Here is a 72,089-nt window from a genome sequence, read left to right on the forward strand (position 1 = left end):
CACCATCATGGGAACACACTCACTTCACATCTAACCTGTGAAGCCCTTTATGAATTTTAAACGTTTCAGTGAAATCACCATTCTAAACACAAGCAAATATCGCTCCATTGCATAAACAAGCAAATAGAGACACAAATCCAAAACCCGTGTCATCTACTACACAGCAGCACAAATATAGCAGACACATGGAAATAACTAGACAATATATTGGTGAAGACAAACGTAGGTCCCCTGCAGTCAGAATCAGGGGAAGTCATAACGGGGAGCAAAGAAATGGCGGATCAATTGAACAAGTACTTTGGTTCGGTATTCACTAAGGAGGATACAAACAACCTTCCGGATATAAAAGGGGTCAGAGGGTCTAGTAAGGAAGAGGAACTGAGGGAAATCTTTATTAGTCGGGAAATTGTGTTGGGGAAATTGATGGGATTGAAGGCCGATAAATCCCCAGGGCCTGATGGACTGCATCCTAGAGTACTTAAGGAGGTGGCCTTGGAAATAGCGGATGCATTGACAGTCATTTTCCAACATTCCATTGACTCTGGATCAGTTCCTATGGAGTGGAGGGTAGCCAATGTAACCCCACTTTTTAAAAAAGGAGGGAGAGAGAAAACAGGGAATTATAGACCGGTCAGCCTGACCTCAGTAGTGGGTAAAGTGATGGAATCAATTATTAAGGATGTCATAGCAGTGCATCTGGAAAATGGTGACATGATAGGTCCAAGTCAGCATGGATTTGTGAAAGGGAAATCATGCTTGACAAATCTTCTGGAATTTTTTGAGGATGTTTCCAGTAAAGTGGACAAGGGAGAACCAGTTGATGTGGTATATTTGGACTTTCAGAAGGCTTTCGACAAGGTCCCACACAAGAGATTAATGTGCAAAGTTAAAGCACATGGGATTGGGGGTAGTGTGCTGACGTGGATTGAGAACTGGTTGTCAGACAGGAAGCAAAGAGTAGGAGTAAACGGGTACTTTTCAGAATGGCAGGCAGTGACTAGTGGAGTGCCGCAAGGTTCTGTGCTGGGGCCCCAGCTGTTTACATTGTACATTAATGATTTAGACGAGGGGATTAAATGCAGTATCTCCAAATTTGCGGATGATACTAAGTTGGGTGGCAGTGTGAGCTGTGAGGAGGATGCTATTAGGCTGCAGAGTGACTTGGATAGGTTAGGTGAGTGGGCAAATGCATGGCAGATGAAGTATAATGTGGATAAATGTGAGGTTATCCACTTTGGTGGTAAAAACAGAGAGACAGACTATTATCTGAATGGTGACAGATTAGGAAAAGGGAAGGTGCAACGAGACCTGGGTGTCATGGTACATCAGTCATTGAAGGTTGGCATGCAGGTACAGCAGGCGGTTAAGAAAGCAAATGGCATGTTGGCCTTCATAGCGAGGGGATTTGAATACAGGGGCAGGGAGGTGTTGCTACAGTTGTACAGGGCCTTGGTGAGGCCACACCTGGAGTATTGTGTACAGTTTTGGTCTCCTAACTTGAGGAAGGACATTCTTGCTATTGAGGGAGTGCAGCGAAGGTTCACCAGACTGATTCCCGGGATGGCGGGACTGACCTATCAAGAAAGATTGGATCAATTGGGATTGTATTCACTGGAGTTCAGAAGAATGAGAGGGGACCTCATAGAAACGTTTAAAATTCTGACGGGTTTAGACAGGTTAGATGCAGAAAGAATGTTCCCAATGTTGGGGAAGTCCAGAACCAGGGGTCACAGTCTGAGGATAAGGGGCAAGCCATTTAGGACCGAGATGAGGAGAAACTTCTTCACCCAGAGAGTGGTGAACCTGTGGAATTCTCTACCACAGAAAGTAGTTGAGGCCAATTCACTAAATATATTCAAAAGGGAGTTAGATGAAGTCCTTACTACTCGGGGGATCAAGGGTTATGGCGAGAAAGCAGGAAGGGGGTACTGAAGTTTCATGTTCAGCCATGAACTCATTGAATGGCGGTGCAGGCTAGAAGGGCTGAATGGCCTGCTCCTGCACCTATTTTCCATGTTTCGATGTTTCTATGTCCATTCATAGTCACTGGATCAACATCCTGGAACTCCTTCCTTAACAGCACTGTCGGAATGCCTTCAGGATACTGACTGCCGCAGTTTAAATAGGCGACTCCCCAACACCTTCGAAAGGGCAATTGTGGAAGGGGCATAATCGCTGTCTTTGCCCACGGCAACCACATCCCATGATAGAATAGTAATCAAATGCTGCCCCAAATCTCCTCACAAGAGAGCACTCTCGAACCAGGAACTATTCTTTGTTGCTCACCATCTATGGCAATCACGTCCATCCTTTGGTAAGGAGACCAATATGTGCACGATACTCCAGCTGTGTCCTCACAAAAGACCGATAGAATTCAGCAAGACTGCCTCACTGTAAACCAATTGCAATAAAACCTAACATAGTGAGGTAGGATTTTAGAATTCCACGATAGTAAGACACTGGCAGTAGACAATGTAGGTGAGCAGCAATCCCACAGCCCGAGCAACAGTAGGATAGAGCTATAATAATAAAGTACATTACGTACACTGTTCCAAGAAATCGCATAGGACAGGATGTCCAGATGCGACAATGTAAAACCACAATCGTCTGAGACTGAGAGATGTGCACTTTTCTGTAACGATAATAGACATTGTGTTTGAGATGTACAGCCCACACAATTCGAGCGAACTTGTATTAATGCATTGTCATCATGAGGTTTTTGATGTAACGTTAATTGTCATGAAACCTTGCGGTCGTGCTGATCAAGTGTGTCTCTGTTCAAAATAGATCAATGTCGCTGTATAATTGAAGTAAAAGAGAAAATGAGTGTGGAAAATCTTCAGTAAGGACTCAGTAAGATCGCTCTCACTGCAGGTATAGGATTAAACGATTCTTTGACTGGGAGACAAACATATGGCCATTAAGAGATCATCACCGAGTGAATATTTTAACTACCACGCTAAAAATCTGTGACGGAACGTGTCGGTCAACTAGGGAATCCGAACATAGAGAAGGCTGTGAAAGAAAAAAAGACTCGTGGTAAACGTAAGTATGTCTGTGATGTGTACATTGTGTGTGTGGTTGTGTTTAGTTGATTAAGAATATTATATTTTTTGATTAAAGAAATTTGTATAGAATTGTGTTGCGATATTTGCAGGCACATTGGAAGACAATAAGAGATTGATATTTTGAACGGGATATATATTGTGTAATATATATATATATATATATGTGCAAAGGATACTCTTAATGCAGTAGTCCGACTGTGGTCTATCAAGGGCCGCCTGTCACGGGCGCGGAAAGTACTGCCTAAGTAGTAGTCAGATAATTCTTATCCGTCTCTCAGTTCGGTCATTGGTGATGACTGGCAGCAGTAAAATAGAGTGGGGGCCTGAAGGGTCGCTCACCAATTTTACGCGTATGATCGCCAGGGACTTATAGACAAAATGATGAAGGACGGATGGGATCCCTCACAAGAGCCATCAATTCAGAAGGAAGGGTGGGAGCAATAAAAACGAAAAAGCGCAACGAAAGCTGGTATAATTATAGCACGACAGGTTCTAACATACAAAAAACTGACGAAACCAGGAATAGAAGAAATTAAGAAATTTTGAAAGGAAAATAAAAAAATTGAAGAAAATGTTACAAGAACGTAGGGTGGGAAGATTTGGATGTGGAAACATGGAGGTAATCACAGATGTACCCCTGCCACATAGAGAAGTCGGGGAGAAAGCGCTGGAGTGCACATCAAGTGATGAAGAGGAACAGGCATCTCTGGCACCTGTGAGAACCTCGGTAAATCACCAGCAAAATATAAAGGCAACATATGCATCGTTCACACCATTATTAAAACAGGGAATTATCAACGACCTGACTTATTAAAAGTCCCATCACGGAAATACTGTTCTCTGGAGTTAAAGGAGACCGCTGAAATGCATAACATGGATGATCGAGATGTAAACCAAATCATAACGGCAAAGTGTCCACGCGATACGTGGAATACCTTGACAAATGCCCAACGTGGTTAAGGATTGATTCGCGCATATACACTGATACTGACGTATGACAGAAGGCGTTAGATGTTTGTATCGTGACAGTCCACACAGCCTTGGGCAATCCTACACCAAACTGGAGGCTCATACTATTAGTTAAATAAAAGAAAAATGAGAACAATAATGAAGATGGAGAAAGGTTGTGGACGGCATATCAGTAATTCTCAGGACAACCTGCGCCAAACAAGGACGACCAGGCATATCGGAAAATGTTTAAAGATGGTTCCTCCTCGGAAATCCAGAAATTCCTAAAATTGTGGGTGATAACCGCCGATACGTATGATGGCTTGATCACCTGGTCATGTCAAGTGGATAGTGATAGCAATGCAACACAGATAAAAAAAGGAAGTGGCTGCAGCTACAACCTCCGGGAGCATGTTGTGGCTGCGGGTTAGTGGGACACATAAAAAGTGATTGCGGCCAAAAGCAACCCACGCGGCCGCCAGTCCAATGCATTAATTGCCAATGTATCGGCCACACCAGGTAACAGTGTCGGGTCAAGGGCGGCGGTTGCCAGGGACAGGGACCCATGCTGGGGTCGGGGTGGGGTGGGCGATTCATTTAAGTTCACCCAAACTCAGCGACCAACAACTGCTCCAGGCCTTGATGGACCTGGACCGCCTTTGAAGGTCAGCTACCCACTTGCGGAGTGAATTTGACCCACGATCAATGTACCAGCGTTGTTAGGTGGCCGGCTGTGCGAAATTCTAGTGGTCATGGGAGCGTCAGTCTCAATTACGGATGTACTTTGTCAATAACGGGGGTGTGGATATCATCCATATAAGAAAAACTAAGTGAAGTCATGTAATTAAAGTTAGCGGGAATCTTATTACATAATAAGTTAAGAACATAAGAAGAGTGAAAAGGAGTAGGCTTCCAGCCTGCTCCGCCATTAAATTAGATCATGGCTGATCTGATCAAGTACTCAGCTCCACTTCCTTGCCTGCTCCCCATAACCCCTTATCCCCTTATCTTTTAAGAAACAGTCTATTTCTGTGCTAAATTTAATCAATGTCCCAGATTCCACAGCTCTCTGAGGCAGTATATTCCACAGATTTGCAACTCTCTAAGAGAACAAATATCTCCTCATCTCTGTTTTAAATAGGCAGCCCCTAATTCTAAGATCGTGCCCCCTAGTTCTATTCTCCCCCGTCAGTGCAAACATCCTCTCCGCATCCATCTTTCGAGCCCGCTCATAATCTTACACATTCACCTCTCATTCCTGTGAATTCCAATGAGTAGAGGTCCAACCTACTCAATCATTCCTCATAATCAACCCCCTCATCCCGGAATCAACCTAATGTACCTTCTCTGAACTGCCTCCAATGCAAGTATATCCTTTCAAAAATATGGAAACCAAAACTGCCCACAGTATTCCAGGTGTGGCCTCACCAATACCTAATACAGCTGTAGTAAGACTTCCTGCTGTTATACACCTTTCCCTTTGCAATAAAGGCCTTCCTGATCATTGCTGTACCGGCATACTATCATTTGTGTATCATGCACAAGTATCCCCAGGTCCCGCTGTACTGCGGCAATTTGCGATCTTTCTCCATTTAAATAATAACTCGGCATGACCTCACACTTTCCAACATTATACTCCATCTGACAAGGTTTTGCCCACAAACTTAGACAGTCAATGTCCTTCTGCAGATTTTTTTGCATCCGCCTCACACAATGCTTTTCCTCCCAATTTTGTATCGTCAGCAAACTTGGCTATGTTACACTCAATCCTTTCTCCCAAGGCATCAATATAGATTGTAAATAGATGGGGCCCCAGCTGAGATTTATGTCATGCCTAATAACGAAGACACAATATTGGTGATAATTCTCTTGGCCCAATTAGCAGCATTAGTTGATCGGCGAGAAAATAAAATAGTCTGGGTAAAGACCAGCGGACAAAATACCAACACCTTTGTGGAAATTTACAATGCCGATAGTCAAAATAGGGTAGGGAGTAAGCAACGCTTCGAAGGAACTGGAAAGCCCTGTAATGATGGGGACCCATTTGCCAGAATATCAGTGGAGTGTGACCAACGTCCAAACAGGACTGCGCGCTTGTAAAGTGCGACACCGTCACAATTCCAGGACCTGTATGCACCCCTCACAGGCAGTATCCCATTAAGACCGAGACTATGTATGCCGTAAAAAAATTGTAAGTGACCTACTTGAAGTGGGATAATTGATGAGGCGGAAGGGACTATTAACTCCCCATGTGGCCTGTAAAGTAACATGATGGATCATACCAGCTGGCTATTGGTTATACAGCACTCAATAAAGTAAACCCTAGACAAAATCATTTCATGGCCATTCCAGCCACGAATTTGAAAGGACTCAAACCCGAAAACAAGGCATTCACCGTGTTGCACATAGCCAACGGATTTTGTTCCATAACCCTGGAATAATAAACCCAGGATAAATTCGCCTTTACGATATACCTGGAAACAGGTCCCACAAGAGTTCCACAACAGCCCGGCGATATTTCACCGGACTATGATTCGAATCATTGAGAAGATGGACCTAACCCCTGAGAGAAGCACGATGCTGCAGTAGGTAGATGACTTGCTGATAGTCTCAGAGGATGACAGGGGTCACACAGATGCACGTATAGAGGTCCTGGAATCAGGGCTTAGAGTGAACCATAAGAACTTTCAGATTGGACAAGCCACAGTACAATGTGTAAAGACAGCAAATAATCTGTTAGAATTATGTCACAAGCAAAGACAGTCCGTGGGGTTCGCAGAGTACTGTGACTCTTTAGTTACTGCAGGAACTTCACAACTAAGTTCGCGGCAATCACGGAACTGGTGCATAGACTGGTAATGCCGCCTGAGAGGCTGATACCTCTGCAGAAGTGTAAATAGTACCAGTCTACAGTATCGCTACTGAAGAAGACATAAATTTAGTAAAATTTCCTGTGGACATAAGTAATAGGGAAAAGGCAGAATGGAAAAAAAGGGAGGCGTTCCTGGCCCGGAATCCGTATGGAAAAAAGCTTTTGGCTCCCTTCTGCACAAAGAAGAAGATCATGTAATTACATCATAGTATTCGACACGCCGGGCATGAAGATATGATAACAAGTTCCTCCCGAGACAATTGGTGGCCAGTAATGTGACGCGACTTTGCTACGTATTGTCAGCAATGCATTACATGCGCCCAACATAATCCAGGAAGGCCATAAAAATAAAAATCGCCCAGCAGCCACGCCCACGGGGACCAAGGGAGTAGATATAAATTGATTTAACAGGGCCACTGCTAAAGTCTCGTGGAAGAAAATACTGTCTAGTGATAATACATGTGTTCACACGGTGGGTGGAAGCATTTACTACCCGAAACTGCACGGCAACAAACGAAGCAAGAAAACTTGCAGACGAGGTAATTTCTCACTGGGGAATAGCCACTCAAATTGATTTGATCAGGGAACCCATTTCACAGAGTAGGTAGTAAAGTTATTGTGCACCACATTAGGCATGAAACAGAAATTTCACATTCCTTGCCAGCCCCAGAGTTCGGGGATTGTGGAACTGGTGAAACGCACTATAAAGACAGACGTTGCCAAGGCCATCCAAGGGACATAACATACCTGCTTGAATTGTTACCTGCTATATTAATGAGGCTGAGAGCAACTCAGAAGCGTACAACGGGTCTAACCCTATAGGAACTCATAGCAGGTAGGGCAATGAGATTATCTGAAGGAGAAATTCCATTAATGGACCGCATTGGAAGATATGTAATGGAATTGAGCAAACAGTTAAAAGGCATGGGACAGGAAGTTAGGGAACAGCAGGCAGGTAGGGACCAGGATGAGGATTTAGAATCACCGGTAGACGTCCCACAGGTTGGGGAAAGTTAATGGTAAAAGAAATAATGGGCCGAACGGGATTTGCCCCGAATTGGTCCGGACCATATGAGAATCTAATCAGCGGTGACACATGCGCTTGTGTAGGCGATGGAAACATTGGTCCCAGTTGAAACAATACACTGACATGTACTGGATAGCTCAAGGGCGTCCACCCTTTTCCTATTTACAGGATGACCTGGATGATCGAGGTTCCGATAACACTTTGGAACCACAGAACAGAAACCTTCTGAGAAATGGACATCCATAGGATCAGGGAGACTCGAATTATCAACAGGGAGGTGAATATGCCAGTCAGATAGATTCCACCTCCTGGGAGGTGGAATCTATCTGACTGGAATATTCCGGCAAGAGGGCGGAGATACCCTCCTCAGATTGGGCCGAACATTTCGCGGGTGTAAAGGAACCCCATTCACAATATTGGGTGTTGAAATAGTGTACAAAAGTGCCTTGTGCATTGAATGTGGCAACAATAGAATAGGGACCAATTTACGGACCTATTAGAGATGTTGTTCCCAGGGCCGACACATGTATTAGATGCCCGTAGAAACCTATGGCGGCGCGGTAGCTATATGCTGTGCCTTACAAAGGAGGGTAGCCACAGCCACATAGAAGACTTCACATCAGACATCGTGCGAGATTGCGGGATATTTTACCGGGACATCATCCCGAATTTGGTCCACTAACAGTCTCTCGACTTCACTATGTGCGTTGGACCAACGCAAACGTTTGAGCCTACAAAATACGTTTGTTCACGAAACGATGAGACATATCTATCCCCAATAATTCGGCTGAAGTTGTCTAAATATTCGCCAACCACAGCACCAACACCATCAGCCCCCACAACAATTGCGCCCTCTCCGTCTTCACTGGAGTGACCAATCCATATTGATGGACCTCCGAGCGGAGTGGTCTTGCGAACGGAGGGAATCCAGTTGTATGATAATGTGCACCACGAGATACTCCCGGTATGAGTTAATCTGACAGGCCAAAACTTACCATCAAAATGTGATCACAAGGTAAGGGGACTTTATGCCAGAATGCTGGGCATAGTACTCAGGGAAGATAGGGACGCCTCAGCTACCTCCCAATACCGAGGACACAAGCGAGGACTTGTCAACGATATACTGACTGCCGTAAATACCTGCACAATCCTTGCAATTACCCTGGCTATCCAATCCAACAATGCAATCTCAAAGAGTCTTAAGGATACCATGCGGATCTTACTCCAGAAGTACACGGGTGATGCCAGGACGGCGGTAGATGTGGGACCACACACCTGCAAAATACTATTACAGGGGCTTACAGTGGCATGGTGCCACCATTAACCACCTATTTGACGGAGAATATAAAAAAGCCACAAACGGGATAAAACGAGATATTTGTCAGGCCTATGCGGGATGGCTGCTAGAAGAAGTTCACCATAACCTGGATCTAATGCAGGCCGGAAGTGGCGCTGACTGGATGAACAGCACCAACTAATTCAGTTGGCACAGCACACGGGATCACTGGATGGGTGTATATTAAAGGCATGACAAGGATCTACCCTGTTATGGGTGGGTGTGCTGACTCGCACACCTCATTAGTAGGTATGGTGCTTATGATCCTGCGAATGACCGGAAACGTGAAACCATACCTGCAGCACGAGGTAGAGTAAACAGAATTGATTAGTGAAAGGGACTACCTACATTACTATTATTATGTGCTCAAAAGAAATTGAACAATGAGAGGGGTCTCATTGACTGTGTACCACAGGGAAGGGAGCCTAATGATCTGTCCACACCAGGTGGGACAAGGTACTAAGGATGGATGCGGGTTCAATCAGACTATCGGATGTGTGCTGGAAATAAGTCCAGTGGAATCTGAACCGACCTACGCGGCTTAGTGGGTAAAGGCCGAGTATTCCTTAGCAACAACCGAACGGACTAGGGCAGATTGACATGTAACTTCACCAACCCAACATCAGCTTTACATCCAGCCTACCCGTGACAATCGGGCGTTCACTGATGACCTGTGGAAAACGGTCACCCAGAAATTAACCGAACAGATAAGCATGGACCTAGGCCACTACGAGGAACCCCTCACAGCGCCCATCCTTCATCTTCCAGAAGATCTAAAGAACGTCAGAAATCCTTTACAGAAGTACATTAAACGGTGTCACCTACTAAGGCAGGAATTACAAGAATTAGACTAAAAGATCGAAACTGAACCCAATTTGGTCCCGTATTACGAGCTAGCCTGGAATCCGGGTTTAAAACATATAAAATATGAGCAGGAGTAGGCCATACGCCCCCTCGAGCCTGCTCCACGATTTAATACGATCATGTCTGATCCGAGCATGGAGTCAGGTCCATTCCTCTACCCGCTCTCCATAACCCCTTAATCCCTCATCTTTTAAGAAACTGTCTATTTCTGTCACAAATGTATTCACTATCCCAGCTTCCACAGCTCTCTGAGGCAGCAACTTGAACAGATCCACAACCCTCTAAGAGAAGAAATTTCTCCTCATTTCAGTTTTAAATGGACGGCCCCTTATTCTAAGATTATGCCCTCTAGTTGCAGTCTCCCTCATCCGTGGAAACATCGTCTCTGCATCGACCTTTTCAAGCCCCATCATAATCTTATACGTTTCGATAAGATCACCTCTCGTTCTTCTGAATTCCAATGAGTAGAGGTCCAACCTACTCAACCTTTCCTCAAAAGTCAACCCCCTCATCTCCGGAATCAACCTTGTGAACCTTCTCTGAACTGCCTCCACAGCAATTATATCCTTTCTTAAATATGGAATCCAAAACCGCACGCAGTATTCCAGGTTTTACCTCACCAATACCTTCCATAATTGTAGGAAGACTTCTCTGCTTTTATACTCCATCCCCTTTGCAATAAAGGTTAAGATTGCATTGGCATTCCTGATCACTTGCTGAACCTGCAAAATTACCTTTTGTGTTTCATGCACAAGTACCCCCAGGTCCCGCTGTACTGCGGCACTTTGCAATCTTTCTCTATTTAAATAATAACTTACTCTTTGACTTTTTCTGCCAAAGTCCATGACCTAACACTTTCCAAAGTTATACTCCATCAGCCAAATGTTTGCCTGTCGATGTCCTTTTGCAGAATGTTGTGTCCTCTTCACACTTTGCTTTTCCTCCCATCTTTGTATCGTCAGCAAACTTGGCTATGTAACACTCGGTCTCTTCTTCCAAGTCGTTAAGATTGATTGTAAATAGTTGGGGTCCCAGCACTGATCCCTGCGGCTACCCACTGGTTACTGATTGCAACATCTAGAATGAACCATTTATCTCTACTCTCTGTTTTCTGTTCGACAGCCAATCCTCTATCCATGTGATATTTTATCTTGTGCAGTCACCTTTTATGCATTACCTTGTCAAATACCTTCTGGAAGTCCAAATACACCACATCCACTTTTTCCCCTTTGTCCGTCCTATTTGTAACATCCTGAAAGATTTCCAGCAAAATTTCAAACATGACTTCCCTTTCAGAAATGTAAACATCCGCGCTTGGATTCGCATTATCTCGCATATATTGGTGGCATTATAGGCGGGTTTATAATTATGCTGGTTGGTTATGACATGCACCACTTGTTGAAAGCAAAGAAATAATAAGAAAGCTAAAGCAATAGTTAAAGTACAGGCGGAGCTCCTTAGACAAGACGTGATTTAGTGCTTAACAGGCACTGGAACTCCCCAATCCTGTAGTGGCCACTACACAAAGGGGGCCGGACGTATAAGACAGAGAAGGCAGAAGGCAGTAGTTGTGTTCTTGGGCGGGTAGCCAAGGGCCAAAAGCAGGCTTTGAAGGGGGGATTTTTCGAATTCCACCCTAAAATAGACCCTGAATAGCAGTAGAATATAGGTCTGCATCAAAATATGCACAAATAGCTCACAGCTGACACATGAAATTAAGCAAGTACACATTTCTAAGAAGTATAATGGAACATGATGTCCAGCTATGAGCGTATAGACCACAGTCGTTTGAGACTGAGTTGCGCGCTTCTCTATACCTGTCCTAGACATTGTAGTTGAGAAGTCCAAAACGCACAATTCAATCGTACTTGTTAACACAATGCTTTTCTCTGTCCGAAATGGATCACTTTAGCTGTTTAAACGATTGGACCATTTTATGTTTGGAGAGAGTGAGGCCTGAAATGCCTGAGTCCGGACCGAGCAAGTTCGTCTCTCCACTGCAGGTCTAGGCAACAAACGATTCTTTGACTTTCAACAGACTTCGATTGGTGTAATCATTTGTTCCACGACAACACCGATATAATACTCAACCCTCTATATAACACTGAAGTAGCCTACACCCATCACTGTAACACTGATATAGCCAGCACCCATCACTGAAACTGCCAATAAATCCCAGACCACTCACTATAAAATTCAGATAAAAAACGCACCAATCACTGTAACTGATGGACCACGCACCCCTGACTGTAACACTGATATACCCCACAGCCCTCACTGCAACACTGATATAAACCACGGCCATCACTGTAAGACTGATATACTCAACACCGCTCACTGTAACCGCAATTAAAGCCCAGACCCCTCACTCTAACTGATAGACCACGCACCCTTCACTGTAACACTTATATAGCCCACACCCCTCACTGTAACATTGATATACCTGCACCCTCACTTTAACAACGATAAACCACACACCCCTCTGTAACACTGATAAACTCCATACCCCTCACTAAAACTCTGATATACCCCACATCACTCACATTTACATTGATATACACCGCACCCCTCACTTTAACACTACGATATAAACCGCACTCCTCAGTGTAACACTGATATACCCCACACCCCTCACTGAAAAACAATAATATTTCACACCCACTCTCTGCAACTCTGATATACCACGCACATTTCACTGCAAGAATTTTATACCCCACACCCCTCACTGTAACACAGATATACCCCACACCCCTCATGTTAACACAATGATATATCCTGCAATATTCACTGTATCAATGATAAACCCCACACCAATCACTTTAACAATTACAAACCAAATAGCCCTCACTGTAAAGCTGATATGCCTGACACCCTTCGCTAAACAACAGATATACCCCTCACTCTAACACTAATATATATAACACCCCTTATTGCAACATTCAGATATATACCGCACGACTATCTGTGACACTGATACACCCCACACTCCGTATTTTAACATTGATATAACAAACACCCTTCAATGTAAAACGGATATAACCCCCACACCTCACTGTAATAGACAGACATATCCACCCCCGCCTAGCAACTCTGATATACCATACATAACTCAGTGTAACGATTATATACGGCACACGCCTCACTGTCAAACTAATACACCGCACACCCCTCACTGTAGCACACTGATAAAGCACACGCCCCTCACAGTAACACTCTGAAATAAACCGCAACCTTCACTATAACTGATATACCACACACCATTCACTGTAACGCTGATATACCTCACACCACTCACTTTAACCCACATCCCTCACTGTATCAATCTGACATACACCACACATCACTGTAACAATGATATGCCTCACACCTCTCATTTTAACACACTGATATATACCGCACCCCTCACTGTAACACTGATAAGCCCCTCACCAATCACTGTCATAATTACATACACAACACTTCTGTTACTGACTGTATCTCAAGTGATGTTAATCCAGCTCCCTCGCACTCTCACTCAGTCAGCGCTCTCACCCAGCGCACTGTGGCACTGACTCGATATCTACTGATGTTATTCCAGCTCTCTCACACTGTCACTCAGTAATCCCGCTCAACGAGCATAATATATCACTGACTGTATCTCTACTGATGTTAACCAAGTTCCCACACATTGATACTCAGAAACCCCTCTTCTCCAGCGTACTGTTTCACTGACTTTATCTCTAATAATGTTAATCCTGCTCCCTCACACTCTCACGCAGTAACCCCTCCCATCCAGCGCCATTTCTCACTGAATGTATATCTACTGATGTTATTCCAGCTCCCATACACTGTCACTCAGTAACCACTGTCCTCCACTGTCCTATGTTGCTAACTTTAGCTATACTGATGTTAATCCTGCTCCCTCATTTTATCACAGTTACCCCTCTCCCCCAGCGCCATGTGCTACTGACTGCCTATCTGCTGATGTTAATCCATCTACCACGCACTGTCACAGTTACGCCGCACCACCATCGCCCTGAGTTATTGACTGTATCACTACTGAATTTAAACTGGCTCCCTCACACTGTCACTCAGTAAATCCTCTCCCAAGCGCCCTGTGTTACTGACTATATCACTACTGATATCAAAACGGCTCACTCACATTGTTATTCAGTAACCGCTCACACCCAACTCCCAGTGTTGCTGACTGTATATCTACTGATGTTAACCCAGCTCCCTTACACTGTCACTCAGTAACCCCTCTCCCGCAGTGCCATGTTTTACTGTGTTTATCTCTGCAGATGATAATCTTGCTCTCTCACTCTGTCACTCAGTCAACCGGCCAGCAGTGCCCTGTGTTACTGACTCTATCTCGACTGATGTTGGATCTGGCTCCTTCACACTGTCACTCAGTAACACCGCTATTCCAGAACCCTTTTTCACCGACTGTATCTCTACTGATGTTAATCCATTTCACTCTCACTCAGTAATCCCGTTCACCCAGCGCACAGTGTCAATACTGTATCTCTACTAATGCTAACCCCGCTCGCTCACACTCTCACTCAGTCAGCCCAATTACTGCAGTTGTACAGGGCATTAGTGAGGCCTTACCTGGAATATTGTGTTCAGTTTTGGTCTCCTAATCTGAGGAAGGACGTTCTTGCTATTGAGGGAGTGCAGCGAAGATTCACCAGACGGATTCCAGCGATGGCTGGACTGACATATGAGGAGAGACGGAATTAACTGGACCTTTAATCACTCGAATTTAGATAGATGAGAGTGAATCCCGTAGAATCGTATAAGATTCTGACAGGACTGGACAGGTTAGATGCGGGAAGAATGTTCTTGATGTTGGGGAAGTCCAGAATCAGGGGACATAGATTAGGATAAAGGTTAGGCCATTTAAGATAGAGATGAGGAGAAACTTCTTCACTCAGAGAATTGTTAACCTGTGGAATTTCTTGCCGCAGAGAGTTGTTGATGCCAGTTCATTGGATATTTTCAAGAGGGAGTTAGATATGGCCCTTACGGCGAAGGGGATCAGGGGTATGGAGATAAAGCAGGGAAGGGGTACTGAGGGGATGATCAGCCATGATGTTATTGAATGGCGGAGCAGGCTCGAAGGGCCGAATGGCCTACGTCTGCACCTATTTTCTATGTTTCACTCAACCAGCGCCCTTTGTCACTGACTGTATTTTTAATGATGTTAATCCAGCTTCCGTGCACTATTACTCAGTAACCCCTCTCCCCAGGACCCTGTTTCAATGTCTGCACCTCTAATGATGTTAATCCAGCTCCCTTACACTGTCACTCAGTAACCTCTCCACCAGCGCCCTGTGTTACTGAATGTTTCTCAACTGATATTAATCCAGCTCCCTCAAACTGTCACTCACTAACCTCTCTCCCAGCTCCCTTTATTACTAACTGCATCTCTAGTAATGTTAATTCAGCTACTTCACACTGACACTCAGTAACCGCTCTCCCCCAGCGCTCTGTGTTATTGACTGTAATTCTACTGATGTTAATCCAGCTCCCTCAAACTGTCACTCAGTAACCACTCTCCCACAGCATTCTCTGTTACTGACTGTATCTGAGCTGATATTAATCCAGCTCCTTCACACTGTCAATCAGTAATCTCTCTCCCCAACTCCCAGTTTCACTATCTGTATCTCACCATATGCTAATCCAACTCCCTCACACTCTCACTCAGTAACCCCTCTCCCCCAGAGCCCTGAGTCACTGACTTTATCTCTACTGATGTCAATCCAGCTCCCTCATTCTGTGACTCAGTAATCCCTCTCGCCAATCGTGCTGTGTTATGGCTCTATCTCTAATGATATTAAATCCAGCTCTTTTACAGTGTCACGCAGTAACACTTTTCCTGCATTGCCCGGTGTTACTGACTGTATCTGTACTGATCTTACTCTGCTCCCTCACACTGCCACTCAGTTATCACTCTCCCCCAGCGCACTGTGTTATTGAATGTGTCACTAATGATGTTAATCTGGCTCCTCCACACTGTCACTCAGTCACGCCTAACCCCAGCCACTTGTGTTACTGACTGTACCTCTACAGATGCTAATGCATCTCGCTTACACTGTCACTCAGTAATTGCTCTCCCTCCAGCACGCTGTGTTACTAACACTATCTATACTGTTGTTATTCCAGATCCCTCACATTGTCACTCAGTAACCCCTCTCCCCCAGTGCCCTGTTTTACTGACTGTATCTCTAATGATGTTAATCCGGCTGCCTCACACTGTCTCAGTAAAACCTCGCCCCCAGCGCACTGTGTTACCGACTGTATCTCTACTGATGTAAATCCAGCTCCCTCTCATTGTCAATCAGTAACCCCTCCCCGCTACACGCTGTGTTACAAAGAGTATCTCTCCTGATGTTAATCCATCTCCCTCACACTGTCACTCAGTAGCCCCTCTCACAAAGCGCTCTCTGTTACTGAATATATCTGGGCTGATGGTAATCCAGCTCACTCACACTGTAACTTAGTTATCCCTCTCCCCCAGCGCTCTGTTTTACTGACTGTATCTCTAATGATGTTAATCCGGCTGCCTCACACTGTCACTCAGTAACCCCTCTCTCTTAGCGCCCTGTATTACTGCCTGTTACTCTACTGCTGTTAATCTTCCTCCTTCACACTTTCACTCAGTAACCGCTCTTTACCCAGTGCCCAGTTGCACTGAGTTTATATCTACAGATGTTATTCCAACTCCGTCACACTTTCACTCAGTAACACTTTTCTTGCATTGCCCTGTGTTACTGACTGTATCTGTACTGATCTTAATCCAGCTCCCTCACACTGTCACTCAGTTATCACTCTCCCCCAGCGCACTGTGTTATTGAATGCGTCACTAATTTTGTTAATCCAGCTCCCTCACATTGTCACTCAGTAACTCTTCCCCCATCCACCTGTGTTACAGACAGTATCTCTGCTGATGTTAATCCAGCTCACTCACACTATCACTCAGTTATCCCTCTCCCCCAGCACTCTGTTTTACTGACTGTATCTCTAATGATGTTAATCCGGCTCCCTCACAGTCTCACTCAGTCACCCCTCTCCCCCACCGTCCTGTGTTACTGCCTGCATCTCTACTGCTGTTAATCCACCTCTTCATACTTTCTCTCAGTAACCCCATTTACCCAGCGCCCTGTTTCACTGAGTTTATATCTACTGATGTTAATCCAACTCCGTCACACTGTCAATCAGTAACCCCTCCTCAAGCATCCTGTGTCACTGACTGTATATCGACTGATGTTAGTCCAGCTCCCTCACCCTGTCACTCAGGAACCCCTCCCCAACAGCACCCTGTGTTCGAGACATTATTACTACTGATGTCAATCCATCTTGCTCACACTGTCACTCAGGAAACCCTGTCACAAAACGCCCTGTGTTACTTAATGTATCTGAGCGAATGTTAACCCAGCTCGCTCACACTGTCATTCAGTAACCCCTATCCTCCAGCGCACTGTGTCACTAACTGTATCTCTAATGTTATTGATCCAGCCCCTTAAGATGGTCAGTCAGTAACCGCTCTCTCCCAGCGCCCTGTGTTACTGAGTTTATCTCTATTAATGTTAACCCAGCTCCTTGACATTGTCACTCAGCAACATCTCTCCCCCAGCGCACTGTGTTAATGACTGTATCTCGAATGATGTTAACACAGCTCCTTCACACTGTCATTCAGTAAACAATCTCTACCTGCGGCCTGTGTTACTGACTTTATCTCTACTTCTGTTAATCCAGCTCCCTCAAACTCTCACTCAATAACTACACTCCCCCAGCGCCCTGTGTCACTGACTGGATACCCACTTTTTAAAAAAGGAGGGAGAGAGAAAACAGGGAATTATAGACCGGTCAGCCTGACCTCAGTAGTAGGTAAAATGATGGAATCAATCATTAAGGATGTCAGAGCAGCGCAGTTGGAAAGAGGTGACATGATAGGTCCAAGTCAGCATGGATTTGTGAAAGGAAAATCATGCTTGACAAATCTTCTGGAATTTTTTGAGGATGTTTCCAGTAGAGTGGACAAGGGAGAACCAGTTGATGTGGTATATTTGGACTTTCAGAAGGCTTTCAATAAGGTCCCACACAAGAGATTAATGTGCAAAGTTAAAGCACATGGGATTGGGGGTAGTGTGCTGACATGGATTGAGAACTGGTTGTCAGACAGGAAGCAAAGAGTAGGAGTAAATGGGTACTTCTCAGAATGGCGGGCAGTGACTAGTGGCGTACCGCAAGGTTCTGTGCTGGGGCCACAGCTGTTTACACTGTACATTATTGATTTAGACGAGGGGATTAAATGTAGTATCTCTAAATTTGCGGATGACACTAAGTTGGGTGGCAGTGTGAGCTGCGAGGAGGATGCTATGAGGCTGCAGAGTGACTTGGATAGGTTAGGTGAGTGGGCAAATGCATGGCAGATGAAGTATAATGTGGATAAATGTGAGGTTATCCACTTTGGTGGTAAAAACAGAGAGACAGACTATTATCTGAATGGTGACAGATTAGGAAAAGGGGAGGTGCAACGAGACCTGGGTGTCATGGTACATCATTCATTGAAGGTTGGCATGCAGGTACAGCAGGCGGTTAAGAAAGCAAATGGCATGTTGGCCTTCATAACGAGGGGATTTGAGTACAGGGGCAGGGAGGTGTTGCTACAGTTGTACAGGGCCTTGGTGAGGCCGCACCTGGAGTATTGTGTCCAGTTTTGGTCTCCTAATTTGAGGAAGGATATTCATGCTATTGAGGGAGTGCAGCGAAGGTTCACCAGACTGATTCCCGGGATGGCGGGATTGATCTATCAAGAAAGACTGGATCAACTGGGCTTGTATTCACTGGAGTTCAGAAGAATGAGAGGGGACCTCATAGAAACGTTTAAAATTCTGATGGGTTCAGGCAGGTTAGATGCAGGAAGAATGTTCCCAATGTTGGGGAAGTCCCGAACCAGGTGTCACAGTCTGAGGATAAGGGGTAAGACATTTAGGACTGAGATGAGGAGAAACTTCTTCACCCAGAGAGTGGTGAACCTGTGGAATTCTCTACCACAGAAAGTTGTTGAGGCCAATTCACTAAATATATTCAAAAAGGAGTTAGATGAAGTCCTTACTACTAGGGGGATCAAGGGGTATGGCGAGAAAGCAGGAAGGGGGTACTGAAGTTGCATGTTCAGCCATGAACTCATTGAATGGCGGTGTAGGCTAGAAGGGCCGAATGGCCTACTCCTGCACCTATTTTCTATATTTCTATGTTTCTATGTTCTTGATATTGAGGGAGTGCAGCGAAGGTTCAGCAGACTGATTCCTGGGATTGCTAGACTGACATATCAGGAGAGACTCGATCAACTGAGCCTTTATACACTGGAGTTTAGAAGGATGAGAGGGGATCTCATAGAAACATATATGATTCTAGCGGGAAGGGATACGTTAGATGCGGGTAGAATGTTCCCGATATTGGGGAAGTCCAGAACCAGGGGACACAGTCTTAGGATAATGGGTAGGCCATTTAGGACTGAGATGAGTAGAAATTTATTCACTCAGAGCATTGTTAACCTGTGAAATTCCTAGCCGCAGAGTGCTGTTGATGCCAGTTCAATGGATATATTCAAGAGGGAGTTAGATATGGCCCTTAAGGCAAAGGGGATCAAGGGGTTTGGAGAGAAAGCAGGAAAGAGATACAGAGGGAATGTTCAGCCATGATATTTTTGAATGGTGGTGCAGGCTCGAAGGGCCGAATGGCCTACTCCTGCACCTATTTTCTACGTTTTTATGTTTACTGGTGTTAATCCAGCTCCCTCAAACTGTCACTCAGGAACACCTCTGCACCAGCGCTCTGCGTCACTGACTGTATCTCTACTCGTGTTAATCCAGCTCCCTCACACTGTCACTCAGTAACACTTCTCCCTCAGCATTCTGTGTCACTTTGTGCATCACTACTGATGTTAATTCAGCTCCCACACACTGTCACCCAGTAACCTCTCTCCCCAACATGCTGTGCTGCAGGTTCTATCTCGACTCTTGTATTCCAATTACATCAGACTGTCACTCAGTTACCCTCTCCCCCAACGCCGTTTGTAACTGACATATGAGGAGAGGCTGGATCAACTGGGCCTTTATATACTTGAGTTTAGAAGGATGAGAGGGGATTTCATAGAAACATCTAAGATTCTGATGGGACACGACACGGTAGATGCGGGTAGAATGTTCCCAATGTTGGGGAAGTTCACAATTTGGGGACACAGATTCGGATAAGGGATCGGCCATTTAGGACTGAGATGAGAAGAAACTGCTTCACTCAGAGAGTGGTTAACCTATGGAATTCCCTGCCGCAGACAGTTGTTGATGCCAGTTCACTGGATATATTCAAGAGGGAGTTAGATATGGCTCTTACGCTAAAGGGGATCAAGGGGTATAGAGAGAAAACAGGAAAGGGTTACTGAAGGAATGATCTGCCATGATCTTATTGAAAGGCGGTGCAGGATCGAAGAGCCGAATGGCCTACTCATGCACCTATTTTCTATGTTTATATGTTTCCATGTTTCTATGTTTCAATGACTGTATCTCTATTGATGGTAACACAGCTCGTTCACACTGTCACTCAGTAACCCCACACCCCCAGCGCCCAGTCTTTTTGACTGTGTTTATACTGATGTTAATCCAGCTCCCTCACACTGCCACCCCGTATCTGCTCACCCATTGCGTCCTTTTCTTGTTGACTGTATCTCTAGTAATATTAATTCAGCTCCCACACACAGTCTCCCAGTCACGCTTCTCCACCAGCGACCTGTGTTACCGAACTTATCTCTAAAGATGTCAATCCATATCCCTCGCATTCACTCAGTAGCACATATCGCTGCACGCCCTTCGTGACGGACTGTATCTCTACTGGTGTTAACCGAGATCCCTCAGTGTCACTCAGTCAACCATCCCACAACGTGCTGTGTTACTGACTATCTATACTGATGTTAATCGATTTTATTCACATTGTCTCTCAGTAACTACTCTGCCCCAGAGTCTTGTGTTTCTGCCTGTATCTCTACTGTTGTTAATGCTGTTCCCTCACACTGTCATTCAGTATCCACACACATCCAGCGTCCTGTATTACTGACTGTATCTCTACTGATTTTAAGCCAACTCCCTTACACTGTCCCTCAGTAACCACTCCCCCGAACGCCCTATGTTAATCACTGTATGTCTATGCATGGTAATCCAGCTTCCTCAAACTGTCACTCAGTGACAACACTCTCCCCACCCCAATGCCCTTTATTACTGATTGTATCTCGACCGACATTATTCGAATTCCTTCAGACTGTCAATCACTAACCCCTCTCTCCCAGCGCTGTTTTTAACTGACTGTATGTCTACTGATGCCCATGACGCTCCCTCACACTGGCGCACATTTTTACCCTTCTCCCGCAGTACTCTGTGTTACTTACTCCATCTCTGTTGATGTTAACCCAACTCCCTCACACTGCTACTCAGTGATCCCTCGCCCGCCCCAGCAAACTGTTTCACTGACTGCATCTCTACTGATGTTAAGCCAGACCTCGTACACTGTATGTGAGTAACCTCGCTCCCCCAGCGCCCTTTTTGATGACTGTATCTGTACTGATGTTAATACAATTCCCTCATACTGCCACGTCCTAACCCCGCACGCACAATTCCCTTTGTTTTGAGTGTATCTCTAGTCTAGTAATATTAATTCAGCTCCCTCACACTGTCCTTCAGTAAACCCTCTCCAACAACATCCTGTATGACTGACCTTATCACATGATGTCAATCCAGATCCCTCACACTGTCACTCAGAAACAAATCTCCTCGCATCACTTTGAGTTAGTGATGTGTCTCTACTGATGTAAATCCAACTCTCTCACGATGTCGCTCAGTAACAACTCTCCCCCAGCGCCACACATTACTGACTATCTCTGTAGATGTTAATCGAGCTCCCTCAGACTGTCACTGTGTAAGTGCTCTCCTCCAATGCACTTTGCAATTTGACTGTATTTTTACTGATGTTAACCCAGCTCCCTCACAATGTCACTCGGTAACAACGCTCCCACAGCGCCATTTATAACTGACTGTATCTCTACTGATGTTAATCGAGCTACATCAGTGTACCTCAGTAACACCTCAGCGCAGTACCCTCTGCTACTGACTGTATCTCTATTGATGGGATTCGAACTATCTCACACAGTCACTCTGCAACCCCTCTCCCACAGCGCCATTTATAACTGACTGTATCTCTACCGATATTAATCCAGCTACCTCATACTGTTACCCTGTAGCTCCTCTCCCCCAACGCCCTCCGTTACTGACTGTTTCTCTACTGATGTTAATCCAACTCACTCACACTGTCATTCAGTAACCCCTCTTCTCCAGCACCCTGACTGACTGACTGTATCTTTACTGATGTTAATCCAGCTCCCTCACGCTGTCATTCAGTAATATAGAAATATAGAAAATAGGTGCAGGAGTAGGCCATTCGGTCCTTCGAGCCTGCACCACAATTCAATAAGTTCATGGCTGATTATTCAACTCAGTACCCCTTTCCTGCTTTCTCTCCATACCCCTTGATCCCTTTAGCCGCAAGGGCCTTATCTAACTCTGTCTTGAATATATCCAATGAAATGGCATCAACAACTCTCTGCGGGAGGGAATTGCACATGTTAACAACTCTCTGAGTAAAGAAGTTTTTCCTCATCTCAGTCCTAAATGGCTTACCCCTTATTCTTAGCACTGCTAATGGACTTCCCCAACATCGGGAACATTCTTTCTCATCTAACCTATCCCATCCCGTCAGAATTTTATGTTTCTATGAGATCGCCTTTCATCCTTCTAAACTCCAGTGAATACAGGCCCAGTTGATCCATTCTCTCCTCATATGTCAGTCCTGCCATCCCGGGAATCTTCGCTGCACTCCCTCCAAACAGTAGTAGTGATGTTGGGGAGGGCATCAAACATGAAATTAGGGGTGCGTGCAATAAAGGTGCAGCAGTTATAATGGGTGACTTTAATATGCACATAGATTGGGTTAACCAAACTGGAAGCAATACGGTAGAGGAGGATTTCCTGGAGTGCATAAGGGATGGTTTTTTAGACCAATATGTCGAGGAACCAACTCGGGGGGAGGCCATCTTAGACTGGGTGTTGTGTAATGAGAGAGGATTAATTAGCAATCTCGTTGTGCGAGGCCCCTTGGGGAAGAGTGACCATAATATGGTGGAATTCTGCATTAGGATGGAGAATGAAACAGTTAATTCAGAGACCATGGTCCAGAACTTAAAGAAGGGTAACTTTGAAGGTATGAGGCGTGAATTGGCTAGATAGATTGGCGAATGATACTGAAGGGGTTGACTGTGGATGGGCAATGGCAGACATTTAGAGACCGCATGGATGAACTACAACAATTGTACATTCCTGTCTGTCGTAAAAATAAAAAAGGGAAGGTGGCTCAACCGTGGCTATCAAGGGAAATCAGGGATAGCATTAAAGCCAAGGAAGTGGCATACAAATTGGCCAGAAATAGCAGAGAACCCGGGGACTGGGAGAAATTTAGAACTCAGCAGAGGAGGACAAAGGGTTTGATTAGGGCAGGGAAAATGGAGTACGAGAAGAAGCTTGCAGGGAACATTAAGACGGATTGCAAAAGTTTCTATAGATATGTAAAGACAAAAAGGTTAGTAAAGACAAACGTAGGTCCCCTGCAGTCAGAATCAGGGGAAGTCATAACGGGGAACAAAGAAATGGCGGACCAATTGAACAAGTACTTTGGTTCGGTATTCACTGAGGAGGACACAAACAACCTTCCGGATATAAAAGGGGTCGGAGGGTCTAGTAAGGAGGAGGAACTGAGGGAAATCCTTATTAGTCGGGAAATTGTGTTGGGGAAATTGATGGGATTGAAGGCCGATAAATCCCCAGGGCCTGATGGACTGCATCCCAGAGTACTTAAGGAGGTGGCCTTGGAAATAGTGGATGCATTGACAGTCATTTTCCAACATTCCATTGACTCTGGATCAGTTCCTATGGAGTGGAGGGTAGCCAATGTAACCCCACTTTTTAAAAAAGGAGGGAGAGAGAAAACAGGGAATTACAGACCGGTCAGCCTGACATCGGTAGTGGGTAAAATGATGGAATCAATTATTAAGGATGTCATCGCAGTGCATTTGGAAAGAGGTAATATGATAGGTCCAAGTCAGCATGGATTTGTGAAAGGGAAATCATGCTTGACAAATCTTCTGGAATTTTTTGAGGATGTTTCCAGTAGAGTGGACAAGGGAGAACCAGTCGATGTGGTATATTTGGACTTTCAGAAGGCTTTCGACAAGGTCCCACACAAGAGATTAATGTGCAAAGTTAAAGCACATGGGATTGGGGGTAGTGTGCTGACATGGATTGAGAACTGGTTGTCAGACAGGAAGCAAAGAGTAGGAGTAAATGGGGACTTTTCAGAATGGCAGGCAGTGACTAGTGGGGTACCGCAAGGTTCTGTGCTGGGGCCCCAGCTGTTTACACTGTACATTAATGATTTAGACGAGGGGATTAAATGTAGTATCTCCAAATTTGCAGATGACACTAAGTTGGGTGGCAGTGTGAGCTGCAAGGAGGATTCTATGAGGCTGCAGAGCGACTTGGATAGGTTAGGTGAGTGGGCAAATGCATGGCAGATGAAATATAATGTGGATAAATGTGAGGTTATCCACTTTGGTGGTAAAAACAGAGAGACAGACTATTATCTGAATGGTGACAGATTAGGAAAAGGAGAGGTGCAACGAGACCTGGGTGTCATGGTACATCAGTCATTGAAGGTTGGCATGCAGGTACTGCAGGCGGTTAAGAAAGCAAATGGCATGTTGGCCTTCATAGCGAGGGGATTTGAGTACAAGGGCAGGGAGGTGTTGCTACAATTGTACAGGGCCTTGGTGAGGCCACACCTGGAGTATTGTGTACAGTTTTGGTCTCCTAACCTGAGGAAGGACATTCTTGCTATTGAGGGAGTGCAGCGAAGGTTCACCAGACTGATTCCCGGGATGGCGGGACTGACCTATCAAGAAAGACTTGATCAACTGGGCTTGTATTCACTGGAGTTCAGAAGAATGAGAGGGGACCTCATAGAAACGTTTAAAATTCTGACGGGGTTAGACAGGTTAGATGCAGGAAGAATGTTCCCAATGTTGGGGAAGTCCAGAACCAGGGGACACAGTCTAAGGATAAGGGGGAAGCCATTTAGGACTGAGATGAGGAGGAATTTCTTCACCCAGAGAGTGGTAAACCTGTGGAATTCTCTACCACAGAAAGTTGTTGAGGCCAATTCACTAAATATATTCAAAAAGGAGTTAGATGAAGTCCTTACTACTAGGGGAATCAAGGGGTATGGTGAGAAAGCAGGAATGGGGTACTGAAGTTGCATGTTCAGCCATGAACTCATTGAATGGCGGTGCAGGCTAGAAGGGCCGAATGGCCTACTCCTGCACCTATTTTCTATGTTTCTATGTTTCAATAGTAAGACTGATCTTCCTCAGATTATGAGGCCAAAACTGAACACAATATTCCAGGTGAGATCTCACTAATGCCCTGTACAACTGCAGTAAGAAGTCCCTGTTCCTATACACAGATGCCCTAGCTATGCAGGCCAACATACCATTTGACTTCTTCACTGCCTGCTGTACCTGCATGCCAAATTTCAATGACTGATGTACCATGACACCGAGGTCTCGATGCACCTCCCATTTTCCTGATCTGCCGCCATTCAGATAATATTCTGCATTCGTGTTTTTGCCACCAAAGTGGATAACCTCACATTAATCCACATTATACTGCATCTGCCACGCGTTTGCCCACTAACCTAACCTGTTCAAATCATCCTGCATCATTTTAGCGTCCACCTCACAGCTCACACCGCTAGCTATCTTATTTGCCATCTGCAAACTTGGAGATGTTACACGCAATTCCTTCATCCAAATAATTAATGTATATTGTAAATAGCTGGGGTCCCAGCACTGAGCCCTGCAGTACCCCATTAGTACCTCACTGGCCTGCCATTCCGAAAAGGACCCGTTTATCCCGACTCTTTGCTTCCTGTCTGCCAACCAGTTCTCTGTCCACTTCAGTATATTACCCCCAATATCATGTGCTTAAATTTTGCACACTAATATCTTGTGTGGGGCCTGGTCAAAAGCATTTTGAAAGTCCAAATACACCACATCCACTGGTTCTCCCTTGTCCACTCTACCAGTTACATCCTACAAAAATTCTAGAACATTTGTCAAACAGTATTTCCCTTTCATAAATCGATGCTGACTTGGGCAGATCCCGTCACTACTTTCCAAATGTGCTGCTATTTCATTTTTAATAATTGATTCCAACATTTTCCCCACTACTGATGTCAGGCTAACCAGTCTATTATTAGCCTTTTCTCTCACCCGTCTTTCTTAAAAAGTGGTGTTACATTAGCTATCATCCAGTCCACAGGAACTGATCCAGAGTCGCTAGACTGTTGGAAAATGATCACCAATGCATCCACTATTCCTAGGGCAACTTCCTTAAGTACTCTGGGATTAGGCCCCGTGGATTTATCGGCCTTCAATCCCATCAATTTCCCCTACACCATTTCCCGCCAGTAAGGATTTCCTTCAGTTTCTCCTTCTCACTAGACCCCCGGTCCTCTAGTATTTTCGACAGGTTATCTGTGTCTTCCTTCGTGAAGACAGAACCAAAGTACTTGTTTAACTTGTGCACTATTTCTTTGTTCCCCATTATAAATTCAACTGCAGCTCACACCAAGGGACCTACGTTTGTTTTCTCTAATCTTTTTCTTTTCTCATATCTAAGATAGCTTTTGAAGTCAGTTTTTATGTTCCAAGCAAGCTTCCTCTCATACTCTAGTTTCCCCCTCTTAATGGAACGCTCCGTCCTCTTCTACTGTATTACAAAATTGTCCCAGTGCTCAGGTTTGCTGCTTTTTCTGGCAATTTATATGCCTCTTCCTTGGATTTAACACAATCCTTAATTCTCCTTGTTAGCCACTGTTGAGCCACCTTCCCTGTTTTATTTTTACTCCCGACAGGGATATAAGATCGTTGAAGTTGATCCATGTGATCTTTAAATGTTTGCCATTGCCTATCCAACGTCAAAACTTTCAGTGTCATTCGCCAGTTTATTCTAGCCAATTCACGTCTCATACCATCAAAGTTACCTTTTCTTAAGTTCAGGACCCTAGTCTATGAACTAACTGTGTCACTCTCCACCTTAATAAAGAATTCTACCAGATTATGGTCACTCTTCCCCAGGGATCCTGGCACAACAAGATTGCTAACTAGTCCTTTCTCATTGCACATCACCATGTCCAGGATGGCCAGCCCTCTAGTTGGTTGCTCCACATATGGGTCTAGAAAACCAGCCCTAATGCACTCCAGGAAATGCTCCTCCACCGCCTTGCTACCAGTTTGGTTAGCCCAATTAATATGTAGATTAAAGTCACCCATGATAACTGCTGTACCTTTATTGCACGCATCCATAATTTATTGTTTAATACTGTCCCCAACCTCACTACTACTGTTTGCTGGTTTGTACACAACTCCCACTAGCGTTTTCTGTCCTTTGGTATTCCGTAGCTCCAACCATGCCGATGCCACATCATGCAAGCTAAAATCCTTCCTTATTATTGCATTAATTTCCTCCTCCTTAACTAGCAACGCCACCCCATCTTCTTTTTCTATCTGTCTATCCTTCCTAAATGTTGAATACCCTTGGATGTTGAGTTCCCAGCATTGGTCATCCTGGAGTCATAGAAACATAGAAACATAGAAAATAGGTGCAGGATTAGGCCATTCGGTCCTTCGAGACTGCACCGCCATTCAATGAGTTCATGGCTGTACATGCTACTTCAGTACGCCTTTCCTTCTTTCTCGTCATACCCCTTGATCATCCTAGTAGTAAGGAGTACACCTAACTCCTTTTTGAATATATTTAGTGAATTGGCCTCAACAACTTTCTGTGGTAGAGAATTCCAGAGGTTCACCACTCTCTGGGTGAAGAAGTTTCTCCTCATCTCGGTCCTAACTGGCTTACACCTTATCCTTATACTGTGTCCCCTGGTCCGGGACTTCCCCAACATTGGGTATATTCTTCCTGCATCTAACCTGCCTAAACCCGTCAGAATTTCAAACGTTTCTATGAGATCCCCTCTCATTCTTCTGAACTCCAGTGACTACAAGCCAGCGGCTCCAGTCTTTCTTGATATGTCAGTTCCGCAATCCCGGGAATCCATCTGGATAACGTCGCTACAATCCCTCAATAGCAACAATGTCCTTCCTCAAGTTAGGAGAACAAAACTGTAGACAGTACTCCAGGTGTGGCCTCACCAAGGCCCTGTACAACTGTCGTAACACCTCCCTGCCTCTGTACTCAAATCTTCTCGCTTTGAAAGCCAACATGCCATTTGCTTTCTTAACCATCTGCTGTACCTGCATGCCAACCTTTAATGACTGATGTACCATGACACCCAGGTCTCGTTGCACCTCCCCTTTTCCTAATCTGTCACCATTCAGATAATAGTCTGTCTCTCTGTTTTTACCACCAAAGTGGATAACCTCATATTTATTCACATTATACCTCATCTGCCATGCATTTGCCCACTCACCTAACCTATCCAAGTCACTCTGCAGCCTCATAGCATCCTCCTCGCAGCTCACACTGCCACCCAGCTTAGTGTCATCCGCAAATTTGGAGATACTGTATTTAATGCCCTCGTCCGAATCATTAATGTACAAAGTAATAAGTGTCTCCGTGATGCCATTTACATCATATCCATTAACTGCTATCTGTGCAGTTAATTTGTTCACCTTATTCCGAATACTTCTCGCTTTGAGGCACAGAGTCTTCAGGCTTGTGTTTAGAACACACTTTGCCCCTTTAAAGTTTTGGCTGTAATTTGGCCCTTTTTGCTATTTGCCTTGGGTTTCAGTGCCCTCCACTTTTACTTTTCTTCCTCACTTAATCACTCCCCCCAACGCCCTGTTTTACTGACAGTGTCTCTACCTATGTTAAATCAGCTCCCTCACACTGTCACTCTGTAACACCTCTCCCACAGCGCCTGGTGTTACGGACTGTATCTCTACTGATGTTAATCGAGCTACCTCAGTGTCACTCTGTAAACCCTCACCTCAGCGTCCTGTGCTACTGAATGTATGTTTACTGATGTCAATCCGGCTCCCTCAAACTGTCACTTAATAACCCGCACCACGGAAGGCCCTGTTTTTCTGATTGTACCTCTACTGATATTATTGCAATTCTCTCAGTATGCCATTCACTAAACCCTCTCCCCCAGTGCCGTTTGCAAATGACTGTATGTCTACTGATATCAATTCAGCTCCCTCATACTGGCACACAGTAACTCCTCTCACGCAGCGCCTGTATTTTTGACTGTATCTATACTGATGTTAATCCAGCTCCCTCACACTGTCACTCAGTAGCCGCTCTTACCCAGCACCCAGTGATTTTGATTGTATCTCTATTGATGTTAATACATCACATTCACATTGTCACTCAGTAATCCCTAGCCCCCATCGTCCTGTGTTACTGACTGTATATCTACTGATGTTAATGCTCCTCGCTCACATTTTACTTACTAACCCCTCAGCTCCTGCGCACTGTGTTATTGACTGTATCTCTACTGATGTTAACCCAGCTCCCTCACACCGTCATTTGGTAACCCCGCTCCCGCAGTGCCGTTTGCATCTGACTGTATCTGTACTGATTGTACTTACCTGTCTGGCGTAAAATTAAAAAGTGGAACGTGGCTCAATCGTGGCTAAGAAGGGAAATTAGGGATAGTGTTAAATCCAAGGAAGAGGGATATAAATTCACCAGAAAAAGCATCAAACCGGAGGACTGGGAGAAATTTCGCATTTGGCAGAGGAGGACAAAGGTCTTAATTAGGAGGGGGAAAGAGAGAATGCAGGAAACGGAGAACTGATCGCAAAATCTTCGATATATACTTGAAGAGAAAATAATTAGTGAAGACAAACGTAGGTCTCTGGCAGTCAGAATCAGTGGAATTTGTAATGGGGAACAATGCAATGGCAAAGCAAATGAACAAATACTTTGGATCTGTCTTCACTAAGGAAGGCACAATTAACCTGCTGGAAATACTGGGGGACCGTGGTTCTAGCTAGAAGAAGGAACTGAAGAAAATCCTTCTCAATCAGGAAATTGTCTAAAGGAAACTGATGGGATTGAAGACCGATATTCTGCTTGGTCTGATAGTCTGCATCCCAGAGTACTTAAGGAAGTGGCCCTACAAATAGTGGATGCATTTGTGTTCATTTTCCTTCATTTCATGGACCAATTCCTATGGATTGGAGGGTAGCTAATGTAAGCCCACTTTAAAAAAATTGAGGAAGAGAGAAAGCAGTGAGTTATCCACCGGTTATCGGTCGTGAGTAACATGTTGGAATCAATTATTTAAAAAGTAATAGCAGCACATTTGGCAAGCAGTGACGGTATTGATCCAAGTCAGCATGGATTTATGAAAGGAGAATCAGGCATGAAAAATCTTCCACAATTTTTTGAGGATGTAACTAGTGGAATGTATAAGGGCGAAACACAGGATGTGGTGTTTTTGCACTTTCAAAAGGCTTTTGACAAGGTCGCACACCAGAGATGAGTGCGCAAAATTAAAGCACATGGTATTGGGGGTAATGTATTGACGTGGATAGAGAACTGGTTGGTAGACAGGAAGCAAAGAGCAGGAATAAACTAGTCTTCTTCAGAATGGCAGGCAGTGACTCGTGGTGTACCTCAAGGTCCAGTGGTGCGACCCCAGTTACTTTCAATGTACAGTAATGATTTAGACGAAGGTATTGAACGTAATTTCTCCAAGTTTGCAGATGACACTAAGCTGGGTGGCAGTGTGAGCTATGAGGAGGATGCTAAGAGGCTCCAGTTTGACTTGAACAGGTTGGGTAAGTGGGCAAATTATGGCAGATGTTGGATTATGTAGATAAATGTTGGGGTGTCCACTTTGGTGGCAAAAACAGAAAGGCGGAATATTATCTGAATGATGACAGATTAGGAAAAGGGGAGGTGCAACGAGACCTGGGTGTCATGGTACATCAGTCATTGAAGGTTGGCATGCACGTACAGCAGGCAGTGAAGAAGGCAAATGGCATTTTGGCCTTCATAACGAGAGGATTTGAGAATAGGAGCAGGGAGGTCTCAATTCAGTTATACGTGGCCTTGGTGAGGCCACACCTTGAATATTGTGTACAGTTTTGGTCTCCTAATCTGAGGAAAGACTTCCTTGCTATTGAGAAAAAGCAGCGACGGTTCACCAGACTGATTCCCTGGATTGCACGACTGAAACATGAAGAAAGAGCGGATCGACTCGGCTTATGTTCACTGCAATTTAGAAGAGTGAGAAGGGATCTGATAGAAATAACTAAAATTCTGAAGGGATTCGATAGTTTAGATGCAGGAATAATGTTCCCGATTTTGGGGAAGTCCAGAGCCAGGGCTCACAGCCTAAGGATAAGGGGAGAGCCATTTAGGACTGAGAGGAGGAGAAACGTCTTTACTCAGAGAATTTTGAACCTGTGGAATTTTCTACCACAGGAAGTTGCTTAGGCCAGTTCGTTAGATATATGCAAAAGGGAGTTCGATGTGGCCACTATGGCTGAAGGGATCAAGATGTATGCAGTGAGAGCAGGAATGGGGTACTGGAGTTGCATGATCACATATGATCATATTGAATGTTGGTGCAGGGTCGAAGGACGAATGGCCTAATCCTGCACCTATTTTCTATGTATCCCCTATCGCGCAGCGTCCTGTGTTACTGACTTTATCTATACAGATGTTAATCCAGATCCGTCAGACTGTCACGTAGTGAACCTCTCGCCCAGCGCCCTGTTTTACTGACTGTTTCACTTCAGATGTTAATCCAGCTCACTCAAACTGTCACTCAGTAACTCCTCACCGGCAATGCTGTGGCATACTGATGTTAATCGAACTACCTCCCACTGTCATTCAGCAACCCAACTCCATCAGCGCCCTCTCTTACTGACGATCTTCACTGATGTTAATCCAGCTCACTCGCACTGTCACTCAATAACCACTCCTCCCAATGCCCTTTGTTACTGACTGTACCTCTACGGATGTTAATCCAACTACCTCACACTGCCACTCAGTAACTCCTCTCCACCAGCGCTCTGTGGTAGTGACCCTATATTTATTGATGTTTTTTTTTTAAATTAATTTTTCGTAGCCAATCTTTCCAATTCTTTGTCAGATCACAAACGCCAGAGGTCACCTTGCACACATCAAGGATCACCCTGTGCTAATGCTCTTAGCCAAAAGGCCTAGAGCCCAAGCACCGTTCCTGGAAGTACTGCAATACCAGGTTCATGCCATGGAGGTGGATGGGTCAGGTCCCCCACACACCTCCATGGAGGTGGATGGGTCAATCCACTCCACCCACCTCCTATTTCCAAAAAGCATAGGAGAACCACCTTCCTGATCCAGGGAGAACCACGTTGGGGTCATGGTTACTCCCCTGTCAGGTCAGTTACGCATGATCTTAGCCAAAAGGCCAATGTTTTTTTTTGAAATTCGTAGCCAATCATTCCAATTCTTTGTCAAATCACAAACGCCAGAGGTCACCTTGGGCCCATTCAAGGATCACTCTGCGCCAATGCTCTTAGCCAAAAAGCCTAGAGCCACTGCACCGTTCCTGGAAGTACTGCAATACCAGGTTCGTGCCATGGAGGTGGATGGGTCAGGTCCCCCACACACCTCCGTGGAGGTGGATGGGTCAAACCACCCCACCCACCTCCTATTTCCAAAAAAGCAAGCATATACCTTCCTGATCCAGGGAGAACCACCTTGGGGTTATGGTGGTTACTCCCCTGTCAGGTCAGTTACGCATGATCTTAGCCAAAAGGCCGAGAAAGGCCGATGTTACTCCAATTCCCTCATACTGTCACTCACTAACCCTTCTCCCCCAGCGCCCTTTGTAAATGACTGTATGTCTAATGATGTCAGTCCAGCTCCCTCACACTGGCACACAGTAACCCCTCTCTAGCAGCGCCCTGTGTTACATGCTCTATCTCTATTGATGTTAATCCAGTTGCCTCACACGGTTACTCAGCAAACACTGTCCCCGCCCCCACCCCCAGCAAAATGTTTTGCTGACTTTATCTCGACTGATGTTAAGTAAACTCCCTAACACTATCACTCAGTAAACCCTCTCTCCCAGCGCCCAGTGTTTTCGATTGTATCACGAGTGATGTTAATCTTGCACCCTCACACTGTCAATCATTAACCCCTCTCAACCAACGTTCTTTGTTAATGACTAACTTACTGATGTTTATCCACCTTATTCACACTGTCACTCAGTAACCCCTCTCCCCAAGCGTCCTGTGTTACTGACTGTATCTGCTCTGATTTTAACCCAGCTCCCTCACACTGTCATTCAAGAGTACTTCTCACCTAGCGCCCTGTTTTACTGACTGTAGCTCGAATAATATTGATCCAACTCCCTCACACTTTCACTCAGTAAACCGTCTCTCCAGCGCCTGCAGGGTGTTTGTTTTACACTTTACCCTGATTATTTGACCTCAGGTGAACAATACAACACGAGACACAAAATTTAGTCTTGAACCAGCGTCAGCTTTATTAAGCTACAAAAACTGACGAAAGCTACAGACCTAGAATTCTGAGAGAAACTGACAAGACTTACAATCATCACCCCTGGCGTTAGCTATTGTAGGTTCTTAGTCGTTGAATCCATGACCAGTTGGTTCTTCTTCTCTCCGTTCACTGAAGTGCTATTCCTATTCCTCTCCTTTTGTCTCTCTGTCTTTCTGTGTTTGTATCTTACTGCAACTGGTACATTTATATCCATACTATGAATACGTTTCACGCTGGGCAACCGGCCGATTAATGCGTTTGTATCAAAGTGGTGAATTGTTTAACTGGCTGTGGTGATATAAACATAGAAACAAAGAAAATAGGTGTAGGAACAGGCTCTTTGGCACTTGGAGCCCGCACCGCCATTCATTATGATCATGGCTGTTCATTCAACCGAAGAATCCTACCCCAGCCTTCTTTGCTTGCTCCCTGATCATTTTAGCCTTATGGGCCACAGAATATGTCCAACTTACTGGACTCAACAACTTTCTGTGGCAGACAATGCCACAGGTTCAAATCTCTCTGGGTGAAATTGTTTTTACTCATATCGGTCCTATATGGCTTACCCCTTATCCTTAGATTGTATCCCCTGGTTCTGGACTTCCCGAACATCGGGAACCTTCGTCCTGCATCTACCCTGTCTAGTCCCGTCAAAATTTTACACGTTTCTATGTGATTCCCCCCTCATTCTTCTAAATTCCAGAGCGTACAACCCTCGTCGTTCCAGTCGTTCCTCATATGTCAGTCCTGCCATCTCAGATATCAGTCTGGTGAGCCTTTGCTGTACTCCCTCAGTAGCAAGCACGTCTTTCGTCAGATTAGGAGACCAAAAGTGCACACACTACTCAAGGTCTGATTCACCATGACCCTGTGCAACTGCAGCAAGACTTCCCTGCTCCTGTACTCAAATCCCCTAGTTATGAAGGCCAGCAAGCCATTTGCTTTCTTTACTGCCTGCTGCACCTGCATGCCTACATTCACTGACTTATGTCATGGATTAAAGTCCATTTGCCACTGTTCTGGCCAACTTACCAGTTGATTGATATGTTCCTGCAATCTCCAGCTTTCTTCTTATTATCAACCACACTGCCTATTATACTAAAACCCGAAAACTTCTTAATCATAACCCCTATATTCAAGTTTAGATAATTGATAAATACCATAAAAGGCAATGGACCTTGCACGGAAAACTGCGGAACCCCACTGGAAACATCTTTCTAGTCACGAAAATACCCATTCAATTATTACCCTTTGCTTCCTGCATCTGAGCCAAATTTGTATCCAATTTGCCACTTCGCCCTGGATCCCATGGGCTTTTAGGCTTTTATTTTCATGACCATTCTGCTATGTGGGACCTTAGCGGAAGCATTAATAAAATCATATGCACTACATCATAGGCACTACTTCATCGACACACCTGGTGACCTCCTCCAAAAATGCATTCATGTTAGTCAAAAGCAACCTTTCCTTAACAAACCGTGCTGACTGTCCTGATTAACCTGTGTCTTTCGAAACGTAGAACATGTATAATCGTTAAATGTTATCCTGTTTTCACGTGAAAACATCATTAATTAACTGATGATCTTTATTTGCACAACTAAAGAAATGTTAACTGAAGGACAGTCCTTAATTGAATCATTTTCTGTGCTCTGTAAATTACCTCTTAAAACATAAACCATTTTAGACACTGTGCTTTAGTGATCTGCTTCATCACGTTCATTGCTGGTAACATGCATATGGGACTAGGGAAACAGTGAGATAGATTGTAGAGCAAGGGACTGGTTATTGTGAAACAGCAAAGAAAATATACACTCTGGAAGAATAACATCAAAAAGAAATGTGACTCCAACAGCCAGAAAGACGATTAAATGCTGAGTCCCTTTCTGCAAAAAATTCCTTTCCCAAATATTTCTCTGACCGAAACTTCACAAAACAAAAATGATGCTTTTAAAGTCACTAAACCCGAATGTTCGCGCACCCGAATCTTCTGAATCAGATGCCTCTAGTTGTGCCGACTCAAGCCACGTCGCTTTGCAATATTCTGCTTCCATCCACACTGTTAAATGTGCCACTAACTGATAGAATCACAGTATAATGGAATGGTTACAGCATGGAGGAAGACCATTTGTCCGGTCGAGCCCATGCCAACCATCAACGAGCCCCACACCTCTGTTGTTTACCCGCGGACGTGGATTTTATTTCCTTCAGATACATATCCAACTCCCTTTTGAATGATAAGATTGACCACTTTTTAAGAAAGGAGGGAGAGAGAAAACAGGTAATTATAGACCGGTTAGCCTGACATCAGTTGAAAATGTTAGAATCAATTATTAAAGATGAAATAACAGCACATTTGAAAAGCAGTGACGGGATCGGATCAAGTCAGCATGGATTTATGAAAGGGAAATCCTGCTTGACAAATCTTCTCGAATTTTTTGAGGATGTAACTGGTAGAGTGGACAAGGGAGAACCAGTGGATGTGGTGTATTTGGACTTTCAAAATGCATTTGTCAGGGTCCCACACAAGAGATTGATGTGCCAAATTAAAGCACATTTTATTGGGGGTAATGTAATTCCGTGGATAGAGAACTGGTTTTCAGGCAGGAAGCAGAGATTCGGGATAAACGGGTCCTTTTCAGAATAGCAGGCAGTGACCAGTGCGGTACCGCAGGACTTAATTTTGGACCCCAACTATGTACAATATATATTAATGATCTGGATGAGGGAATTGAGTGTAATATCTCAAGTTTGCAGATGACACTAAGCTGGATGGTAGTGTGAGCTGTGTGGAGGATACTAAAAGGCTGCAGTATGAATTGGACACCTTCAGTGAATGGGGAAACGCATGGCAGATGCAGTATAACATGGAAAATGTGAGGTTATCCACTTTGATGGCAAAAACACGAAAGCAGAATGTAATACGAATGGCGGTAGATTAGGAAAAGGGGAGGTGCACCGAGACCTGGGTGTCATGGTACATCAGTCAGTGCAAGTTGGCATGCAGGTTAAGCAGGTGGTTAAGAAGGCAAATGATATGTTGGCCTTCATATTTAGTGGATTTGAGTACAGGAGCAGTGAGGCCTTACTGCAGTTGTACAGGGCCTTAGTGAGGCCTCACCTGGAATATTTGTTCAGTTTTGTCTACTAATCTGAGAAATGACGTTCTTGCTAGTGAGGGAGTGCAGTGAAGGTTCAGAAGACTGGTTCTCGGGATGACAGAACTGACATACGAGGAGAAACTGGATTGACTGGGCTTGTATTCGCTGGAGTTCAGAAGGATGAGAGAGGATCTCATAGAAACATATAAAATTCTGACGGGGCTGAACAGTTTAGGTGCAGGAAGAATGTTCCCGATGTTGGTGACGTCCTGAACCAGGGGACATCGCCTATGGATAAGGATTAGGACTGAGATTATGGAGAAACTTCGACACTAAGAGAGTTGTTAACCTTTGGAATTCCCGACCGCAGAAAGTTATCAAAGCCAATTCATTGGATATATTCAAGAGGGAGTTAGATATGGCCCTTACGCCTAAAGAGATCAAGGGGTATGGAGAGAAAGCAGGAAAGGGTATTGAAGTGAATGATGGCCTACTCCTGCACCTATTTTCTATGGTTCTATGTTTACTTTTTTCTATTCAGATGTTTGATAGCATTTATTTATGAGCTGACAGAAATCAATAAGCTGCTGTCTGTCGCTCTTTGAGTAAAGAGAGAGACAGCTGTAATATCACTACGGCCATGCCAGTCTGAAAAAAATTACTCTCGGAGGCGAGGCAGGCTAAAGCCTGGTAAGTATTTGCAAGTGAGACCGACTGTGAATACCAGGTGCTGTAGACTTTTGCTGCCACCACAGGCTGCTCACAACATTCACACTGGCTTCAACCAATCAACAAATAGTTAGCTTCTCTACCCTTCATTCAATTTCTCTCTCACCCTCTATTTATTTTTCGAAATCTTTGCTGCCCATTCTCCTGCTGCCATAGAAAGTCAAGGGGGTCCACACAAACCAAACAAAAAACACAACAATAAAGTAACCGAGCAAATCAACATATGCAAACCAATAAGTCCTTGTCATTGAACGCTTCCACTATCAAACTGAGATATTGTGCTGTAATTACCACATCGTAGCTTATTTCTGCAACAAAGTAGGGAGAGGTCTGATTAGTACTTGGATAGGTGTCTTAACACCAGGTGGACTAGGCTTTTCCAATTAATGGAACTTCCATTTGAAGTTCAATCGTACAATTTCAACAACTCTCTCTCTGTCGCTCTCGCTCTCCTGCTCCCTCAACTGTCCATCTCGCTCTCCTTCTTTCTCTTTTTCTCGATCTCGCTCTCTTGCTCTCTCTCTTTCTCTCTCTCTCTCTCTCTCTAGCTCTGCAATGGAGGCTCGGGATTATGCATTCTCTGTGTTAGCGAGAGATGGCGCGAAGATAGACAGAAAACAAGGCAGGTAAAAGGAAACGTAACAAATACAAATGCTTCCGAGCTTTTCAATTGCATTCAATTATGAGTTGACAGAAAGCAATAAGCTGCTGTCTGTCGCTCTATGTGTAAAGAGAGAGCCAGCTGTTCGATACCTGCGGCCATACCAGTCTGAAAAAGTCTGATTTCCGATGCGAAGCAGATTAAGACCTGGTCATTACCTGGGAGATGGCCGCTCGGCCTTTTGGCTAAGATCATGCGTAACTGACCTGACGGGGAGTAGCCACCATGACCTCCGGGTGGTTCTCCCTGGATCAGGAAGGTATATGCTTGCTTTTTTGGAAACAGGAGGTGGGTGGGGTGGCTTGACCCATCCACCTCCACGGAGGTGTGTGGGGGACCTGACCCATCCACCTCCATGGCACAAACCTGGTATTGCAGTACTTCCAGGAATGGTGCAGTGGCTCTAGGCCTTTTGGCTAAGAGCATTGGCGTGTGCAAGGTGACCTCTGGCGTTTGTGATTTGACAAAGAATTGGAACGATTGGCTACGAATTTCAAAAAAAAAAAAAAAATTACCTGGGAGATGGAATGGGAATATCAGGTACTGTTGACACTTGCTGCCATCACAGGCTGTTTGCAACATTCCCACTGCCATCAAACAATCAACAAGCCCTTTGCTTCTCCCTCCTGCATTCAATTTCTCCATCACCCTCTCCTCTTATTTTTCCAAATCTTTGCTACTCATTCTCCTGCTGACAAAGTCAAGGGGGCCAAACACAACTAAACACAAAATACAGCAACAAAATAACCGAGCAAAACAACACACCCATACCAGTAAGCCCTTGTCATCCAAATCATCCTAGATCAAAGTCAGACATTGCGCTATAACTACCACATAGGAACTCATTTGTGCACCAAAGTAGGGACAGGTCTAATTAGTACTTGGATAGGATTCTTAATATCAGGCGTACTAGGGTTTTCCTGTTAGTCGAGGTTGTTGCTGCCTTCATTCAGCACTACATTTGCTGTTGTTATCCGCTTTTTTTCTCTCTCTCTCTCTCTCTCTCTCTCTAATAGCCACAGGCCTGATTTGCACTTAGCAATGGAGGCGCGGGCTTGAAAATTGTGTGTGTGTTAGTGAGAGATGGCGCGAAGAGAGATAGAAAACAAGGTGGGAAGGAAGGTAAAAGGACATGTAAGAAGTACAAATGCTTCCGAGCTGTTAAATAGCATTCATATCGGAGCTGACACAAAGCAATAAGCAGCTGTCTGTCGCTCTTTTAGTAACGAGATAGCCAGAAGTTATATCGCTACGGCCGTACCAGTCTGAAACTGTCTGATCTCGGATCTGAAGCACAGTAAGGCCTGATTAGTACTTGGAAGGGAGACCGACTGCAAATACCAGATGCTATCGACGTTTGCTGTCACCACAGGCTGCTCGCAACATTCACACTGCCGTCAAACAAACAACAAGCTGCTCGCTTTTCCCTGCTGCATTCATTTTCTCTCCCACCCTCTCCCTTTAGTTTTCCAAATCTTTGCTGTTCATTCTCCTGCTGCCATCGAACGTCAAGAGGGTGCACACACAACTAAACAATAAACACAGCAACAAAATAACCGAGCTAAACAGTACACTCAAACCTGTAAGTCCTTGGCATCCTAGATCAAATCGGCCGCTTCTGTTACTGGCCGAAATGACCCAGTACCAGCCGCTGCTGTCCCTGGCCGAAGGGTCCCCGTACCGGCCGCTGCTGTCCCTGGCCAAAGGCCCTCCGCCTAATCAGATCCATCATCAACATTAACATTGCCCCAAAGCAGAGGGGACAGGAGAAGCAGTGCCACAAAAATTTATTGCCGGGGCACTTAGAGACCAAGCGAAGAGAGACATATACAGCCAGCGCTTCACAGCAAATCTGGCATGCCTTGATGACACTGAGATTCTGAATCCCCATTGCACTTGGTCTGCCCCCCAGCCCTCTGTAACCAGTGCCTGTGAAGAGACATTTCGTCACTCAACCAGAAAACACCAGGACTGGTTTGATGAAAATGATCAGGAGATGAAGAACTAATAAATTGCAAGCGCAAAACATTTCTGAGCATCAAGCAACAGCCCAACTCGAGAGCTGCAAAACAACATTATAGATGGCTCAAGGCTCAGGTCCAACAAAAAATCTGGGACCTAATGAACAGGTGATGGATGGAGAAAGCACAGGAGAGACATCAACTGGTCGACAGCCAAGTTATGCGAGGATTCTTCGCTGCAGTCATGGCAACCTACGGTCCAAACTCCCAAGGTCCCAACCCACTCCTGGCCAAGAACGAGGAAACACTCATCAAGGATACCGAGGCTGTTAGGGCCCGATGGAAGGGATACTTTGAAGATCTCCTCAATTGAGACTCTGCCTTTGACTCGAGTGTTCTCGATTCCATCCCGCAGCATGCAACCTACCATCAACTCAGTGAAACTCCACCCTTGCACGAGGTAGGCAAAACCATAAAACAGCTTAAGAATGAAAAGGCTAGGAGTGCAGATGGAATCCATGCTGAGCGCTAAAATATGGTGGAGAGGCGCTGTTGGCGCAGATACATGACCTCATCTCTCTCATCTGGAGGGAGGAGAGCATGCCGGGAGATCTGAGAGATGCAGTGACTGTGACCATTTTAAAAAAGGAAGACAAGTCCGACTGTGGCAACTACAGCGGAATCTCCCTGCTTTCATCCACTGGGAAAGGTGTCGCTCGAGTTCTCCTCAATTGTCCTCTCAATGTGGCCGAGGAGCTCCTCCCGGAATCACAATGCGGATTTCATCCCCTAGACTTGTTCTTTGCAATGCGCAAGTTGCAGGAAAAATGCAGAGAGCAGCGTCAGCCGTTATACATGGCCTTTTCCGATCTTACAAAGGCCTTTGTCACTGTCAAGCGTGAGCGTCTATGGAGCGTCCTCCTCCGTTTCAGATGCCCCCAAAAGTTTGTCAAGATCCTTCGCTTGCTTCACGATGACATGCAGGCCGTGATCCTTACCAATGGATCCATTAAAGACCCAATTGTCGTCTGCACCGGAGTCAAACAGGGCTGCGTTATCGCTCCAACACTCTTCTCAATATTCCTAGCCGCCATGCTCCACCTCACAATCAACAAGCTCCCCGCCAGAGTAGAACCAGTGGGAAGCTGGTTAACCTATGCCGCCTCCAGGCCAGGTCCAAGATCAGTCCAACCTCTGTCATTGAGCTGCAGTATGCGGACGATGCCTGCATCTGTGCACATTCAGAGGCTAACTCCATGATATAGTCAATATATTCACAAAGGCATATTGAAGCATGGGGCTTACGCTTAACATCCGTAAGGCAAAGGTCCTTCACCAGCCTGTCCCCGCCACACAGCGCTGCCCTCCAATCATCAAGTTTCATGCGGCGGCCCTGGACAACGTGTACCATTACCCATATCTCGGGAGCCGCTTATCAACAAAGGCAGACATTGATGTGGAGATTCAGCATCGCCTCCACGGCACCAGCGCAGCCATCGGTCGCCTGTGGAAAAGTGTGTTTGAAGACCAGGCACTCAAATCTACCGTCAAACTCATTGTCTAGAGGGCTGTAGTAATACCCACCCTCCTGTATGGGTTAGCGGCATGGACGATATACAGAAGGCACCTCAAGCCACTGGAGATATTTCACCAACGATGTCTCCGCAAGATCCTTCAAATCTCCTTGGAGAACAGGCGCACCAACATCAGTGTCGTCGACCAGGCTAACATCCGCAGTATTGAAGCACTGACCACATTCGATCAGCGTCGCTGGCCAGGCCACATAGTACGCATGCCAGATATAAGATTCCCTAAGCAAATGCTTAATGCGGAGCTCCTTCATGGTAAATGAGCCAAAGTAGGACAGCGGAATCGTTATAAGGCACCCTCAAAGCCTCACTGGTAAAGTGTGACATCATCACTGACACCTGGGAGAACCTGGCTGCAGACCGCCTGAGGTGAAGAAAGTCCCTCCGGGAGGGCTTTGAGCATTTTGAGGTTCGATGCGAGCAGCATGAAGAGGCAAGGCGCAGGCAGCGGAAGGAGCGCGTGGCAAACCAGCCCTACCGACGCCTTGCCCCGACGAATGTCTGTCCCACCTGTAACAGGGTCTGTGACTCTCGTATCCGACTCTTCAGCCATCAAAGAACTCACTTTAGGAGTGGAGGCAAGTCCTCCTCGATTTCGAGGGACTGCTATGATGATATCAAAAGCCTTATGAAAGTCCAAATACACCATATCCACTGGTTCACCCTTGTCCACTTTACTCGTTCCATCCTACAAATTTCAAAGAGATTTGTCAAGCATGATTTCCCTTTCATAAATCCATACTGACTTGGAAACTCATGTCACTGCTTTCCAAATGCGTTGCTATTACGTCTTTAATGACGATTCCAACGTTTTTCCCACTACTGATGTCAGGCTAACCGGTCGAAAACTCCCTGTTTTCTCTGACCCTCCTTTTTAAAAAAGTGGGGTTACATTAGCTACCTTCCAATCCATAGGAACATAAGAACATAACAACATAAGAATTCGGAACAGGAGTAGGCCATCTAGCCCCTCGAGCCCGCTCCGCCATTCAAAAAGATCATGGCTGATCTGGCCGTGGACTCAGCTCCACTTACCTGCCCGCTCCCCATAACCCTTAATTCCCTTATTGGTTAAAAATCTATCTATCTGTGATTTTAACATAAGAACATAAGAATTAGGAACAGGAGTAGGCCATCTAGCCCCTCAAGCCTGCTCTGCCATTCAAAAAGATCATGGCTGATCTGGCCGTGGACTCAGCTCCACTTACCTGCCCGCTCCCCATAACCCTTAATTCCCTTATTGGTTAAAAATCTATCTATCTGTGATTTTAACATAAGAACATAAGAATTAGGAACAGGAGTAGGCCATCTAGCCCCTCAAGCCTGCTCTGCCATTCAAAAAGATTGTGGCTGATCTGGCCGTGGACTCAGCTCCACTTACCCGCCCGCTCCCCATCACCCTTAATTCCCTTATTGGTAAAATGCATTTTAATACATTCAATGAGCTAGCTTCAACTGCTTCCTTGGGCAGAGAATTCCACAGATTCACAACCCTCTGGGAGAAGAAATTCCTTCTCAACTCAGTTTTAAATTGGCTCCCTGGTATTTTGAGGCTGTGCCCTCTCGTTCTCGTCTCCCCGACCAGTGGAAACAACCTTTCTGTCTCGATCTTGTCTATCCCTTTCATTATTTTAAATGTTTCTGTAAGATCAACCCTCATCCTTCTGAACTCCATCGATTAAAGACCCAGTCTACTCAATCTATAAACATAAGGTAACCCCCTCATCTCCGGAATCAGCCGAGTGAATCGTCTCTGTACCCCCTCCAAGGCTAGTATATCCTTCCTTAAGTAAGGTGACCAAAACTGCACGCAGAACTCCAGGTGCGGCCTCACCAATACCCTGTACAGTTGCAGCAGGACCTCTCTGCTTTTTACTCCATCCCTCTCGCAATGAAGGTCAACATTCCATTCGCCTTCCTCATTACCTGCTGCACCTGCAAACTAAATTTTTGGGATTCATGTACAAAGACCCCAAGGTCCCTCTACACCGCAGCATGTTGTAATTTCTCCCCATTCAAATAATATTCCATTTTACTGCTTTTTTTTCCAAGGTGGATGACCTCACATTTTACGACATTGTATTCCATCTGCCAAACCTTAGCCCATTCGCTTAACCTATCTAAATCTCTTTGTAGCCTCTCTGTGTCCTCTACACAACCCGCTTTCCCACTAATCTTTATGTCATCTGCAAATTTTGTTACACTACACTCTGTCCCCTCTTCCAGATCATCTATGTGTATTGTAAACAGTTGTGTTCCCAGCACCGATCCCTGTGGCACACAACTAAACACCGATTTCCAACCCGAAAAGGACCCATTTGTCCCGACTCTCTGCTTTCTGTTATCCGGCCAATTCTCGATCCATGCTAATATATTTCCTCTGACTCCGCGTACCTTTATCTCCTGCAGTAAACTTTTGTGTGGCACCTTATCGAATGCCTTTTGGAAATCTAAATACATCACATCCATCGATACACCTCTATCCACCATGCTTGTTATATCATCAAAGAATTCAAGTAAATTAGTTCAACATGATTTCCCCTTCATGAATCCATGTTGCGTCTGCTTGATTGCACTATTCCTATCTAGATGTCCCGCTATTTCTTCCTTAATGATAGCTTCAAGCATTTTCCCCACTACAGATGGTAAACTCAGCAGCTAATAGTTACCTGCCTTTTGTCTGCCCCTTTTTAAAACAGAGGCGTTACATTCGCTGCTTTCTTTCCGCTGGTACCTCCCCAGAGTCCAGAGAATTTTGGTAGATTATAACGAATGCATCTGCTATAACTTCCGCCATTGCTTTTAGTACCCTGGGATGCATTTCTTCAGGACCAGGGGGCTTGTCTTCCTTGAGTCCCATTAGTCTGTCCAGCACCACCTCCCTAGTGATAGTGATTGTCTCAAGGTACTCCTTTCCCACATTCCCGTGACCAGCAATATTTGGCATGGTTTTTGTGTCTTCAACTGTGAAGACAGAAGCAAAATAATTTTTTAAGATCTCAGCCATTTCCACATTTCCTATTATTAAATCCCCCTTCTCATCTTCCAAGGGATCAACATTTACTTTAGGTACTCTCTTACATTTTATATAACGGTAAAAGCTTTTACTATCTGTTTTTATGTTTTGTGCAAGTTTACTTTCGTAATCTATCTTTCCTTTCTTTATTGCTGATCCAGAGTCCATGGAATGTTGGAAAATGACCAACAATGCATCCACGATTTCTCGTGCCACTTCCCGAAATACTCTGGGATGCAGACTATCAGGCCCTGGGGATTTATTGCCCTTCAATCCCATCAATTTCCCGAACACAATTTCCTGACTAATAAGGATTACGTTCAGTTCCTCCTTCTCGCTGGACCCTCGGTCCCCTAGTATTTTTGCAAGGTTAATTGTGACTTCCTCAGTGAAGACAGTATCAACGTATTTTTTCAATAGGCTGCAATTTCTTTGTTCCCCATTATAAATTTGCCTGATTCTGACTGCAAGGGACCTACATTTGTCTTCACTAATTGTTTTCTCTTCACGTACCAATAGAAACTTTTGCAGTCAGTTTTTATGTTCACGGCAAGCTTACACTTGTACTCTATTTTCACCCTTCTAATTAAACCCTTTGTCTTCCTCTGCTAAATTCTAATTTCTCCCACTCCTCAGGTTTGTATTTTGCGTCTTCTTTACATTCAACACTATCCCTAATTTCCCTTGGTAGCCACAGTTGAGCCACCTTCCCCGTTTTATTTTTACGCCACACAGGGATGTACAATTGTTGAAGTTCATCCATGTGCTCTTTAAATGTCTATCATTGCCTATCCACAGTCAACCCTTTCATATAATTTGTCAGTTTCTCCTAGCCAATTCACGTCTCATGCCATTGAAGTTACCTTTCTTTAAGTTGAGGACCTTAGTCTCTGATTGAACTGCGTCACTCTCCATTTTAATCAAGAATTTAAACATATTATGGTCATTCTTACCCAAGGTGCCTCGCACAACAATTAATCCTCTCTCATTACACAAGACCAGTCTCGGAGTGCCTGCTCTCTAGTTAGTTCCTTGACATATTGGTATAGAAAAAACATTCCTTTTACATTCCAGGAAATCCTCCCTCACCGTTAGTTTACCAGTTTGATTGGCCCAATCTATATGTAGATTAAAGTGACCCATGATAACTGCTGTATCTTTATTGCATGCATCCCTAATTTCCATATTGATGCCAAATCAATCTCACTACCACTGTGCTGTAACTGTATATAATTCCTGTACCTACAGTGCACTGTGTGTGTTTGTCCATGTGGTGCAGTGTACTCTCCAATACACAGCAGGAGGTTTCCACAGTAAAATCCAGTCCCAGAGGGATCAAAGTCCAGTCCGATCGGGATTACAGTTCTGTCCCACAGGGATCACAGTCCAGTCCCACAGGTTTCACTTCCCTGCCCCACAGGAATCACAATGCAGTCCCACAGGGATTGCTGTCCTATCCCTCAGGGGACACAGTCCAGTCCACAGGTATCACAGTTTAGAACCATAGGGATCACCGTCCAGCCCCAGAGGGATCACAGTCCTGTCCCACAAGGGTCACTGTCCAATCCCACTGGGATCACAGTCCATTCCCACAGGGTTCACAGACCTGTCCCACAGAGGTCATAGTTCAATCGCACATGTATCGCAGTCCAGTCCCACAGGGATCACTGCCCTGTCCCACAGGGATCACAGCCAAGTCCCTTACGGTCACAGTACAGTCCCACAGGCATCACAGTCCAGTCTCACAGGGATCACAGTCCAGTCCGACAGGTGCTACAGTCCAGTCCTCCAGGAATTGCAGTTCAGTCCCACAGGGATCACATTACACTGCCACATGGATCACAGTCCTGTCCCGCAGCGATCACAGTCCAGTCCCACAGGGATCATAGTCCAGTCCCACAGAGGTCACAGTCCAGTCTGACAGGGATCCCAGTCCAGTCCGACAGGTATCAAAGTCGTGTCCCAATGGGGTCACAGTGCGATCCTACAAGTGCCGGCGTCCAGTCCCATAGGGGTCACAGTCCATTCCACAGGGATCACAGTCCAATCCCACAGCGTCCACAGTCCTGACCCACAGGGGTCACAGTCCAGTCTCACTGCGATCACAGTCCTGTCACCCAGGGTTGACTATCTAGTCCCACAGGGGCAGCGGTCCAATCCTACAGGGATCACAGTCCAATACCACAGGGGTCACAGTCCAGTACCACAGGGTTTGCAGTCCAGTTCTGCAGGGATTACAGTTCATTACCACAGGAATCATATTCCAGTCCAACAGCGATCACAGTCCAGTCACACAGGGATCACAGACAAGTAGCACAGTGATCACAGTCCAGGCCCACAGGGTTCACTGTCCTGTCCGACAGGTATTACAGTCCTATCCCGCAGAGATTGCAGTCCTATCCCACAGGGATCACAGTCCAATCCCACAGGGATCACAGTCCAGTCCCACAGGGGTCACAGTGCTGTCCGACAGGGATCACAGTCCAGCCCCACATGGGTTACAGTACTGTCCCACTGGGATCAAGGTCCAGTCCCAGAGGGATCACAGTCAAGTCCCACAGCTATCACAGTCAAGTCACACTGGGGTCACAGTCCAGATCCAGCAGGATCAAGGTCCTGTCCCACAGTGATCACTAACCTGTCCCTCAGAGATCACAGTCCAGTCATGCAGGGATCACAGTCCTGTCCCACAGAGGTCACAGTCCTGTCCCACAGGGCTCACAGTCCAATCTCACTGGGATCACAGTCCAGTCCCACAGGGATGACAAACCAGTTCCACAAGTATCACAGTCCAGTCCCACAGGGGTCGCAGTCCTGTCTCCCAGGATGACTGTCGAGTCCCACACGGGCCGCGGTCAAGTCCCAGAGGGATCAAAGTCCAGTCCGTTCGGGATTACAGTTCAGTCCCATGGGGATCACAGTCCAGTCCCACAGGTTTCAGTTCCCTGCCCCACAGGAATCACAGTGCAGTCCCACAGGGATTGCTGTCCTGACCCTCAGGGAACACAGTCCAGTCCCACAGGTATCACAGTCGAGAACCATAGGGATCACCGTCCAGCCCCAGAGGGATCACAGTCCTGTCCCACAAGGGTCACTGTCCAATCCCACTGGGATCACAGTCCATTCCCACAGGGTTCACAGACCTGTCCCATAGAGGTCATAGTTCAGTCGCACATGTATCACAGTCCAGTCCCACAGGGATCACTGCCCTGTCCCACAGGGATCACAGCCAAGTCCCATACGGTCACAGTACAGTCCCACAGGGATCACAGTCCAGTCCCACAGGAATTCCATTCCTGTTGCACAGGGATCACCGTCCAGTCCACAGGGGTCAACGTCCAGTTGCACAGTGATCAGAGTCCAGTCCCATAGGGTCACAGTCCAGTCCCACATCGATCACAGTCCTCTCCCACAGGGATCACAATCCAGTCCCACAGAGGTCACAGTCCAGTCCCACAGGGATCACAGTCCAGTCCCACAGGTGTTGCAGTCCAGTCCTACAGGGATTACAGTTAAGTCCCACAGGGATCACTTTCCACTGCCACATGGATCACAGTCCTGTCCCGCACCGATCACAGTCCAGTCCCACAGAGGTCAAAGTCCAGTCACACAGGGATCACAGTCCTGTCCGACAGATATCACAGTCGTGTCCCAAAGGGGTCACAGTGCTGTCCCACAAGAGCCGACGTCCAGTCCCATAGGGGTCACAGTCCATTCCACAGGGATCACAGTCCAATCCCACCTGGTTCACAGTCCAGTCCCACATGGACCGAAGTGCAGTCCCACAGGGGTCACAGTCCTGACCCACAGGGATCCCAGTCCAGTCTCACTGCGATCACGGTCCTGTCCCCCAGGCTTGACTGTCGAGTCCCCCAGAGGTTACAGTCCAGTCGCAAAGGGGACACAGTCCATTCACACAGGGGTCACATTTAAGGCCCACTCGGATTACTGTCCAGTCCCTCAGTGATCACTTTCCAGTCCCACAGGGATCACAGTCCAGTACCACAGGGATTGCAGTCTCGTTCCTCAGGGATTAAAGTCCAGTCCCACAGGGATCACAGGCCAGTCCCACAGGGATCACAGTCCTGTCCCACAAGTGCGGGCGTCCAGTCCCATAAGGTTCACAGTCCATTCCACAGGGATCACAGTCCAATCCCACAGGGATCACAGGCCAGTCCCACAGGGATCACAGTCCTGTCACACAAGTGCTGGCGTCCAGTCCCATAGGGTTCACAGTCCATTCCACAGCGATCACAGTCCAATCCCACAGGGTTCACAGTCCAGTCCCACATGGACTGAAGTGCAGTCCCACAGGGGTCACAGTCCTGACCCACAGGGATCACAATCCAGTCTCGCTGCGATCACAGTCCTGTCCCCCAGGGTTGACTGTCCAGTCCCACAGGGGCAGCGGTCCAATCCTAAAGGGATCAAATCCAGTCCCACAGGGATAACATTCAACTCTCACATGATCAGAGCCAAGTCACACAGGGATCACAGACTGGTACCACAGGGATCACAGTCCAGTCACACAGGGATCACTGTCCTGTCCCACAGAGATCACAGTCCAGTCCCACAGTGATCACAGTCCTGTCCCACAAGGTTCACAGTCAAATCCCACTGGGATCACCGTCCAGTCCCACAGAGATCACAGTCCTGTCCCTCTGGGATCACAGTCCAGCCCCACAGGGATCACAGTACAGTCCAACACGGATCACAGACCAGTCCCATCGGGACCAGGGCAAGTCCCACAGGGATTACAATTCAGTCCCACAGGGATCACAGTCAAATCACGCAGGGGTCACAGTCCAGAACCAGCGGGATCAAGGTCCTGTCCCACAGGGGTCACTAACATGTCCATCAGAGATCACTGTCCAGTCCTGCAGGGATCACAGTCCTGTCCCACAGAGGTCACAGTCCTGTCTCTCAGGGACCACAGTCCAGTCCCACAGGGATCACAGTCCTGTCCCACAGAGCTCACAGTCCAATCCCACTGTGATCACAGTCCAGTCCCACGCGGATCACAGACCAGTCCCACAAGTGTCACAGATCTGTCCCACATGGATCAAAGTGCAGCCCCACAGGGGTCACCGTCCAGTCCCACAGGGTTCACAGTCCAGTCCCACATGGGTCAGAGTCCAGTCCGACAGTGATCACAGTCCAGTCACACAGGGATCACAGTCCAGTCACACAGGGTTCAAGTCCAGACCCACAGGGGTTGCAGTCCACTTCCACATGGATCACAGTCCAGTCCCACTTTGATCACAGACGAGTTCCACAAGGACCAGATCCAATCCCACAGGGATCACAGTCCGGTCCCACAGGGGTCACAGTCCAGTCCCACAGTGATCACAGCCAAGTCCTACAAGTGTCACAGTCCAGTCCCACAGGGTTCAAGACCAGTCCCACAGGGGTTGCAGTCCAGCTCCACAGGGTTCAAGTCCAGTTCCACAGGGGTTGCAGTCCAGTTCCATAGGGATCACAGGGCTGTCCCACGGGGATCACAGTCGAGCCCAGGGGGATCACAGACCACTCCCACACGAGTCAGAGACCAGTCCCACAAGGGTCACAGTCCAGTCCGACAGGTGTCACAGTCCAGTCTGACAGGGATTAAAGTTCAGTCTCACAGCGATCACATTCCAGTCCCACAGGGTTCACTGTCCTCTCCGACAGGTATCACCATCCTGCTCCCAGTGATTGCAGTCCTGTCCCTTAGCGATCAAAGTCCAGTCCCACAGGTATCACAGTCTTGTCCTACCGGGGTCACAGTTCTGTCCCACAGCCCTCACAGTCCAGTCGCACAGGGGTCACAGTCAGTCCCATAGGGGTCACAGTCGAGTTCCACAGGGATCATAATGCATTCCCACAGGGGTCACTGCCCTGTCCAACAGGGGTCACTGCCCAGTCCCACAGGGTCCAGTCCAACAGGGATCACAATCCAGTCCCACAGTGGTCACAGGCAAGTCTCACTGGGATCACAGTCCTGTCAAAAGAGGCATCACAGTCCAGTCCCACAGGGATCACAGTCCTGTACCACAGGCATCACAGTATAGTCCCACAGGGATCAAAGTCCAGTCTCCAGGGATCACAGGCCTGTCCCACAGCCCTCACATTCAAGTCCCACAGTGGTCACAGTCCAGTCCCACAGGGATGACAGTCCCGTCTCACAGGGATCGTAGTTCAGTCCCACAGGGATCACAGTCCACTCCACAGGGATCGCAGTCCAGTCCCACATGGGTCACAGTCCAGTCTCAAAGGGATCATAGTCCTGTCCCACAGGGATCACAGTCCAGTCCCACAAGGATCAATGTCCAATCACACAGGCATCACATTCCTGTCACACAGGGATCACAGTCCAGCCTCACATCGTCACAGCACTGTCCCACAGGGATCAATGTCCTGTCCCACACGGGTCATAGTTCAGTCCCACAGTTTTCACAGACCTGTCCCACAGCGATCACACTCTAGTCCCACAGGGATCACAGTCCTGTCCCACACGGGTCACAGTTCAGTCCCACAGTTTTCACAGACCTGTCCCACAGCGATCACAGTCCAGTCCCACAGGGGTCACAGTCCTGTACCACAGGCCTCACAGTCAAGTCCCACAGGGTTCAAAGTCCAGTCCCACAGGGATCACAGTCCAGTCCCAGAGTGGTCACAGTCCAGTCCCACAGAGGGCACCGTCCTGTCCAACAGAGGTCACAGTCCTGCACCACAGGGAGCAGTCCAATCTCACATGGTCACAATCCAGTCCCACAGAGATCACAGACCACGCGCACATGGGTCACAGTCCAGTCCCATGGACATCACAGTCCAGTGCCACAAGGATCACAGTCCTGTCCAACAGGGATCACAGCCCGGTCCCACAAGGATCACAATCCTGTCCCTCAGGGACCAGAGTCCTGTCCCACAGGGATCACATTCCGGTCCCACAGGGATCACAGTCCAGTGTCACAGGGATCACAGTCCAGTCCCACAGGAATCACAGTCCTCTCCTACAGGGATCATAGTCCAGTCCCATAAATATCATAGTCCTGTTCCACAGGGATCACAGTCCAGTCTCACAGGAATCACAGTCCTGTACCACATGGATCCCTGTCCAGTCTCACACGTATCACAGTCCTGTCCCACTGGGATCACAGTCCAGTCTCACAGGGATCACAGTCCAGCCCCACAGGGATCATAGTTCTGTCCCTCAGGGATCACAGTCCAATCCCACTGGCATGACAGTCCAGTCCCACAGGGGTCACAGTCGCGTCCCACATCGGTCACAGTCCAATCCCACAGGGATCAGCGGTCAGTCCTACAGGGATCACAGTCCAGTTCCACAAGAATCACAGTCCAGTCCCACAGGGATCAGAGTCCAGTCCCACAGTCCAGTCACTCAGGGATCACACGTTTGTCCCAGAGGAGTCACAGTCCAGACCCACAGGGATCACAGCCCAGTCCCGCAGGGAACACAGTCCAATCCCACAGGGGAGACTGTCCAACTACACAGTCATCACATTCCTGTCCACAGAGATCGCAGTACAGTCCCAATGGGATCACAATCCAGTCCCACAGGGATCACAATACAGTCGCACAGTGATCAACGTCCAATCACACAGGCATCACATTCCTGTTACACAGGGATCACAGTCCAGTCTCACACCGTCACAGCATTGTCCCACAGGGATCACAGTCCTGTCCCACACGGGTCACAGTTCAGTCCCACAGTTTTCACAAACTGTCCCACAGGGATCACAGTCCTTTCACACAGGGGTCACAATCCAGTCCCACAATTTTGACAGTCCTGTCCAAGAGGGATCACAGTCCTGTCCCACAGCCCTCACAGTCCAGTCCCATAGGGGTCACAGTCCTGTACCACAGCCCTCACAGTCAAGTTCCACTGAGTTCAAAGTCCAGTCCCACAGGGATCACAGTCCAGTCCCAGAGTGGTCACAGTAATGTGACACAGGGAGCACAGTCCAATCTCACATGGTCACAGTCCAGACCCACAGAGATCACAGTCCAGTCGCACATGGGTCAAAGTCCAGTCCCACAGGGATCAGAGTCCAGACACAGAGGGGTTACAGTCCAGTCCCACAGGGATAACAGTCCGCTCCCATAAGGTTCACAGTCCTGAGCCACAGGGATCACAGTCCTGTTCCACAGGGATGACAATCCTCTCACGCAAATGTCACAGCCTGCCGTACAGTAATCATATTTCTGTGCGACAGGTATCACAGTCCAGTCCCACAGGGATCACAGTCAATTCCCACAGGGTTCAAAGTCCATTCCCACAGGGGTCACAGTCCAGTCCTACAGGGATCACAGTCCAGTCCCACAGGGATTACAATCCAGTCCCACAGTGGTCACAGTCCAGTCCCACAGGGGACACAGTCATGTCCATCAGGGGCCATAGTCCTGTCCAACAGGATCTCAGTCCAATCTCACGTGTTCACAGTCCAGTCCCGCAGAAATCACAGTCCAGTCGCACATGGCTCAGAATCCAGTCGCACAGGGATCACAGTCCGGTTCCACAAGGGTCACAGCCTGTCGCACAGGGATCAGAGTTCTGACCCACAGAGATCGCAGTCCAGCCCCAAAGGGATCACAGTCCTAGTCCACAGGGACCACCGTGCTGTCCCACAGGAATCACTGTTCTGCCTCACAAGGTCACAGTCCTGTCCCTCTGTGGTTACAGTCCAGTCCCACAGGGTTCATAGTCCTGTCCCACAGGGATCAAAATCCAGTCTCACAGGCATCACAGACCAATCCCACAGGGGCGAAGTCCAGTCCCACAGGCATCACAGTCCTGACCTACAGCCTTCACAGTCCTGTCCCACAACGATCACGTTCCAGTCCCACAGGAATCACAGTCCAGTCTCAAAGGGATCACAGTCCAATCCCACAGGGGTGGCAATCCATTCCAACTGGGAACACAGTCCAGTCCCGCAGTGATCAAAGCCCTGTCCCACAGCGATTACAGTCCAATCCCACAGGGTTCAAAATTCAGTCCCACAGGAGTCACAATCTGGTCCCACAGGGATAATAGTCCAATCCCACAGGGAACACATTCCAGTCGATCTGGGTTCAAAGTCCAGTCCCACAGGGGACAGAGTGCAGTCACACAGTCATCACATTCCTTTCGCAAAGAGATCACAGTCCAGTCTCAAAGGGATCAAAATCGTGCCCCACCGGGGTCAAAGACCAGTCATACACGGGTCACAATCCAGTCCCACATGTTTCACATTCCTGTCCCACAGGGATTACAGTCTAGTCCCACGGGGATCAGTGTCCAGTCCCAGAGGTATCACAGTCCAGTCCTACAGGGGTCAAAGTCCAGTCCCACAGTTGTCACAGTCCGGTCCCAAAAGTGTCACAGCTCAGCTCCACAGGGATCAAAGTCCAGTACTGCAGGGATCATACTCCAGTACCACATGGGTTACAGCCCAGACCCACAGAGGTCACAGACCTGCCCAAAGGGATCACAGTCCAGTCCCACAGGCGTCACAGTCCAGTCCCACATGGGTCACAGCCCAGTCCCACATGGTACACAGTCCTGTCCCACAGGAATCACAGTCCAGTCTCAAAAGGATCACAGTCCAATCCCACAGGGGCGGCAATTCATTCCAACTGGGAACACAGTCCAGTCCCGCAGTGATCAAAGTCCTGTCCCACAGCAATTACAGTCCAATCCCACAGGGTTCAAAATTCAGTCCCACAGGAGTCACAATCTGGTCCCACAGGGATAACAGTCCAATCCCACAGGGAACACATTCCAGTCGATCTGGGTTCAAAGTCCAGTCCCACAGGGGACAGAATGCAGTCACACAGTCATCACATTCCTTTCGCAAAGAGATCACAGTCCAGTCTCAAAGGGATCAAAATCCTGTCCCACCGGGGTCAAAGACCAGTCACACACGGGTCACAATCTAGTCCCACATGTTCCACATTCCTGTCCCACAGGGATTACAGTCTAGTCCCAAGGGGATCAGTGTCCAGTCCTAGAGGGATCACAGTCCAGTCCTACAGGGGTCAAAGTCCAGTTCCACAGTTGTCACAGTCCAAACTAACAGGGATCACAGTCCAGTCTCACAGCGTTCACAGTCCTGTCCAACAGGGATCACAGTCCTGTCCAACACGGGTCGCCATCCAGTCGCACAGATTTCACAGTCCAGTCCCACAGGGATCACAGTCCAGTCCCACAGGGGTCACAGTCCAGTCACACAGGCATCAGATTCCTGTCCGACAGGGATCACAATCCTGTCCCACTTGGATTACAATCCAATTCCACAGGTGCCACAGTGCAGTCCCATTTGGATTACAGTCCAGTCCCACAGGGATCACATTCCAGTTGCACAGGTCTCAGTTTCCTGTCGCAAAGGGGTCAGTGTCCAGTCCCACAGGGATCACATTACTGTCCCAAAGAGGTCACAGTCCAGTCCCACAGGGATCACAGTCTAGCCCCACAGGGTTCAATGTCCAGTCCCAAAGTGGCCACAGTACAGTCTCACAGGGATTACAGCCCTTTCCAAATAGGCATCACAGTCTAGTACAACAGGGTTCACAGTCCTGTCCATCAGTGATCACAGTCCTGTCCCACATCGCTCACAGTCCAGTCCCACAGAGGTCACAGTCCTGTACGAAAGGCGTCATAATCAAGTCGCACAGTGGTCACAGTCCAGTCGCACAGGCGACACAGTCCAGACCCACGGTGATCAGAGTCCAGTCCCACAGGGTCAGAGTCCAGTCCTACCAGGATCACAGTCCAATCCCGTAGTGATCACAGTCCTGTCCCACAGGAGTCATAGTCAGTTCCACAGGCATCACAGTCCAGTCCCACAGGAGTCAAAGTCCAGTCCCAAAGGGATCAAAGTCCATTCCCGCAGGGATCACAGTCTAGTCCCACAGGTGTCACAGTCCAGTCCCACAGCGGTCACATTCGACTCGCAAAAGGGATCACAGTCCAGTCCCACAGGGATCACAGTCCAGTCACACAGGAATCACAATCCAGACCCACTGGGATCACAATCATGCCGCACAGGGATGACAGTCCAGTACCACAGGGGTCATAGTACAATTTCACAGCGGCCGCAATCAAGTTCCACAGGGGTCACAGTTCTGTCCCACTGAGAGCACAGTCCAGTCTCACAAGGGTCACAGTTCAGTCGCACAAGGGACACAATCCTGTCCCACAGTGGTCAACGTCCAGTCCCACAGTCATCACCATCCAGTCCCACAGTGGTCACAGTCCAGTCCCACAGGGGTCACAGTCCAGTCCCACAGGGGATGCAGTGATGTCCAACAGGGGTCATAGTCCTGTCCCACGGTGATCTCAGTCCAATCTCACGTGGTCACAGTCCAGTCCCACTGAGATTACTGTCCAGTCGCACATGGGTCAGAGTCCAGTTCCACAGGGGTCAGAGTCTAGTCCCACAGGGTTCACAGTCCAGTCCCACAGGGATCACGGTCCAGTCCAACAGGGATCAAAGTCCTCTCCCACAGTGGTCACAGTCCATTATCACAGGGATCACAGTCCTGTCCAAAGAGGCTTCACAGTACAGTCCCACAGGGGTCACAGTCCTGTCCAACAGGGATCACAGTCCTTTCCCACAGCCCTCACAGTCCAGTCCCACAGGGGTCACAGTCCTGTACCAGAGGCGACACAGTATAGTCCCACTGGTTTCAAAGTCGAGTACCACAGGATCACAGTCCAATCTCACATGGTCACAGTCCAATCCCATGGCGATCACAGTCCGGTCACACAAGGATCACAGTCCTGTCCCACAGGGATCACAGTCCTGTCCCACAGGTATCACAGTTAAGTCTCACAGGGATCACAGTCCAGTCCCACACGGGTCACAGTTCAGTCGCACAGGGATCATAATCCTGTCCCACATGGATCACAGTCCAGTCTCACAGGTATCACAGCTCTGTCCCACAGGGATACCAGTCCACTCTCACAGGGATCACAGTCCAATCCCACAGAGATCACAGTCCAGTCCCTCATGGATCACAGTCCAGTCCACAGGGATCATAGTCCTGTCCCACAGGAATCACAGTCCAGTCCCACAGGAATCACAGTCCAGTCCCACTGGGGTCACAAGCCAGTCCCACAGGGATCACAGTCCAGTCCCACTCCGTGACAGCCCTGTCACACAACGATAACAGTCCTGTCCCACAGGGGTCACAATCGAGTCCCACAGTTTTCACAGTCCATTCCCAAAAGGGGTCACAGTCCAGTCACACAGGCATCACAGTCCAGTTTCACAGAGCTCACAGTTCAGTCCACAGGGATGACTGTCCTGTCCCACAGGTGTCAGTGTCCAGTCCCATAGGGATCACATTCCTGTCCCAAAGAGTTCACAGTCCAGTCCCACAGGGAACACAGTCCAGTGCCACAGGTGTCAAAGTCCAGTCCCACATTGATCACAATCCAGTCTCACAGGGATTACAGTCCTGTCAAAAGAGGCATCACAGTCCATTCGCACAGAGGATACAGTCCTGTCCAATCGGGGTCACAGTCCTGTTGCACAGGGAGCGCAGTCCAATCTCACATTGTCACATTCCAGACCCATGGAGATCGCAGTCCGTTCCCACAGGGATCACAGTCGAGTTTCACAGTGATCGCAGTCCAGTCCCACAGGTATCATTGTCCTGTCCCACAGGAGTCACAGTCCAGTCTCACAGGGATCAGAATCCAGTCCCACAGGTATCGTAGTACTGTTTGACAGGGATCATAGTACAATCCCAATGGGATCACAGTCCAGTCCCACAGGGTTCACAGTCGCATCCCACGTGGGTCACAGCCCTGTCCCACAGGGATCACAGTTCTGTCCCACAGAGATCACAGTCCAGTCCCACAGGGATCAATTTCCAGTCCCACAGGTGTCACAGTCTAATCCCACAGGGGTCACAATCCAATCCCACAGGAGTCAAATTCCAGTCCCATAGGCATCACAGTCCAGTCCCACAGCGATAACATTCCTGTTCCACAGAGATCACAGTCCAATCCCACAGGGATCACAGTTCAGTCCCATAGTGATCACTGTCCAGTCCCACACGGGTCACAGTCCAGTCCCAGAGGGGACAGAGTTATGTCGAACAGGGGTCACAGTCCTGTCCCACAGGGATCTCAGTCCAATCTCACGTGGTCGTAGTCCAGTCCCACAAAGATCACTGTCCAGTCGCACATGGGTCAGCGTCCAGTCCCACAGGAGTCACAGTTCTGTCCCACAGCGATCACAGTCCTGTCCCACAGGGGTCACAGCCCTGTCGCACAGGGTCACAGTCCTATCCTACAGGGACCACCGTCCTGTCCCACAGGGATCACTATTCTGTCTCAGAAGGTCACCGGCCTGTCCTACAGGGATCACAGTCCAGTCCCACATGGGCCGAAGTCCAGTCCCACAGAGATCACAGACCTGACCCACAGCCTTCAAAGTCCTGCCCACAGCGATCACTGTCCAGTCCCACAGGGATCTCAGTCCAGTCCCACAGGGATCACAATGCTGTACCAGACGGGTCACTATCCAGTCCCACAGGGATCACAGTCCAGTCGCACACGGATTACAGTCCAATCCCACAGGTTTCACAGTCCAGTCCCACAGGGATCACAGTCCTGTCCCACAGGGATCACAGTCCAGTCCCACATGAGTCACAGTTCAGACCCACAGAGATCACAGACCTGTCCCACAGGGATCACAGTCCTGCCCCACAGGTATCACAGTCCAGTACCATAGGGATCACAGTGTTGTACCACAGCAGTCACAGTGTAGTCCCACAGGGATCACAGTCCACTCCCATAGTAATTAAAGTCCAGTCACACAGGGGTCACAGTCCGTTCCCACAGGAATTACAGTCCAGTCCCACAGGGGTCACAGTCCAGTCGCGCAGGGTTCACAGTCCAGTCCCATAGATATCACAGTCCAGACCCACAGATATCATAGGCCTGTCCCACAGTGATCACAGTCCAGTCCCACAGGGGTCACAGTCCAGTCCCACAGATGCCGCAATCCAGTTCCTCAGGGATCACAGTCCTGACCCACAGCATTCACAGTCGTGTCCTTCAGCAATCCCGGTCCAGTCCCACAGGGATCTGAGCCCGCTCCCAGAGCGATCACATTGCTATACCCCAGTGGTCACAGTCCAGTCCCACAGGGATCACAGTTCAGTCCCACAGGTATCATTGTACTGTCCCACAGGTGTCACAGTCCAGTCTCACAGGGATCACAGTCCAGTCCCACAGGGTTCACAGTCGCATCCAACGTGGGTCACAGCCCTGTCCCACAGGGATCACAGTTCTGTCCCACAGAGGTCACAATCCAGTCCCACAGGTTTCACAGTCCAATCCCACAGGGATCACAGTCCAGTCCCATAGGTGTCACAGTCCAATCCCACAGGGGTCACAAACCAGTCCCACAGGTGTCAAAGTCCAGTCCCACAGGCATCACAGCGATCACCTTCCTGTCCCACAGAGGTCACAATCCAATCCCACAGGGATCACAGTTCAGTCCCATAGTGTTCACTGTAAAGTCCCACACCGGTCATAGTTCAGGCGCACAGGGGACACAGTCCTGCGTCCACTCCCAGAGCGATCACATTGCTGTACCACAGTGGTCACAGTCGAGTTCCACAGGCGTCACAGTCGAGTTCCACACGGATCACAGTCCTGTCCAACAGGGGTCAAAGTCCAGTCCCAAAGGGATCACTGTCCACTGCCACAAGGATGAATTTCCAGTCCAACGGTGGTCAAAGTCCAGTCTCACACGGGTGACTGTCCTGTCCAAAGATGCATCACAGTCCAGTTCTACGGGGATCACAGTCCTGTGCCACAGGGATTACTGTCGAGTCCCACAGGAATCAGTTTCCAGTCCCATAGGGATCACTGTCCTGTCACACAGGGATAACAGTCCAATTCCACAGGATCACTGTCCAGTCCCACAGGGTCACTGTCCAGTCCCGCAGGGATCACAGTCCTGTCCCACAGGCGTCACAGTACAGTACCTCAGTGGTTACAGTCCAGTCTCACAGGGATTACAGTCCTGTTCAAAGAGGCCTCATAGTTCAGTCCCACTCGGGAAACAGTCTTGTCCAACAGGGATCACAGTCCTGTCGCACATCCCTCACAGACCCGTCCCACAGGGGTTACAGTCCTGTACCACAGGCTTCACAATATTGTCCGACAGATTTCAAAGTCCAGTACCACAGGGATCACAGTCCAGTCCCACAGTGGTCACAGTCCAGTCGCGCAGGATTCACAGTCCAGTCCCACAAATATCACAGTCCAGACCCACAGATATCACAGATCTGTCCCACAGGGGTCACAGTCCAGTCCCACAGGGGTCACAGTCCAGTCCCACATGGATCACAGTCCAGTCCCACAGGGGTCACAGTCCAGTCCCTCAGGATTCAAACTCCTGACCCACAGCATTCATAGTCCAGTCCCACAGGTGCCGCAGTCCAGTCCCACAGGGATCACAGGCCTGACCCACAGCATTCACAGTCCTGTCCTTCAGTGATCACAGACCTGAACCCACAGCATTCACATTCCTGTCCTTCAGCGATCACGGTCCAGTACCACAGGGATCTGAGTCAGCTCCCACAGCGATCACATTGCTGTACCACAGTGGTCACAGTCCAGTCGCACAGGGATCACAGTCCAATCCCACAGGAATTACAGTCCTGTCCCACAGAGGTAACAGTCCAGTCCCATAGGGGTCACAGTCGAGTTCCACAGGCGTCACAGTCGAGTTGCCAGGGATCAAAGTGCAGTCCCACAGTGGTCACTGTTCAGTGCCACAGTGATCACAGACCAGTTCCACAGGGGTCACACTCCAGTCCAATAGAGGTCACAGTCGAGTTCCACAGGCGTCACCGTCGAGTTGCCAGGGATCAAAGTGCAGTCCCACAGTGGTCACTGTTCAGTGCCACAGTGATCACAGACCAGTTCCACAGGGGTCACACTCCAGTCCAATAGAGGTCACAGTCGAGTTCCACAGGCGTCACCGTCGAGTTACACACGGATCACAGTCCAGTCCCACAGGGCTCAAAGTCCAGTCCCAAAGGGATCACTGGCCACTGCCACAAGGATGATCTTCCAGTACAACGGTGGTCAAAGTTCAGTCTCAAACGGATGACAGTCCTGTCCAAAGATGCATCACAGTCCAGTTCCATGGGGATCACAATCCTGTCCCACACGTATCACAATCCAGTTCCACAGTGCTCACAGTCCAGTCCCACAGGGGTCACAGTCCTGTCCCACAGGCTCAGTGTCCAGTCCCACAGGGATCAAATCCAGTCCCACAATGGTCACAGTCCAGACTCACAGGAATTACAGTCCTGTCCAAAGAGGCATCACAGCCCAGTCCCACAGGAATCACAGTCCTGTCCCACGGGGATCACAGACAAGTCTCACAGGGATCACAGTCCAGCCTCAACAGGGATCACAGTCCTTCCCCACATCCCTCACAGTCCAGTCCCACAGGGATCACAGTCCAGTCGCACATGGTTCACAATCCAGACCCATGGAGATCGCAGTCCGGTCATACAAGGATCACAGTCCTGTCCCACAGGGATGACAGTCTTGTGCCACAGCGATCACAGTCTAGTCCCACAGGGATCGCAGTCCAGTCTCACAGGGATCACAGTCCAGTCACACAGGGGTCACAGGCCAGTCCCACAGGAATCATAGTACTGTCCCACAGGGATCACCGTCCAATCCCGCTCGGATCACAGTCCAGTCCCACAGGGGTCACAGTCGCGTCCCACATGGGTCACAGTCCAGTCCCTCAGGGATCACAGTTCAGCTCCACAGTTGGTCACAATCCAGTCCCAAAGGGCTCAGCGTCCAGTCCCACAGGGATCAGAGTCCATTCCCACAGGGATCACAGTCCAATCTCGTTGTGATCACAGTCCTGTCCAACCTAGGTTACAGACAAGCCCCTCAGGGATCACATTCCAGTCCCACAGGACTCAAAGTCCAGTCCCACAGGGATCACAGTCCAGTCCCGCAGGGATCATAGTCCAGTCTCACAGGTGTCACAGTAAATTCCGAAAGGGATCACATTCCTGTCCCACAGGGACCACAGTCTAGTCCCACAGGGGACACAATCCAGTTACACAGTCATCTCATTCCTGTCCCACAGAGATCACAATCCAGTCCCACTGGGATCACAATCCTGTACCACAGCGATGACAGTCCAGTACCACAATGGTCACAGACCAATTTCACAGGTGCCGCAATCCGGTTCCACAGGGGTCACAGTCCTGTCCCACAGAAATCACAGTCCAGTCCCACAGTTCAGTCGCACAGGGGACACAGTCACATACCACAGGCATCATAATCATTCCCACAAGGGTCAACGTCCAGTCCCACAGGGATCACAGTCCAGTCGCACAGTGGTCACAGTCCAGTCCTACAGAGGACACAGTCATGTCCAGCAGGGGTCACAGTTGTGTCCCACAGGGATTTCAGTCCAATCTCACATGGTCAGAGTCGAGTCCCACAGGGATCACGGTCCATTCCTATAGGAGTCCAAGTCCAGTCCCACGGTTGTCACAGTCCAGTCTCACAGGGATCACAGTCCTGTCTAAAGTGGCATCACAGTCCAGTTCCCCGGGGTAACATTCCTGTCCAACAGGAATGCCAGTCCTGTCCCACAGCCCCCACAGTCCAATCCCACAGGAGTCACAGTCATGTACCACAGGCGTCACAGTATAGTCACAGGGGTTTCAAAGTCCATTACCACAGGGATCACAGGCCAATCCCTCAGTGGTCACATTCCAGTCCCACAGAGGACACAGTTCTGTTCAACAGGGGTCACAGTCCTGTCCCTCAGCGATCACAGTCCAGTCCCACAGGGATCACAGTTAAGTCCCACAGGGATCACAGTCAGTCCCACAGGGGTCAGAGTCTAATCTCACAGGGGTCAGAGTCCTGTCCCACAGGGATCACAGTCCAGTTCTACAGGGGTCACAGGCCAGTCCCACAGGTATCACAGTCCAGTCCCACAGGGGTCGCAGTCCAGTCCCATAGGGATCATAGTCCTGTCCCACAGGAATCACGATCCAGTTCCACAGGGATCACAATGCAGTCGTACAACCGTCACAGCCCTGTCCCACATGGATCACAGACCTGTCCCACAGGGATCACAATCAAGTCCCACAGTTTTCACAGTCCTGTCCCACAGGGATCACAGTCCAGTCCCGCAGGCATCACAGTCCAGCCCCACAGTGGTCACAATCCAGTCAAACAGGCATCAGATTTCTGTCCCACATGGATCAGAATCCTTTCCCACAGGGATTACAGTCCAATCACACAGGGGTCACAGTCCAGTCCCATAGGGATCGCAGTTCAGTCCCATAGGAATCACAGTCCAGTCCCGCAGGCATCACAGTCCAGTCCCACAGTGGTCACACTGCAGTCAAACAGGCATCAGATTTCTGTCCCACAGGGACCAGAATCCTTTCGCACAGGGATCACAGCCCAGTCCCGCTGGCATCACAGTCCAGTCCCACCGTGGTCACAGTCCAGTCAAACAGGCATCAGATTTCTGTCCCACAGGAATCAGAATCATTTCCCACAGGGATTACGGTCCAATCGCACAGGGGTCACAGTCCAGTCCCATAGGGATCACAGATCAGTCCCACAGGAATCACAGTCCAGTCCCGCAGGCATCACAGTCCAGTCCCACATTGGTCACAGTCCAGTCAAACAGGCATCAGATTTCTGTCCCACAGGGATCAGAATCATTTCCCACAGGGATTACAGTCCAATCGCACAGGGCTCACAGTCCAGTCCCATAGGGATCATGGTTCAGTCCCAAAGATGTCTCAGTCCAGTCCTAAAGGGATCACAGTGCAGTCCAAAAGGGTCAAAGTTAAGTCCCACAGTGACCACAGTCCAGTCTCAGAGGGATTACAGTCCTGTCCAAAGAGGCATCATAGTCCAGTCGGCCAGGTGACACAGTCCTGTCCAACAGGGGTCACAGTCCTGTGGCACAGGGAGCACAGTCCAATCTCACATGGTCAAAGTCCACCTCCAAAGAGATCACAGTCCAGTCACACCTGGATCACAGTCCAGTCCCACTCGGATCACAGTCCTCTCATACAGGGAGCACAGTCCAGTCCCACTGAAATCACAGTCCTCTCCCACAGGAGTCTCAGTCCGGTCCCAAAAGTTTCACAGTCTCGCGCCACAGGGATCAATGTCCAGTCCTGCAGTGATCACACTCCAGTACCATAGTGATGACAGTCCAGTACCACAGGGGTCACAGACCAATTTCACAGGAGCCGCAATCCAGTTCCACAGGGGTCACAGTTCTATCCCACAGAGTTCACAGTCCAGTTCCACATGGTTCAGAGCTCAGTCGCACAGGGGACACAGTCCTGTACCACAGGGGTCACAGTCGAGTCTCACAGGGACACAGTCCAGTCCCACTGGGTTCAAGACCAGTCCCAAAGGGACCCTGTCCACTCCCACTAGGATCACAGTCCTGACCTACAGGCATCACAGTCCATTGCCACCGGGATCACACTCCAGTCCCACAGGGGTAACAGTCCACTCCCACAGGGACACAGTCCTGTCCAACTCGGTTCACAGTCCTGTCACACAGAGATCAGAGTTCTGTCCCACAAAGATCACAGTCCAGGCCCATTCCTGTCCCACAGGGATCACAGTACTGCACCGCCGGAATCATCGTTCTGTTCCACAGGGGTCACAGTCCTGTCGCACAGGGATCAATGTTCTGTCCCACAGAGGTCACAGTCCTGTCTCTCAGGGGTAACAGACCAGCCCCACAGGGATCACAATGCAGTCCCACAGGGATAACAGTCCAGTCTCACAGAGATCGCACTCCAGTCCCACATGAGTCACAGTCGCGTCCCACATGCGTCACAGTCCAGTCCCACAGGGGTCACAGTTCAGTCCCACAGGTGGTCACAGTCCATTCCCAGAAAGATCACATTCCAGTCCAAGAATGGTCACAGTCCTGTCGCAAACGGGTCAGAGTGCTGTCCCACAGAGCTCACAGGCCAGTCCCAGATGGTTCACAGTCCAATCGCATATGAGTCACAGTCCTGTTCCACAGGGATCACAGTTCTGTCCCACAGAGGTCACAATCCATTCCCACAGGTTTCACAGTCCAGTCCCACAGGATCATAGTCCAGTCCCACAGTGATAACAGTCCAATCACACAGGGATCACATTCCAGTCGTACAGAGGTCACCGTCCAGTCTCAAAGGGTTCAAAGCCCAGTCCCACATGGATCACAGTCCAGTCCCAATAGGATCACAATCCAGTCCCACATGGGTCATAGTCCAGTTGCACACGGGTCACAGTCCTGCCCCACAGCGATCACAGTCCAGTCACATAGGCATCACAATCCTGTCCCACAGGCATCACAGTCCTGTCCCACAGGGTCACAATCCAGTCCCACATGTTTCACAGTCCAGTCCCACAAAGAGCACAGACCAGTCCCACAAGGGTCACAGACCAGTTTCACAGGGCCCGATCCAGTCCCACATGGGTCACAGTCCAGTCCCTCAGGGGTTACTGTCCTCTCCCACAGTGGTCACAGACCAGTCCCACAGTAATCACAGTCCTGACCACCAGAGGTCAGTCCAGCCCTACATCGGTCACAGTCCAGTCACACAGGGTCACATTCCAGTCTCAAAGGGTTCACAGTCCAGTCTCAAAGGTGTCACAGTCCAGCACCACAGGGGTCACCGAGCAGTACCACAGGAATCTCATTACAGTCCCACTGCGGTCACAGTCCTGTACCACAGCGGACACTGTCCAGTCCCACCGGGATCAGAGACGAGTCCAACAGGGATCACAGTCCAGTCCCACAAGGGCCGCAGTCCAGTTCGACACGGAAAACAGTCCTGACCCACAGCGTTCACTGCCCTGTCCCACAGCAATCACGGTCCAGTCCCACAGGGATCACAGTCCAGTCCCACAGGGTGACTGTCCATTACCAAAGGGATCACAGTCGAGTCCCACAGGTATCACAGTTCAGTACAAAAGGGATCACTCTCCTATCTCTCAGGGATCACTGACCAACCCCACAGGGTTTTCGGTTCAGTCCCACAGGAGTAACAGTCTAGTCCCACTGGGATCATATTCCAGTCCCACGGGGATCACTGGTCCAGTCCTACAGGGATCACAGTCCAGTCCCACAGGTGTCACAGTCCAGTCCCACAGGGATCACAGTCCAGTCCTACAGGGGTCACAATCCAGTCCTACAGGGATCACAGTCCAGTACCACAGGTGTCACAGTCCAGTCCCACAGGGTGACTGTCCATTACCAAAGGGATCACAGTTGAGTCCCACAGGTATCACAGTTCAGTACAAAAGGGATCACTCTCCTATCTCTCAGGGATCACTGACCAACCCCACAGGGTTTTCGGTTCAGTCCCACAGGAGTAACAGTCGAGTCCCACTGGGATCATATTCCAGTCCCACGGGGATCACTGGTCCAGTCCCTCAGGGATCATTATCCAGTCCCACAGATGTCACTGTCCAGTCCCAAAGGGATCACAGAACTGTAGCACAAGGATCACAGTCCAGTACCACAGGGGTCACAATCCTGTCCCACATAGGTCACAGTCCAGTACCACAGGGATCACAGTCCAGTCCTACAGGGGTCACAGTCCAGTCCTACAGGGATCACAGTCCAGTCCCACAGGTGTCACAGTCCAGTCCCACAGGGATCACAGTCCAGTCCTACAGGGGGAACAGTCCAGTCCGACAGGGATCACAATCCAGTACCACAGGTGTCACAGTCCAGTCCCACAGGGGTCACAGTCCAGTACCACAGGGGTCACAGTCCAGTCCTACAGGGATCACAGTCCAGTCCCACAGGTGTCACAGTCCAGTCCCACAGGGATCACAGTCCAGTCCTACAGGGATCACAGTCCAGTCCCACAGGGGTCACAGTCCAGTCCTACAGGGATCACAGTCCAGTCCTACAGGGATCACAGTCCAGTCCCACAGGGGTCACAGTCCAGTACCACAGGGGTCACAGTCCAGTCCTACAGGGGTCACAGTCCAGTCCTACAGGGGTCACAGTCCAGTCCCACAGATGTCACAGTCCAGTCCCACAGGGGTCACAGTCCAGTACCACAGGGATCACAGTTCAGTCCTACAGGGGTCACAGTCCAGTCCTACAGGGTTCACAGTCCAGTCCCACAGGTGTCACAGTCCAGTCCCACAGGGGTCACATTCCTGTCCCACAGGGGTCACAGTCCAGTACCACAGGGATCACAGTCGAGTTCCACAGGAATCACAGTCCGGTCCGATAGGGATCACAGTCCAGTCCCACAGGGTCACAGTCCAGACCCACAGGGTTCACAGTCCTGTCCCACAGGAAACACTGTCCTGTTCCACAGGGATCGTAGTCCAGTTCCACAGGGGTCACAGTGCAGTCCCACAGGGATCACAGTCCATTCCCACAGCGATCACATTCCCGTCCCACAGGGACCACCGTACAGTCCCACGGGGATCACAATCCAGTCCCACAGGTGTCACTGTCCAGACCCACAGGATCACAGAACAGTACCACAGATATCACAGTCCTCTACCACAGGGGTCACAATCCTGTCCCACAGGGGTCCTAGTCTAGTACCAAAGGAATCATCATCCAGTCCTACAGGGGTCACAGACCAGTCCCACTGGTGCCACAGTCTAGTCGCACAAGGATCACAATCCAGTCCCACAGGGGTCACAGTCCTATCCCACAGGGATCACAGTTCAGTCCCACAGGTGTCACAGTCCAGTCCCACAGGGGTCACAGTCCAGTACCACAGGGATCACAGTTCAGTCCTACAGGGGTCACAGTCCAGTCCTACAGGGTTCACAGTCCAGTCCCACAGGTGTCACAGTCCAGTCCCACAGGGGTCACAGTCCTGTCCCACAGGGGTCACAGTCCAGTACCACAGGGATCACAGTCGAGTCCCACAGGAATCACAGTCCGGTCCGATAGGGATCACAGTCCAGTCCCACAGGGTCACAGTCCAGACCCACAGGGTTCACAGTCCTGTCCCACAGGAAACACTGTCCTGTTCCACAGGGATCGCAGTCCAGTTCCACAGGGGTCACAGTGCAGTCCCACAGGGATCACAGTCCATTCCCACAGCGATCACATTCCCGTCCCACAGGGACCACCGTACAGTCCCACGGGGATCACAATCCAGTCCCACAGGTGTCACTGTCCAGACCCACAGGATCACAGAACAGTACCACAGATATCACAGTCCTCTACCACAGGGGTCACAATCCTGTCCCACAGGGGTCCTAGTCTAGTACCAAAGGAATCATCATCCAGTCCTACAGGGGTCACAGACCAGTCCCACTGGTGCCACAGTCTAGTCGCACAAGGATCACAATCCAGTCCCACAGGGGTCACAGTCCTATCCCACAGGGGTCACAGTCCAGTCCCACAGGGATCACAGTCGAGTCCCACAGGGATCACAGTCCAGTCCCGCAGGGTTCATAGTCCTGTCCCACAGGAATCACTGTCCTGTTCCACAGGGATCACAATCCTGTCCTTCGGGATCACAGTCCAGTCGCATAGAGGACACAACCACGTCCCACAGGGGTCATGGTCCAGTCCCATATTGGTCACAGTCCAGTCCCACAGGCATCACAGTACAGTCGCACAGGGATCACAATCCAGCCCCACAGGGGTCACAGTCCAGTCCCACTGCGATCACAGTCTAGTCCCACGGGGATCACTGGTGCAGTTCCTCAGGGTTCACAAGATAGTACCACAGGGATCACAGTCCAGTCCCACAGCGATCACATTCCAGTCCCAAAGGGACAACAGTACAGTCCCACGCGGATCACAATCCAGTCCCACAGGTGACATAGTCCAGTCCCACAGGGATCACAGAACAGTACCACAGGGATCACAGTCCACTACCACAGGGGTCACAATCCTGCCCCACAGGGGTCACAGTCCAGTACCACAGGGATCACCATCCAGTCCCAAAGGGATCACAGTCGAGGCCCACAGGGATCACAGTCCAGTCCCACAGGGATCACAGTCCCGTGTCACGGGGATCAAAGTCCAGGCCCACAGGGTTCACAGTCCTTCCCCACAGGGATCACTGTCCTGTTCCACAGGGATCGCAATCCTGTCCTTCAGTATCACAGTCCAGTCACATAGGGGTCACAGTGTAGTCCCACAAGAGTCACGGTCCAATCCCACATGGATCACAGTCCAGTTCCACAGGACCGGAGACCAGTCCTCACTGCGGCCGCGGTCTAGACACTACAGTGACAGGTGATTCAGGCGCTCCATGGGCCTGACACTCACAGAAACACGCACTCACACACGCACACACACACACCTTTCGGATTAGAAGTTTGAGGGGAAATATTGTCCATGTGTTAAAAATAATGACGTGTTTTGATCCGGTAAATGCTGGGAAAACATTTCACCTTGTGGAAGAATACAGAATAAGGCGTAGGAATATTAAACAAAGATCTCGGCCATTCAGGAGTGAAATCAGGAACTTAACCACGAAAACCCATTGAATGCTGCGTGTCAATTGTGTTTTCAAGACGATGAAAATGCTTTTATTGTATAAACAAACGGTTTGATTCATATAGTGTATTTCGCAATCTTGAAACGTCGCATAGCACATTAATACAATACATCTGTTTAGAAGTGTCATCACTGGTGTAATGTAGGAAACGTCCTAACCAATTTATGTACAGCAATCTCCCTCAAAGACCAATGTGAGGAGACCATATAATCTGTTTTAGTGATATTTATTGAGATGCGAACGATAGCCAGATGACCGGGGATAGGTCCGCTGCTTTTCTTTGAAATATTAACATCGGAAGATTTATCTCCACCTAAAAGAGTCGAAGATTTAAACCTTCGAAAGTGCAGCATTCCCTTAGTCTGGCACTGGAGTATCAGACTACAATTTTGTGCTTAATTCATTAGACTGTGAATTGAACTGACAAACAGAAGCGAGACTGCTGCCCACTGAGCCACAACTGACACATTATTAGTTACATTTATCAAGTTATATAGAGCAAAGGCGTATAATTATATTTGAGCTACAGATCAGCAATGATCTAATTGAATTATTGAACATACTGGAGGGGCTGAATTGACATTTCCTGCTGCTATGACTCACCACCACTGGGCAGTGCCACGAACAACTGAGCCTTTGCGTAAAAGGTCCAGTGAACCTGCTGGGAGCAGCAAATGTGAGGATTCCGCTGACGACAGGGGATGAGCTTTCAGAATTTATCTGTCGAGTGTCACACATGTAGATTGGGAATATGGGTCACATATCGGAGAGAAAATAGTGTTAAACTGAATCCAACCAGAGTCAATCACTTCAATGAAGGAGAGGAGGGGAACCAACGCATAGTGATCTGAAATCAGTAAGAGTCAGCAGTTAAGGGGAGAATAGAGAGGGGAACTCGTGAGACTAGAATTGAACTCAGCCTCGGTCAGCAGTGTAACGGGAGGAGAGAGAGGGACACCAGTGAGTGTAGAACTGAACTCAGCCTCGGTCATCAACTTCGCGGGAGGAGAGAGAGGGGAACCCGTGAGTGTAGAACTGAACGCAGCCAGAGTCAGCACCTTCAGGGGAGGAGAGGGAGGGGAATAGTGAGTGTAGAACTGAACCCAGTCACAGTCAGCACCTTCAGGGGAGGAGATAGAGGGAAACAAATGATTGTAGAACTGAACCCAGCCAGAGTCAGCGCCTTTAGCGGAGGAGTGGTAGGCGTACTGCTAATTGTAAAATTGAAGCTAACCATTTAAGATGAAATAATTTGCAGCATAGATAGCGAGAAAGAATTCCTTTTGGTTATGGAGCCCAGAACAAGGGAGCGTCAATTAAAGTTAGAATTAGGCCTAGTGCCCCTCACTATCCTCCCCTTAACGTGCGGACTCCCTCTGAATTCATTTCTCTATTCAATTCGTCCCGTGCTCTCCTTCCTTCAAGGAACGGACTCTGGCTAGTTCAGTTCAACACTCACAAATTTCTCTCAAATATGAGACCCATATGCCTAATTTACATGTGTGACACTCGACAGAGAAATTCTGAAAGCTCTTCCCCTTTTCAGTGGTGTTGCCAGAAAGCACTTCTTCACACAAATGGTAGTGAAGATCTGGCACTCTCCACTATCTTCGTAATTGCTTACAACTGCTACACCAACAAATGCATGCCGATCCAGGCCGATCTGAGCAACTGAACATCAACCCGTCTCAAATCTAGAAGGCTGTTCTAGACTGTCACTGAAGCCGGTCTACGGTCTGCCATCAGCCTTGTGGATTGATGGTTAAATACTGAAGAGCTGCGAAATAAGGAATGGATTCCTTATCGAGGACCCCACAGTACAGCCTTATGGATTAAACATTCCTCGCCAACAGTGGACAAACATCAATCGCCTTAGAAAAGGTCATGATAAAGCTTCAACCTTCTCAATATACGTGGACAATTAAAGCATTCCCAACATGAGACTGTGGAGTTCCTAATCAGACCCTGGAGTAACTCATTGAGCACTGGTCTCAGAGGAAATGTGCAGGCAGCGTACAATGTATCCTCACTAACACACAGGAAGCTGTGGTCTGCATATCCAACATGGATTTTGGCATTTGATTTGCTTTGCTACTGCCATACGAAAGAAGACGATTGTTCATCACATTTCAAAGTTTTGTGTCATCTGCAAATGTTGAATTTATCGTTCCTAGTTGCAGTTAACTAAAATATATTAAAAACACAGCGATCCTAATATTGTCCACTGGGGGACACCCCTCTACATGTTTCTTCGTCTTCGAAAAGTACCCGATCACCACTGCTCTATGCTTTCTGTCCCTTACCAATTTTTTCATCCATGATACCTCATTATTTGCATGGATCTACATTTTGCTCATGATTCTATTACATGACACTTTAGAAAATACATTTTGAAAGTCCATATACACATAAATCACAATGCATCCACATGTACTCTCTGTTATTACATCGATGGACGAAATCAAATTGTCCAAAATGATGTGTCTTTTACAAATCCGTGTTGGTTGTTATTTATTAAGCCGCATTCTTCCAAGTGACAATTAACGTTGTCCTGCATTTTCTCATTGGAATCTTTACTGCCACTGATGTTAAGCTGACTGGTCAGCAGTTAACGGGTAAAACTCATCTGCTGTATTTTAACAGCGACGACCATTGTGTGTAAGTTCAGGACAAACCCTGATTAAAGATAAGATCATGGAAGATCTAGT

The 72,089-nt window shown here is 48.1% G+C and overlaps 2 pseudogenes; one reads left to right on the forward strand and one right to left on the reverse strand.

Annotated features, from left to right (window-relative positions):
* Positions 1 to 32,818: 32,818 nt before the first annotated feature.
* Positions 32,819 to 33,057, reverse strand: LOC139276582 (U2 spliceosomal RNA; annotated as a pseudogene).
* A 5,389-nt stretch (positions 33,058 to 38,446) lies between these two features.
* Positions 38,447 to 38,684, forward strand: LOC139276593 (U2 spliceosomal RNA; annotated as a pseudogene).
* Positions 38,685 to 72,089: the final 33,405 nt, after the last annotated feature.

Source organism: Pristiophorus japonicus, chromosome 11 (assembly GCF_044704955.1).
Source record: "Pristiophorus japonicus isolate sPriJap1 chromosome 11, sPriJap1.hap1, whole genome shotgun sequence".
In the NCBI taxonomy this organism is placed as follows: domain Eukaryota; kingdom Metazoa; phylum Chordata; class Chondrichthyes; family Pristiophoridae; genus Pristiophorus; species Pristiophorus japonicus.